Genomic DNA, 53,391 nt, shown 5'->3' on the forward strand with positions numbered 1-53,391 from the left:
CTGGACTCAGTCCACCAACAAACACTTTTTTGGGTGGCTCTTTTCCCTTCAGTGCTTTTGCCCTTTTAGGATCGATTAACTTGCCATCCAGTTTGTGTTCCTTCAGTTCCAATACCTAGAAAATCCACAGGACACAAGAGTTTCAGAAAGCCATGAAAAAACGAATGCATACAAGAGCCAACTACACAGACCCTACATACCTTGTCAACACTGGCAGCATCTTTGAAGAGCACAAAGCCAAATCCCCTGGACCGCCCAGTCACTGGATCTGTTTTAATTGTGCAGTCCACCACCTCTCCAAACCGAGATAAATATTCTGTCAAGTCTTTCTTGCTTGTGTCCCAGCTGAGGCCTCCTATAAACATTTTACTACAATAGAAAAAAAAAGCATATAGTTAATTAAGAGCAAACTATTTTGCTAATCACTTCAAGTGTCAAAGAAACTAGAATACCCAAGTGGTAATTTTTCCAGCAAGATCAGCATCATGACTTGAAAAGACACCACTCTCGGTTCACTAAACTGATTTCCAGGGCCTCAAAGCTGACCTTTACATAATTATACCAAACTATATGCATGTTATAAAGTTCTCAGACCCCGACCCTGCAAAACACTTATGCGTGCGCTTAACTTTAATCCCATGAATCAAGTACACGGTAGTGAAATGAATCGTACCCATAAGTGTTTGCAGGATGGGAGCTGGTTACGAGTGACCCGAGTACCTTTGCTCTAATACTACCCAGGCATGAGGTTTTGGGCTGCGGCCTACCCGACTCGGCCCATTGCTAACGGGCTCGGAGGCAGTGGCTCAGCTCCTCCCGATCCTGAACTCCCCAGGACGCCCGACAAGCTACCGCCTGCTCCCCCCAGACACTGTCAGCCAGCGAGTTGCGTCCAGAGGCCCGCCCGCGCGAGTCAGGAACGAGACTCGGGAGCAGCGTGGCATCGCCGCGCGCGCAGCTTGGCCCCAGCCCGCCCCGGGCAGCCCCTTCGCGCTCTACCCCGCCTCCGATTGGCTCCCGGTTACGTCATGGCCCGATGATTGACAGCACCCCGCCCTTCGGAAAGCAGCTCGACGGGGAGACACAAAGAGAACGCGAAACGTGCCCAAGTGGGACCCCCTCCCCCGCCCGCCCGCCGGGAGGGGGGCGGGAGGAGCGCGAGCGCCCCCCAGGCAGGGGCTGCAGGGAGGGGGCGGAGAAGGGGCGCCCTCCCCCCCACCGTCCGGCCCTTACCCATCGTCCTGCTGGTTCTTGCTGGCGTTGATCTTGGAGCCCTCGGCGAACTCCTCCAGGCCGCCGCTGTACTCGGTCATGTCCTCCATAGCGGGGGCAGGTTACGAGAGCTAGAGACTCGATAGAAAGCTGCAACCAGAAAGCGCGGTAATAAAATGGCGGCGGAAGAGATCCGGGCACCGCCTGCGCCGCCTTTATATACCCTTTCCGGCAGCCAATCAGCGCAGCTCGGCAGCGCAGGCGCGGTAGCGACTCCCGGAGGCCCAGGCGGCGGGGTTGGGTTGGGGGGGGGGCGCATTGCCCCGTCTGATTGAGCAAGGCATGGGAACAGCGTAGGCAATGGCGGCTGCACGTGGGCTTAGGTGACCCAGGAGGGGAATGGGTGACACCAGTCATCCCGGCCTCCCCGCCAGGCAGGGCATATGAGCACCCCACCCTCATCTCCCCTGGAATCCCCTCGGCATTATACTCATCTCCCTAGCAGGCTGCAGTGCCTGTCTGTGCATTGCCTGCCAGCGATCTCCCGGCCACGCTAATCCCTACACTCCCTTCGCCAGCTGCTGCGACTACTGCAGGGGGCTGCTAGTGCATAACGAGATTCCTGTGTGTGCTTCAAAGAGCCCCAAAGCCCCCCTCCCCCAAAGAGAGAGCAGTGTGACCCCTTCCCCATAGATTCGATATTCCTTCTCCCCTGTATACAGAGAGGGGGAGGTGATCGATGAAGACAGGCAGCAAATGCCCCCAGGCGCCTATCCCCGCAGTTTAAGCAGCCAAGCAATCTAGGCAACCTCTCCCATCCCGTCTTCATTATTGCGGTATCGGTCAGTTGGAGAGGGAAGCAGCTGCTTCTGCAAAGTAAGTCAGGAAGCCATAGCTCCAGCCAGCTGCTTCCCCGCCTTTCAGATCCTACTTTCTGATCAGGTGGAAATACAGACCTCTCTCATTATGCAATCCTCGCTGCATTTCGACACAGCTGTGCAACTGGGAACATACAACCTAGAAATCCATTTAATGCAGCAACCATACCACTTCTGCCTAAGAGAAATGAAATCCACTAGAGAGAGATCTCCATAGGGCAGGAGAAATTCAGGACCAAGTTTAGCCCCCGCATTTGCGTGAAGTGCCGTCTGCAGCTGCAAAGCCACAGTTTGAACAAGAGCCGGCTCTTAGGATGACGGGATAGGCTCCTTTTAATGATGCTTACTGGGCGTACAGCGGCAGGATAAGTATGGAGGAGAGGCACGGCTTTATATGATTGCAGGAGGCAGCCTTGAGCCCTATATACTACCTTTCCCCCAGGGTATCAAGCATGTTAAGCAACTCACCTCGTACTCGGCACCATGCACCCTATGACTTGTGCCATGCAATTTATTTGCACCCTGTGTACCATGCACCCCACATACTGTCCCTTTCTCGAAGCTGTTAGCCTCTCCCGCCCCCCTTTTTACTGCACGCTACAGATCATGCGTAGGACATGGGTTAGGCGGCTTCCCGCACTGCACCCCACACACATGCCCCCCTCCTCTCTTTGTCGCCGCCGCCCTGCAGGCGCATTATGACGGCCAAGCCCCGCCCTTCTTTTCTCACCTGCCAATCAGACGGCAGTCAGCCCCTGGATTGGCGCAGCAGCGCCCCCTTCCACCCACGTGCTGCGCTTCCCTCCTCCGCTGCCCGGGCTGCGCGCAGGTTCCGCTTGCGGCGCGCGCTCTCTCCCCTCCCCGCCTGCAGAGCCGTGCCGCAGGGTGTCCGGCCGGGGGCGCGCGGCGCTGGCAGGGACCTGGCCCGCGGGTGGCAATGGTGGTGTTCGCGGTGCCTGCAGAAGTCGCTGTGATCCTGCTGGATATCGAAGGCACCACCACGCCTATTACCTATGTCAAGGTGAGCGCTCGCTGCACGGGGAGGGCAGGCACCTTGGTGAGGAGCCTGGGCTGCAGTCAGCAGAGACAGCGGGCAGAATAGCCCTGAGGCCGGGCGGGTTTTTACAGGGCGGTGCTGGCTGCTGGACTCAGAGAGGTGGGGTCTGCTGCGTGGGGGAGGTGATGGGCTTGAGGCTGGCTCGCGGAACTGTAGCATGTGGGGGGTCTGTCTAAAGTGTTCATTTGTTTTGCAACTCCCCTAAACCTTGCACTGCAACAATTCTATATCACTGCCACATCTACCCCCATTAAATGTAAATATAGACACATTTAGAGAGACCATTAAATCTAGTCCAGCCCTTGCTTCTCACAGAACACCTACGTTTTAGGAATAACATCTTAATAGACTTTTACCATCCAGCCACGGTTCTGCACCCTGCTACATAAATGCAATTTGTCAAATGGGAGTAGATTACTTTTAGTAGAGTGCTAGCCTGCCACATCAAGTATTCAAGAAACCAGGTCATTTGTACATGCCTCAGGCCCAGTTTTGTTTGCTAAGCTCTACTGTGGCTTAGTGCAGAGAACAAGAACAGTGAATTGAAAATAGGTTAGTGGTTTGGGCTGACTAGTATGGAATTCCTACGCAGCTGGTGGACATGTACTTTAGTTTATTTGATTGAGTTTTTAATATAAATTTTTGGATGTAGCATTAACCATAGGTCACTTTAAGAACCTTGTCACTTTGGATCACAGTTCTAGTTCAAAGGTTATTATGCATGCTGCTCTGTCAAACTCTATCAGGCTAGTGCTCAGAACATAGATGTCTGCAAAAGAAATTAATTAAAAATGAAACAACCCTACTGAATATACAAGCCAAGTTTTTTTCCTTGTTATTTTGACTGCTACTGGCATGCATTGACAATACGGTGATCAGAATTCTGATTCTAGCGCTTAACTTGCCAGCAAATCAGGACCTTATGAATGACATGAAGGCCCAACAGTTTAGTTTTTCATTACTGTTCCAAAACAGCTAAATAAAATGTACAGCATTGTAAATGCAAAACAACTTCAGACAAGTTAAAAATCCACCTTCTTATTCAGCAAAAGAAGGGCAGCCCTTGCTTATTAGAGGGGGTTTTAATATACCTGTATGCTGGTTTCAGTCAATCAAAATATTGAGTGGTTCCTTTTTTTGTTCCAGGGGTGTTTGTCTCTGGTGTTTGTAAAGCTGGCCCTTCATGATCAATCATAACATAAAATACTCATTTTTTAAAGAAAACAAAATCAAGTTTCACCAGTCTTCTGACTGATTACCCCATCACCACTTTTCACCCAGTGGCTTTCATGTAGGTCACTCTTCTAAGATAATATAGGTTTATATGTTGGTATCTTTGTTTTTACCATATACAACATTTTTCTTCTCTGTAATTATGATTTTGGTAGATCGCTGATATACAAGGTCAAAACCTTGGGTCTTTAAAAGGAAACTAACTTTCTAAATCTTGCTTGTGTGGACTGTAGGTAGCAGCTTAATCTTTATTAGGCCTTGTCTATACTTACAAATTTTGCTGACATAGTTACCTTGGTTGTGGTAATGGGTGTAGGTGTTCCTTACAACACACGTATGCTGTCAAAAGTAAACCCTCCTACTGGAGATGTAGTTACATTGGCAAAAGGCCTTTTTGGCTGTCATAACTGCATCTGCACAAGGATGGTTTTGCTGGTATAGTTTTCAAAAGCTATTTTAACCACATTATGTTTTCTCTTCATCAGGGCAAGAGTATTCCAAGAGAAACATTTTAAAATGTATTTCTGAGCATGTTGACGGTTGGTTGGTTGGTTGGTTTCTCTCTGCGAGTGGTGGTGTAGGAGAGGGTTTGAATTGCATAGACCAGTGGGCCATGCCCTTCCTCACAAGAAGGTGCAAAAGACTAACCACAGGGGAGTGGATGGACCTTCAAGTAGTTCTCAAGTTTCAGCTTTCATTAAAAAAAAACAAACCCTCAGATGCTCTCCGAATGTGATGTCCATGTGAATTTGTAGAGAGCCAATAGCTGAGGTGTGAACTGCCCATTCATTTCAGTAAGTGCCAATTCAAATGCCAACAATATAATTATGCAGTGGCATAGGGAGCTGATGATATATAAATTAAGATGCATAGGCATTTAACAGGTTTCAGAGTAGCAGCCGTGTTAGTCTGTATCCGCAAAAATAACAGGAGTACTTGTGGCACCTTAGAGACTAACAAATTTATTAGAGCATAAGCTTTCGTGGGCTACAACCCACTTCTTCCGAAGTGCATCCGAAGAAGTGGGTTGTAGCCCACGAAAGCTTATGCTCTAATAAATTTGTTAGTCTCTAAGGTGCCACAAGTACTCCTGTTATTAATATAGGCATTTAACAAACACATGGAGGGCCCAAATTACTTCTTTTCCCTAAGGGGGCTCAGCTTTCAAAAATTTGGTAAATGTTGATTAGGCCCTAAAACAAAATAATAATAGAATATCAAGGTTGGAAGGGACCTCAGGAGATCATCTAGTCCAACCCCCTGCTCAAAGCAGGACCAATCCCCAGAGAGGGGTTTTTGTTTCTTTTGTTTTGTTTTGTTTTTTTAAACCCCAGTTCCCTCAAGGATTGAACTCACAACCCTGAGTTTAGCAGGCTAATGCTCAAACCACTGAGCTATCCCCCCCCATAGAATATGAGATCTCCCCCCCCATAGAATATGAGATCTCCCATGTTTAGTTTGCCAGTTTTAAATCCCATCCAGGCTAGCAGGAACCTGAAAATGACTTTTAAGCTGACTTATATGAACTGAGTTAGTGGTCTCTCTTCACTTTTTACCAGACAAGCATCCACACGATAATTGAAAAAAAGCCCTCTCTCTTTTGTTCAAACTTTGTTATTTTAAGACCACTCATGAATAGGGCCTGTGGAAAATAATTGCAGATTCAAAGATTTTGGATACTGTTATCTACCTTCACCTAACAGATTTACGGTCACACTCTAATAGCTTAACTATTCAAATATCTTAGTCACTTCTTAACATGTTAATCAATTGTTAGAAATTATAAGAGTAACAGGTGAGTAGGTTGCTTAAGTTATAACCATCTAGAATGTATTTTGGTGATGTGTTAGTTACCATCAATAATATATGCAACTCAAGTCTCCTGACATGCCTGTAACCTCTACTGGCTCATTAATTAACCATTTATGAATTGAACCTTAATATACAGTGGGACCAGTTTTTCTATAGTTTTCAATGAAAACTCAGCATGCTGGAAAGTTTCCAAATATTTTAAACAACTTATTTTATTCTGTCTTTCACTTGATTTCTGTTATTTTTTAGTATCTCTTCAGTAGGTCCCATATTGCACCCAACTATTTCCTGCCAAGATTGGCTGTATTTTGTTAAAATTTGAGCTGCACAGAAGTTACCCAGACTTTACTCTTTTCAGCTCCTCTCACCAGTCAGCAACTTCTAACCCGGCGTATGTAACTTGTTTGTTTGGGCCTTCGTCCTCCAGCTCTCTGGGCCTTCCTCCTCCAGCAGCACATCACGCAATGCAGAGTCTTCGTGAACATCCTGTGGAAATATTATTCCCTGCAAATGGGATAGCTGCCCACATTTTCCAAGAATGCACCAATGCAAACATAGTTGGGCCATGTAGTCGGTGTGGAGACGCACATTTGGTCAACAATGGGTTGTGCTCTCTGGCTGCCACTTGGTTTTTATAGACAGGTCAGATAAGTGTCACAAATTGGTTATAGAAATACAGCTGTAGTCTGCATGGGCACTTACATTGCTGAAGAATTGTAGGCCTGAGCCCTTATGATAGGCATTACTATTGAGCTCAGTGGCAGTTTTGCTTGGAAAGGAGTACAAAATTTGCCCCTCGGTGTTGTATGTCTCACAAATGCTGAACAAGAGGCGTTACTTTAGGGCCCACTGACACTACAAATACAGCCATGTTTGTTTTGTAACTGATTTGACACTCATCTGACCTGGTTACAAACCACAAATGCTGTTGAGTTGAGTTCACACAACAGCTTTTTTCTTAACACAACCATTTTAGTGCATCCACACCATAGGTACTGGAACTGGGGGTGCGGAAGCAGCCCCTGGCTTGAAGTGGATTCCATTATATACAGGGTTCACAGTTTGGCTCAACGGCCCTCAGCACCACCACTATAAAAAGTGTTTCAGCACCCCTGGTCCACACCTAATTGTGTTTGTATCAGTGCATTTTGGAAAAATCAGAGCACTATCCCAGAATACCTCAGCAAGGGTATTACTGTTACTTGAGCCTGGTCTACACTTAAAAGTTTTGCCTATGCAGCTATGTCTGTTTGGAGGGGGGGGGGGGGGGGGGAAATCACACTTAACTGACATAACTGTGCCGGCAAAAGCTCCAGTGCAGACTCGGGGCATGTCTACACTATAGACTTAAGTCATTATGTTAGGTCCACTTACAGCCCCCTCAGTAATTACAGATGTCCACACTACCCTCCTTCTGTCAGTGGTGTGCATCCTCACCAGGGCTTCTCACCTCCGGTGGGGAGATCTGTGCCCAGAGTCCACTCAGCTGCCGTGCTCTACACAGACACTGTGTCACCCCAACTACACCGACTTAAGCCCTACGCCTCTCGTGGAGGTGGAGTTATGATGTTAGTGTAGTAGGGCGCTTACATGTGCGGGAGCAAGGCTGTTGTGTAGATACTGACATAGTTCTCTTTTGCCCGTATACGCTGCGTCTCTATTAGGAAGGTTTGCCTGTATAGTTATACCGGCAAACCCTTTCGAGTGTAGACAAGGCTATAGTACGTACTACATTAAGTGTGGACACAATCTGTATCTACAGTTAACCAGGTTACTTACGGGTTACAAACCCAGCTGCGATCTGTTGCACCGGCAGGGTGAAGGTAATCATACTGATTTCCTGAAGAATAGAATAGTGGAATCTTTAACAGAGATTGCTTCCTGAAAGGTAATTTTCATTGAATGAAACGAGAATTGCCCCCAACAAAGTTGCTGCCTTCTAGATTCAAGAAATGATATAGTTGGATCACTCTCAAGAAGCGTAAACCCATTTCTTCCTCATCCTGACACTCATTCTTCTAGTTCTGCAATTTTCCAAATGCATGTATCGTATCTTTGGCCTTAGCTTATCAAATTTGCCAGTACTACTTTTAAATGGTTTATTTGCTTGGCTACTGCTTGTATTTTTAAAATCGAATAAATCTGCCACATGAAGTACACTTTGGCTCTAATAAAGCTTCCTTTAATAGCTTTATTATGTTAATTATTGCAATATGGCACACACTGCTCATTTTCCTCAAAGAAGCTTCTAAGCTGCATCTTTTTGCAACTTTAAGAATGAGTGAGTAGTGGCAACCAATTCCATTCCCTTCCACTTCACTGATTAATTCATAGCTGGCCACTATAAACAGCTGCAAGAAGATTTTTTTCTGGTCTCAATTGGATTCTCCAAAGAGGATTTTATTAGAGAGTATAAATGGCTTACTCCTTAGATATGTCCCATCATAGACTTCCCAATTGTTTATTTGCAATCTTCTTAGAGAATATTCAGATTCCTGTTGTGCTGTAATTTCAGCAGATGATATAATTAATCTGGTTCCACTTCCATCACTTACTTCACCCAACTCTATTAATCTACAGAGAGTTTTCTAATAATCTCCCATATTAGAATCCCATTAGTAAGGAGCTGAGCATTTCAGCATGCTTTAGGGATTTAGGATTTTTGCATATCCTAGGGCAGGGTTGTCAGACTCATCCTCTGCATAGGGCAGACTTCAAATTTTAAATTCTGGTTCATGGGGCATGGTATGAATTTGGGGTTATGCACTATCCTCCACCCACAGCAGAACTTTCATTGATGTTATGGGAGGTTTGCATAAAGATCAAGGGTAGAATTTGCTCTTTATATAATAACTAAGCCTCTAATTTTAGTATTTTGTTTCTACTTTTGTTGTCCCATTCAATATCCGCCATTCAATAGGAAGATAGTCTCAATTTTAGGATCACTGCTAGTTTTGAGTTCTTTTTCTCTACCCTCCAAGTCTGTTCTCTCACTCTCTTTATATTCCCTTCGCTGCAACAACTAACCCTAGTTCCCAACCCCTTGAGCATCCTCCCATCCCCTAGATTGATCAGCAATGAATTAATCAATGCTAGCATTCACATGTTGTCACTGGGCTTAAGGTAGCACCCCAATTAGATAAATGGGGTGTGGGAGATCATATCTACCATTGTTTCAGGCAGGCTGCAGAATCAGGAAGACAAAACTGCAGTGGTCAATTTCTGTTTATATTTGAAAACCTCTCTTTGCAATCACAAGGGCTAGACACTTTTTTTAAATGACAGTTGAGATTTTGCATCATACAAATGTTGTCATGGGGGATGCATAAATACATCAAGCCAGCTGCATTTTTGACACATCTGTCACAATGGATACTTTTTATCCTGTTTTCCCTGTTGAATTTAAGTGGACATCAATTTGAAATCTAGTCACTTTCTAAAAATGAGATAAGTAGCTTCAGATATTACTCCTCACCAGATTCCCTTGCAAATTTTTCTAGTTTATAATATTTCTCTCCCCCTTGCTGCATGGGAAAAAAAAAAAACACAACAGGGGAAATTGACTAGACAAAAGTTTTGTCCATTACAAAGTACTTTCAAGGGCACAGAGTAATGAAACTGAAGTTATTTTCTTTACTCTGTTTCGTTGTAGTAATCTTATAACAATAGTAGATAAAACAAATCAGACAAGCATTTTTTTAATTGATAGTTTTTTTTGTTTTGTTCTTAACATGAAAAGCTTCTTACTCACCTGGCTGTAAAGAGAATCTTCAGAGTATAATCCGATCCAATGTAGTCTAGATCAGTGGTTATCAACCTTTCCAAACTATTGTACCCCTTTCAAGAGTCTGATTTGTCTTGTGTACTCCAAGTTTCAGCTCACTTAAAAACTTACAAAATTGACATAAAAATACAGATGTCACAGCATGCTATTGCTGAAAAATTGTGTACTGTCTCTATTTTACCATGTAATTATAAATCAATTGGAATATAAAAAAATATTGTACTTACATTTCAGTGTATAGTATACAGAGCAGTATAAACATGTCATTGTCTGTATGCAATTTTAATTTGTACTGACTTCGCTATTGCTTTTTATGTAGCCTGTTGTAAAACTAGGCAAATATCTAGATGAGTTTATGTACCCCCTGGAAGACCTCAGAGTACCCCCAAGGGTACATGACCCCTGGTTGAGAACCACAGGTCTAGATACTGTCTGACTGAAACAGTTGCACCAAGAAATTAAGTCAACACTGACGACTAGTGATAATTGTTTGAACAACATTGAAGGGGACATGAGAAGGAGGAAAAATAATGGGCTTGGGCCCTCTTCTTCTGCTTTGATACATAAAGACCTGAAACGTTTAGTTAAAAAATAAACTTTTTAAACAGTATTTCTGTACAACCACAAAAGACTCTCAATAGTGATTGGAGAATTACGGACATAACTTGAGCCTGAAAGCAGAGCAGTGGAGATGGGAAGTTCTTCTTTAGTCACGCTGTTTAAAACTCTTCAGTGCCGTTATAATTCCAATGACTACAAAGCACTTTAGAGAGAGAGTTACTTTAAAGATACAACACCCTCCCCATTCACAACAAACATCCCTGGCATACTTATCTCTCCTCAGTCATCACCCTGAAGTCTTCTAGCAAAATCAGGGCAGACCAGACTAGACTTGACATTCCTGACTTTTCCAAGGTAAAAACAAGCAGAAAAACCCACTTTCAGGCGCTCGTCATGAGGAAGGAAAAAGGGGCAAAACCTTACTTTAAATATATTTTTCTGCATGTCACCTTTAACAACTTCACTGCTGATCATCGTATCAGCAGTTTATTCAGCTACTGTGCTTTTCTATTGTATTTGGCTCTTCTGTTCATTAAATGGACATTAACACAGGAATAAGGTTGAAGCGCTAACTGTGCGATGTTGTGTCCAGTATGTTTCTCTCCTCCCATCCCTGTGCAAATTGGCCAGAGGTCCTGGTTTGTCAGGACCGTGCTGGTTCTCTGGAGATGCTATAAGGCAGGGGTAGGCAACCTATGGCACGCGTGCCGAAGGTGGCATGCGAGCTGATTTTCAGTGGCACTCACACTGCCCGGGTCCTGGCCACCGGTCCGGGGGGGGGCTCTGCATTTTAATTTAGTTTTAAATGAAGCTTCTTAAACATTTTTAAAACCTTATTTACTTTACATACAACAATAGTTTTTCTATAAGTCTATAATATATAACTAGAGACCTTCTAAAAACGTTAAAACCTTAAATTAGAGTGAATAAATGAAGACTCGGCACACCACTTCTGAAAGGTTGTGGACTCCTGCTATAAGGTCTTGGCAGACTATATGGAAACACACATTGTGCCTTTGTTGTAACCCAATCAGTGCACTTATACAGGGCCCCTGACCACTGGGTGTGGGGGGAGGAAGCCATACACACACCCAAACCCTCCTGGGAAGGGTGGAGGGTCCCCCTGTGGGCTGTGGTGAGAGCCAAAAGGCTGGAGCAGAGAGCTGGGCCAGCCCCACAGGACAGGAGCCGCCGCAGGGTGAGTGCAGAGCGGGCTCACACTCCAAACCCAGGGATGCAACCACCCCTCCACCGGGAGCAGAGAAAGTGGGGGGGGGGGGGGAGCCAAATGCTATAGTGCACTGCACAGGGTCCCAAAATTCTTTAATCCATCATGGTACCCGGGTGTCTCAGAGCCGCAGGTTTTTTGTTTGACACAAACATCACATAACTGAGATGTCACTTTCAGCAGAACAAAGTACAGTAATTGTCCAGCTGTTAGAGATTGTATGTTTAGATTATAATCTGACAGGGCGGGCACTGTTTTTGTTGTATGGTTGTGCAGTGCCTAGCACAATGGGAATGAAACCTTTAGATGTTATGCTACAGCAGTACAAATAATAGTCTTAATGGTTTATTTGATGTGTAATTGGTAGAATGACACAGAAAGAAGAATGGTGGCAGTCAGCAACGTCTTTTCTTTAAAACTTAATGTTTGTAACAGGAAAGTGAAATAACTTAAACAGGGATAAACTTCCCAGCTCCATCCAAGGACATTCTCTCCTCATCCCCATAGTCCTGACCTGGGTCTGTTGGTGCTACTGTAATACACATGATTAGTGATGAGAAGGCTCACTTGTGTTTCTGTTCACCCTTAAGATCCCATATCATGGCTACAGTTCTCCTCTCACATTTTTTCTAAGCTTGCTTTATTTCACTTAGAATTCGAAATACTGTCCAGTAGAGCTCAATTGAAAGCCTAAATATATGGTGATGTAAGACTTTCTTAAAAGACCCGTTTAAAAATACGTATAATTCTCTAGCTCAAATCACAAGTCAAATTTCATTTCTAGAATGACCTAAGAACAAGGGCCCCTTTAAAATAGAAAAATAAATTCTTATAAGTTGTTAGTTCTGAGCGTACGAGCAGTCAGCCTTGAACTCCTGTGCTTAGGAATTGAAAGTCATGTCGTGTTATTTGAAAGATCTTCTCTGGACATGCACTATGATGTCAAATATGACATCTTTTCATTTTCAGAATAGCTTGGCCATTATTAACATAGCTGTACTTTAACTGGTCCCTCTGCAATATTAAGTGATTGCGGCTACATAAGCACCTGTTTGGTAAATCTATATTCACTAGCTTGCTTAAGGGGGCACCATCAATTTGAAAAAAGAAAAAAGAAAAAATCACATTTCTGCCAGAAAGGTTTGTACCCATTAGTACTAGTGTTATATGTAACACCTGAGATCACTACAAGAGAAAAAGATCAGCGAGGAAAAAGTTATGCATCTTTTCAGTTCACTTCCTTTGTGCATTGACAGAACAGCTTGATTCTCTATTCCCTTGTACAGTCAGCTACCCCATGGTGAAAAGATCCTTCTAAACATCAGCAAGAGATCAGAAAAAACATTATGCTTTTTTACACTTTTTTTTTTAATTTTAGGACATATTGTTGGAAAGCAGCTCTATCAGAAATTGGACCAACTTCTCTTTTTGAAGTCTTTTCATTGCTACTAATACAAGACTATCCATGTACAGAATGCTTTCACTTGGTTTTCAGTAACCCATCTACTTCTAAGCACTTACTCGGATCACCTTGAGCCACACAGCACTTTGTGGTTCTGTTGGGTTCCTCTGTGCCATCAGGGTTGGGGTTTGTTTTAGTCATCGTTAACAATAGTTACTGAGCATTTCTATCCATTTCATAGAGTTTTAACTGGTCAATAATGCCTACGGTACACAAAGTGACTAATTTTTTAAATCAGATGTGCAGTATCCCTGTAAGGGAAACTTACATGACTGTAAGAGCGCAAGTTTAAATGAGTCCTGTGTGGTTTTGTTACCAGGACACACTATTTCCGTACATCAAAGATAATGTTAAAGAGTACCTACGTGCGCACTGGGAAGAGGAGGAGTGCCAGCAGGACATCAGCCTTTTGAGGAAACAGGTGAGTGATTGGAACCATGTTATGTCTTGCTAGGGTTTACTGCCTGTCAAGGACTTCAGATCACTCAGAGCTGTGGCTGTTTTTACTAATCGCATCATATATTTGTGAAGTAGGAGGAAGAGTTATCACTTGACTTTGAGGAGCACTTTCCTTCTTTCTGAGCTTATTTGTTTTTGAACTTACAGAGTGTGTCTGTCCCTCAGACATTCCATGGATGTATTTACCTAAAGTACACGTCTGCTGACCGATGCCAGCCATAAATAGATTCAAATCCCCACTTCCAGGGTACAGTAATGTGAACACAAACTAAACACACATTTTCCATCCCCATTCCTTAAAATGCCACACTGGCTCTGTTGGGCCAACACAGGAGTAAGGTCCAGAGCCTAGAGTCATCCACTGAGAGTCAGGGGAGCTCACATAGTACTGTGATGGGTACAGTATAAAAACCTACCTAGGTAGAACCACCTGCCTCAGGCTCCCAGATGTTTAAATTCAAGGGCTGTTAGCTGATCTCTATCACAACAGTTCACTGGTGGAGATGCAGTCTTCACCTCTGCAATTCAGCTGTACTGGAGCAGAACAGGAAGGCCAGCACAATTCTAATCAGAGGCTGGGTGCTGTGAATCTGTTCTCGCTGAGAACGTTCTTTCTGAAAGCTTTGTGGCGATCTGGCTGTATATTTAGCAGCTGATCTAAGCAGATAAATTTAAGGACTTATTTTGAAGGGTGCTGGGCACGCTGGCTCTGATCCAGTAAAATTTAAGTACAGGAGTAGTCCCATGATGGGACTTCTCGTGTGCTAAAAGTTAAGCATGTGTTTAAGTGCTTTGCTGAATGGCGACCACAGTGCTCAGCACTTAGGGCTCAATCCTGCGACCTTCCATTTGCAGCTGGTTATGATGATAGAGTCAGAAAACCTACCTCTATATCTAAGCTCTCAGAGGAAATCAGTAACAGAGCTGAGATCTGACCCCAGGAGTTCCTGGCTCCTGCTCCTTTGCTTTGACCACTAGACAAGACTTCTTTCTCAAATAGGATACAGGGAGCACATAAATAGAATGATATTAACATCTGTTTGTCCAGGGCCAACATAACAGTAACTTTTTAGTTTTTTTTTTTTTTTAAATGGTAGTGGTTAAATGTAGAATCTGAATGTATTCCCCACTACCCTGTAACTATTTTAAAATCTAATTTGAGGCTTGATCTATGAAACTTCTATTTAAATATACACAGTCTTTATGCCACATTTTATGCATTCCTTTATTTTATTAAATTAATCTTGGAGAGGACTGTATATTTCCCGCAAATCATTGTGGTAATACTAATTTATATTTAGGATTAAAGCAGTGTTGAAAGCATTTAATGTGCTGTTCAAATGGTAAGTATTGTTCTTTTTTTGAGAACCCGTGTTTTTAATAGATTCAGGAAATCTGACTTTCCATAGCTGGTTAATGTAGGATTTAGGTGAAGCCATTTTATTCTAGCTCTTTGTTGGTGTACATTGAAATTTGTCCAGCTGGGACAGTATCTTATAGATGGAAAAAGGCTCCATATTTAAATGCAAGACCAAGATGTTTAACTAATGTCCAAAATGGTTTTGGGTCAGTTATAAATACTTGGGGCCTTTATTTCACATTTTAAAAAAAGAAGAATGTAAGATTAAATTTAAGTGTTTGAACTTAACTTATGTCCAACCTTACGTAGTAGGGTAACCAGTGTTCAAATTAGGCTAGTGCAATTTACAATTAAAGTGCATGCTTCTAGACCCCAATTCCGGTAAAATTCCCTATTCAGGAAAGCTATTAAGCACCTGTGCAAGCCCAGTTGACTTCACGTGTGTAAAATTAAGGACATGTTCAAGTGCTGTCCTGAATAGGGATTGACTTACGATCAACTGCTTTCCTGAATCGGGGTCCTATTTAGCAATCTTGGGTCACCTTTTTTTGTTCATAATTTCAAGGCTGAAGAGGATTCCAACTTGGATGGCGTTGTGCCTATTCCTTTAGAAACTGGAAATGGAGAAGATGAAGTGGAACAGGTCATCCAGGCTGTAGTAGACAATGTGCACTGGCAGATGTCCCTGGACAGAAAGACCACAGCATTGAAACAGCTGCAGGGTCACATGTGGAGGGCAGCCTATGCAACTGGACGCATGAAGGGAGAGTAAGTAACTCCTGGTCCTGAAAGTTTCCTTGAAGTAGATCTTTTATATTTTGCTGAGCTAAGTTTCTTGGGCGTACGTTGGAGCCAAGTAGTTACATAAGGGCTGGAAGGTGACTGGTCGTAGCAGTGTAGGGCTGTATAAAAATGTAATCCCATTACTTCTTAGCTGAGCAGTAAGCATGGATTACTATGGGGACTTGTGCCTAAGCACTATCATGGAACCAAGTTCAGCCAGTCTCACCTTTCACCTCGAATGCACAGTGCAAAACTAATCCATGATTTGTGGTTGATTTTACTCGTGGGATCTAGGGAGCAATATTGTAAAATGACTTTGGGAAATTGTAAGACCCTGGGATTCAGCTTAGTTTGCAGTAGTCGTCCCAATGAGTAATGGGAAAACTTGAGGGGCCAGGGAGTGTGTTCCTCTCCCCCCCCCGTATAAAATGATCACTATGTTCAGCAGGTATGTGCTTGCACATTTGAGCTCTTTGCTGTTATCGTCACCAGTAAACTGATACCAAGGCAAGATGGCAAAACACTAACTCACAGGCTCTATGGGAAATACAGAACCTGAGCAATAGAAACTTGAGACTACACATCGTGAGGAAACTGGAGCAAGCAGTTCTGCTCACGTGATTAAGAGGGCTGTCTTGTTATGTTTGCAATATATATATATTTATTTTATATCTCCTATTATTCAGCTGGTAAAACTGACTCATTCATTTAGCAAGGGAAATTGAAAGCACAAGTTTGTAATTCTCACAGTTTAGAGAACAGCCCTCCTTATTTCAAACCATTTATCCAACAGTTACAGTTCATTTTGGGACAAGGTGGATAGACAAACCTAAACAAGAAACTGAGGAGGAGTCGGGGGAAAGCACGAAAAGTGAGATTAACTCCCATCGGTCTTTGGGACAGGTACTTTCATTCCTCTCTCTCTCTTGGATATTCATCTAAGCATCTCACAGTTGCTGAGAGTGGAATGGCAAGTCGAGCTCTCCATCTCCACGGATACCTGTTGTTTTTTCCAGCAAACAGGTTGCTAAAATACTTGTGACGTTCTGCGGAGAGTCAGGATAGCCTCTCATTTGAAGTCCAGTATAGATATTTGACTACGCTTAGTGTTTCAATTCTATGGCTGAGTGAGAATGACCAGTCTCCAGGTGTTTTGGGTGTTCCTTGCACAGAGAAGAGAGAAGGGAAATAGAGAGCTCAGGGGAAAGTAGAAATCTAGAAGACAAAGGAAAAGTATTGTAGTAAAAAGGAGGATGGGAAGCAGGAAGAGACAGTGCAAGTCTGTAAAAGTGTTGGGATGGTTAAAGGAAAAAACCCATTCAGCTGTTTATGCACTCTACAGCATACCAGACTTCGTTTTGGTACAGTCAGCTAATAAACACTTTCGTTCAGGATCATGCTGAAAACTGGCTTTTGATTGTCTGCCAAGATAAAGGCTAGGAACAACAATCCACAAAGGAGCCATTGTGGAGCAAACACTCACACCTTGCATACAGCCATCTTGTCCCCCGTTGCGTTAGCAGCTGAAGTGAAGTGCCAGTATGGGCAGGCAGCACACATACAAAACTTGTCAATGTGCAATTGAATGTTTATGAGAATTGTCACAGGAGCGCTGAAGTAAACACCCACAGTCTGGCTCCAGTCCTTGCACCTCACTTACCACCACCCCTCCAAGGAAAAGCAGCAATAATAGGAGAATAGGACCGTGCGATAATGAACTCAGACTTGCCCATCTGTGAAGATCAAGATGCTGCCTGAAGTCCAGGAATCCCTTCTGCTTAGCAGCCAGAGCTCTCAAAACCTCGAGACCGTCGCCCAACGACAAGCAACGGAGACTGTGGGAAAGCAGCGTGGGTAGAGAAACAAGCCCTGATCACAGATCCTACAGACCAATCACCTGGGTTCACCATGCCACATAAGATACGGGTCACAGCGAACCACATCAAAACCTCACACGGGCAATGCAATTACCTACTTCACAAATGGAAAATGGACAGCCTGATACACCATTGTGGAGAAAACACCCAAACCATAGCGGGAGGGATAGCTCAGTGGTTTGAGCATTGGCCTGCTAAACCCAGGTTTGTGAGTTCCATTGAGGGGGCCATTTAGGGATCTGGGGCAAAAATCTGTCTGGGGATTAGTCCTGCTTTAAGCAGGGGGTTGGACTAGATGACCTTCTGAGGTCCCTTCCAACTCTGATATTCTATGAATCATCTAGTGAGGCGCTGCCCTCTAAGAGCCTTTTCTACAGGGACAGCTTGATTCATTCCATGGCACCGGAAGCTAATAGAGTGGATGACAAACTTGGACATGGACCTTTAATGGTGCTTTTCAAGTGGCCATATGAAAGAAGAGGACTTATTGTCTGAATCTTAAAATTGGTCTCTTCTTGGCAACTAGGGCCTTGAGTCAGTTCCCCAGAATTTCCCCTCTTGCTCTAACCAGACTTGGCACATCACAGTCCGAGACACAGGAATTAAGCTTGGCAAACAAAAGCATAAGAGGGGGCAAGTTCCTATCAGAGATCTGCTCTGTTTGAATTTTTTTGGTTAACTGGTACCAAAGTTGAAGTTGCTGTACTTAAATGTCTTCTAAATAACCAGCAAAGGTTTTGTATAACCCTCAAGTCACGTGGCGTATTGAGCATACGGTAGCAAAGAACAGGGGAGGAAGAGGGAGTTACACTATTGTTAATGTACTGTAAACAAATGTTCAGAAGGAAAGCGTATTCCTTTCCATCAGCTCAAAATCCCCCATTTCTTCAGATACCCAGCTCCCATTCCTGGGCCTGATATTGCCCTGTCTCACATGCTGGGCAGTTGTTTGCACCTGTACTGTGTGGCTGTCAAGTGCTGCCATTCTGACTCGGAGGCATTTTACAGCCCCACTGCACAGGTATAAACCCACTCCAAATGCAGCTATACAGATCACTTTCCTTGCTCGTTGCTTCCACTAAATCATGCTGCTCTGTGTGTCCCTCCCCTGGTTAGTCTCCTTCACCCCCATCAAACAAACACACACACTACCGGTCTTCATTTTTAAGGGCCTTCCTGGCCCATCCCTGCCCTCTGTCATCTCCCATACACTATCAAGGTGTTGACCCCACTCTGCCAGTAACACCAGTCATCTTCATCCACTTTACGTTTTTCCAACAAGCACTTTGTGCTCTCTCACTGGCCACCTTCCACACGGAACGAGCTCCTCATCCACATCTGCAAAGCCACTTCATTACCCTCCTTCAAACTCTCTTCTGCTGCCATGCCTACAAAGAAAAACTCTGCAGTTACTGGGCAGCTGCTGGGCCGAGACCCCTGCTTATGCTGACCAGTAGAGTCTGTTACCTTTTGCTCCCCGAGTCAGTTTGTTGTATCCATCTCTTGTCTTATACTCCGATTGCAAGCTTTCTGGAGCAGGGACCATCTTTTTGTTCTGTGTTTGTACAGCACCCAGCACAACGGGGCCCAAACCTGTACCTTGCTATAAATTATAATGGTGTAAGGCAGTGGAGAAAGAGGCTATTGTCAAAGTCCTAGCTGCATCATTAGTGATTTTTTTCTGTCAATCTTAAAACTCATTATTCCGTTAACAACCTAAAAATCCAATCACACAAGGCTGAAAACTAACTCTGTTAAGTTACCCCCTTTAACAAAACCTGCACTGATTTCTCTGTTTTCTTTTACCAAACTGATACAAAGCACCTTCCGATCATCAGACTAGGGAACGGATTGTAAAACGAAGCTTGGAGCTCTGCTGTGTGTTGCTCTTTGGATAAGAGCGGATGTCGAATAAACACCATTACAAAGGTGTGATACGGGGATACCGTGTCACCTACTGGTTAGTCAGATGGGCTCCACTCTCCTGTTGCCGTCAGTTGGTGTGGCTGTGATGATGGAAACACCATTGTGGCATTTTTCAACCATCCGCAAAGCTGGAGTTTTGGGGGAGGGGGGTGGGTTTGGTGCTTAACTATCAATAGATCTTCTGTCATTTCATCCCTGATGTAACTTTTGTCTTCAGTGGAGTTAAGCCAGGGATGAAATTGATCCATGATTATTACTGTAAAACTAAAGAACAAGTCCCCATAAATGGAGTAGGTCTGATCTGCATTTTTCCCCTGATTTGTTCTTTAACCCTGAACATTTCATAGGAGCTGCATCAACAGATCCTAGGGGGCTGCATTCTCATTTCATTTCCACTTTTGCCCCCCAACCTTGCCTGCTGAAAGTGTTCAGAACCAGGAAACTAAGCTGCTCTTTAATGGGTGGGAATGAGAGGGGGTTGCTCCTACTAGAATGGGAATGAAAAACTATTTTATGGGACAATCAGGCTTCAGACTGTGAGAGGTCTGTTAACTTCCTTAATCCCTCCAAAAGTCAGGCTGGTGGGTGCAGAACATCTCTTTCCTTTAACATGTAATGAGCTGGAGACGCCTCAGCCAAGTGTCTGAAACAGATGTTTGTAGCTACTTGCTGTTCAGTAATCAGAATAGATTGCTCAGTCAGAGTTAAGAGTATATTATTTGTTACGGAAATAACTTCCCCAGTGGAGAAGCGTTGAGCAGCTTTTAAAACAACCACCAAAAAAAAAAAAAATCCATCCAGTAATAGAAACGAAGCAGTTTGCATGGGGCAGTACTAGGTTTGTCTCATGCAGCTGTCCGCAAGTTGTTAATACTGCAATTATCCTTCACTGCAGATTCTTCCAGGACGTGGTTCCAGCCATTAGGAAGTGGAGGGAAGCAGGAATGAAAGTGTATATCTATTCTTCAGGGAGCGTGGAGGCCCAGAAGCTTCTGTTTGGATACTCGACAGAAGGTGATATTCTAGAGGTAGATAAGATTATTGCCTTCTTTACAGCTTCTCCATCTGCAAAACGTGGATGGTAGCTACCTTCCCAGAGCTGGGGTGAGGATACACTGGTTCGTGCTGGCCATGTGCTAGCCATTAATATTCTTTGATGCTGTAAAAATTAGAAGTGTATGATGGGCGAAGAGAAAGTGGCTTGAACTGCAGTTTTCATGTCTGCTACAATTTCAGAGACTGCATTCCCGTATTTGCTTTTTCAGTTGATATTGTGCACTGATATCGGCAAGAGCCTTTCCAGTGTGACAGTGTCGACACAACAGAAAGATCTCATTTTCCCCTGCCCCCCCTCTTAAAAAGAAAGAGAATCCCCCCTAATTAAGCCATCTCTCCAGAAGAGCCTGGATACACTCACTGCAAGCCAACCCTTAGGCACTGTGCAAAGCCTATCTCCACAGCTTGTAAATGGATTTTTTAAAGCCATTTTTAAGGAAAGGCACTGAGAAAACTATGCAACTAATGGGGCCCCCCTGCTCTGGAAGCTTTCTGTTTGTTGTATCATTGAAAATGGCGTGTATTCTCTGGCTGGCCCGTGATCAGAGTCTTGTTTGTTAAATTCCCCTCACTGCATTGGTAGGAAGCGGGGATACTGATTAGGGTTCTGTAGTTCATTCTCTGGGTTCTAGAATTAGTATCCGCCTGCAAAAGCCATGCTCTCTTCCCTCTTTCAGCTCTTCGATGGCCACTTCGATACCAAAATAGGTCACAAAGTAGAGAGTGAGAGTTACAGGAGGATTGCATCAAGCATCGGGTGTTCAACTAACAACGTTCTCTTCCTGACGGATGTCACTCGAGGTAGGAGGTCTGGCTTTCCTGCTTTTCCCCACATTGCAGCAGAGGTGGAATGTGCTCTCCAGCTGTACAGCGTTAAGCACTTGCCACCGCCAGGGTTGGAATGTCTGCACGTTCATTGCACGGCTCCTTTCTTAAACTTTCATCCCATCAGGTAGCCTCACTTGGTGTGTAGACGGTGTCAAGCCAAGGGAAATAGGGCAAGCATTTAACCTGGGGCTCGTCTACATGAACATTTGGTTTGTGGCAAGCTGGGGTGCAAAGGGAGTACATCAAAGCAGGCTAGGGAACTTTTGGTGCCCAGCAGCAGGGTCCACGTGGACACTTACTAGGGAGTAGATTTACACCCCAGCTTGCCACAACCTAGGTATTCAGGTAGACAAACCCGGTCTATCACCAGGAGCCTAGCACAGGCCACTAAAACTGGGTGCAAAGTAGTAAATCTGGGTCTGTGTGCAATTGACGAGTGTCTACAGGTGCACCGGCTCAGCCTAAAACTACGAATAAGGGTTACTGTATTTTATGCTGCTGTTACAAGCACCCTCTTCAGAGGACCTGATTCTCTGCTCTACACCGTAGGCAATCATTAACAGCTGTGCAAAGTGGGTGTGACCTCACCCATCGTGAGGCAGTAGAATAGGGATCTTCAACCTTTGGCACGCAGCCCATCAGGGAAAGCTGCTGGTGAACCGGGACTGTTTGTTTACCTGCAGCGTCCGCAGGTTCGGCCGATCGCAGCTCCCACTGGCCAGCACATCCCTCGGCCCACACCGCTTCCTGCAACCCCCATTGGCCTGGAACGGCGATCCCCGGCCAGTGGGAGCTGCGATCCGCCGAACCTGCGGACTCTGCAGGTAAACAAACCATCCCAGCCCGCCAGTGGATTTCCCTGATGGGCTGCGTGCCAAAGGTTGCCGATCCCTGCAGTAGAAAGTCAGGTCCAGAGAGCTTTTTTCGCTCACCTTTTTCCTTACATAAATATAACATAGTTTCTAATGTTATACCAGCATAACCCCCCAAGGAACTTGGTTCAGAACATACCCCTTAGTATGCTTCAAAGGTAGCCCCAGATTAGGCCTCTAAGTAGTGTATTCATTGTGGAACAAATGAGTATATTTGTCAGTATATCCACAATCCTTAATAAAGAAATGGAAACTTGATACTGGAACACAAGCGGTGGAGGACAAGACAGAAATCCTAAAGGGAAACTTAATCCTAACACTAAATTGTCAGATTTTGCACTCCCCATTTCCCAGGCATTCAGGTTAGAGTCATCAGTAAACTGAACCCGCACCTCATTTTTCTACCAGACTGTCACAGGCAAGAATATTATGGAGGAGTCTGGGATTAGGATGCTCTCCAGCTCCCCTTGCAGGAATTTACTTTCCTGCTGCTATGACTGAGGCCAAACTGGCCTGTGTTCTCGGCCCATTTTTCTTTAGAAACTTCCCCCCCATGTGAGAACACCACTGCATTCAAATATATTGATGACATAATGTTCCCTGGCCTCCTACAGTAGCCTAGTGTTCTGCTCTTTTCACAGTAAGGCAACAGAGAATTATTAAAAAGAGAAAATCCTGGTTACCTCAAGACAGACACGGGAGGTATTTGTCTCACTTTACTCAGCACTGGGGAGTCTCAGATGGAGTAATGTTTCCAAGTCTGGGTGCCACACTTTAGGAGAGATGTGGACAAATTGGAGAGAGTCAGAGAAGAGCAACAAAAATGATAAAAGGTATATAAAACCTGACTTATGAGGAAAGGTTAAGAAAACTGGGCACAATTTAGTCTTGAGAAAAGTAGACTGAGGGGGGAACCTGATAAGTCTTCAAATGCGTTAAGGACTGTTACAAAGAGGACTATGATCAATTGTTCTCCTTGTCCAGCAAAGGTAGGACAAAAAGTAATGGGCTTAATCTGCAGCAAGGGAGGTTTAGGGGAGTTATTAGGAAAACTTTCTAACTAGCTGGATAGTTAAGCTCTGGGATAGGCTTCCAAGGGAGGTTGTGGAAGCCCCACCATTGGCGGTTTTTAGGAACAGGTTTGTTCTACCTGTTCCTAAAAACCTCCATCAAAGAGGGTAGGGTCTAGGTTTACTTGGTCCTGCCTCAGCAGAGGGGGTTAGATTTTGACTTTGAGGTCCCTGCTAGCGCTACACTTAAATAAAATTGCATTGCTGTATGGAGACCCAGTTTGATTCTCAACCTCCAGTCCCCTCATGCATTCTAAGATGCCTCCCAAAACTGGGGAGGCAGAGGGGTTGGAGGAGGCACATGTTGATTTGCCCACCAACGTGAAACACCAAACTAACTGCGTTAGCCTTCTTGTTTCCTAAACTCTGGTCTTTCCACAGAGGCAAATGCTGCAGAAGAAGCAGACATGCACGTGGCTGTGGTCGTGAGGCCAGGCAATGCAGGGCTAACAGACGATGAGAAGTCGTATTACAGTCTGATCACGTCTTTCAATGAACTGTTCCTGCCTTCCTCCACTTAGGAGAACTTGTGCACCTGCACAATAGACCAAACTACACCCGCTGGAATTGTCCTTGTGTAATCTTTAATTATATTGGTAATAAGAATTTTAAAAGATATGACAGGATCCATGACCGGCTGCAGAAATTGATTGAAGTATTTTGGAGGGGATTTTTAATGCAGTGAAATTGAGGCCTGTCAAAGTCTGTTGGAGTTGTGAGTGGTGCGAGAAGCAGCATCCATGAAGCCTGTGTTCAATTAGCTTTCCTATCAGGGAATTTATTACTACAGGGTGACTGTTCTGCCAGCCAACCACCAGGTAATCTAGTTGTGAAAATCCATGTGACAACATTTGTCACTTAAAAACAAAATATTCTGTGAACAAAGAATTTCTCACACTCCCACAGACTTGAATCTTATAAGGAAATATGAACTTCCCCTTTCCAATAAGATCTGTAGCTCTCATCCTGGAAGTTAAATTCAGCAAAATTAATTTCTTAAAAGGTTAGGATATGTATGTTCAGGATAGCCAAAGATAAATGTCAAATGTGGACCATGAAGTTTGGATGCTGCAGCTTAGATCTGCCACAGAGGAGGCCAAGTTAAATGTAAACTTACTTGTGATATTGGGCTACGTGCTCCAGGACCTGCTGCATGCTAAAGCCAGATTTCCATTTATTTCAGAAATGTAGCACTCTTAGCAATAATCCCTGAAATTTTCCTTAAGCAGCCAAGAAAAGGTTTCACCAACTTGTAACTCAGCTCAGCTATTAACTAGACATTATAAAAGACAGTTCATGGCTTTGGCACTACCTGCTGCAGTTGATATCAATGAATGATTACAAAAATACAAACCATGTAACAGCACCACTTAACCTATGCCACTTTATACTATGTGGTAAATAAAAGTACAATTGTCTTCTGCCTAAAATTCTGGCATTTGCATTATCCCACCAGTGGCCAGCCTCCAGCATTGGTGGAAGGGTTTTCTTACCTGTAACCTTCTAGCTCTTTCCTTCAGTGCTGCTACACCCTTCCCCATTGTTTCCTGCAGGCCACGTGAGCCTTCTCTTGGAGAGGAATTAGTGTGTTACACTCCAAACCTTCCTTTGCTTTCAGTAGGAGTTCTGTATGGGGTAGAGCAGGAGCAGCAAGTGGGCTACACAGGTGGAGCACAGTGCCTAAGGGTCTCATTCATCACTACCTTTCACTTGTTATAAGTCCCTTGCACCTGTGGGTATAAAGCTCTATCCAATCAGAATGGTAGTGTCTACAGCTGTGAAGAATGGGTGTAAAATAGCTTAAAGTGCGAGGCAGTGGAGAATGGCCTACAGGGGATCCTTTAACTCAAGGAACAGCAAGCATTCCCAGGAAAATGTACCCAAACCCCAGCCTCTCTTGCTTGTGCAGAAGCGGTAGCGATGGATGCTACTGCATATTTGGGCATGTGCTTGTCTTTGTCCCTCACTGTGCATGTTTTACCGGCACAACTGGACTGCTTAAGTTTTTTTTAGCTAATGATCTGAAACATGTCAAGTTTTACAACTTTATCTACTTCAACACTGTATGAGAAAACTACAGAAACACAGGCTTAGAGGAGCCAGAAATCCTTACTTCTGCCCATGTCATCCTACCAGCCCGTGCACCCAAATTCATGAGCGGAACAGGCAGGAAGGAATTTTTTCATAGCGAATCTGTAGAACTCACAGATTCCACATTGGCCAGGATCCTTTCTGCCTGTCTGGGATCAAAGAACAGGTCTCCACCTAGCCTGGGTGTGGGCTGCCCCCTGCAGGGGAGAAAGTGACAATTCCAATACCATCAGCCATGGCAATGGAGGAGGTTTAGATTCTTCCCAGTGATGGGGGCATTTGATTCTACCAGGACGTGCCCCTGCAGGGAAGGTGAAAGGTGCCATGTTCTGCCCTAAGCACCTGCCATCCCAGAGAAGTACAGAAGGCAGCTACACACTCTCTACTGCCTCTCAGGGGGCCCCGCTGAGCCAAAGCAGCTCCTGGAAAGAATAGGTTAGGTACCTGGAGGTGGAGTGGACTTGCTCTTTCCCCAGAATGTACCAGACAGGGGTCAGTTCCTGGCATCTTGTAAGCATTCATGTGCATGTAGAACACAGCTTTCCTTCCCCATGAGATACGTTCATCAGCAAAGAGACCAAGGGGAAGCTTTGTTAGGGTCAGGTTATGATCAGAGGTGGGAAGTGTGAACATATCCCCCTGCTCATACTGTTACTACAGCCACTGAAGCTAGGTGAGGGAGGGAAAATGAAGATCCTAGGGTTGCATGTTGGGATGAGAAGGTGCATTTCCCCAGCTTTCATGCCAGTATTTCCCATGTGTAACTCTAGGAAGAGTTTGTGCGCAGATTACGATGCTCCTTCTAATCCAACCCCAGATTTTAAAAATGAGATTTAAAAATAATCATGATTTTTGAATATGTGGGTTTGGCAATACTGTGCCTGAGAACTAGAAAGTAAAACAGGCTCATCTGTCCCACTACCCAAACGTGGGCCCTGAGCCTGCATTCAGTAGGGCAAGTAGGGCCCATTATGTCCAGGTAAGAGGATTTCCACAGGCTCTGAACCAGCCTGTACAAATAGATCCAGTAGCAGGACTGGGCCTTAAATAGAATGCCAAGATTAAATCAACATTAGAAATGCCCAAATACATTTGTAAAATGCTGTGGCAGGTCAGTGTTGCTAGTAACACAGAGATGGTCTTTGCAAAAAATAAAATGCATCTTGACAGCACCTCCCTTTTAAACTGGGATGGCAGGTCCTTAGGGAAGTAGCTGCCCTGTCTCGAGAGGGAGACCCAGCTAATCTGAACACATCTGTGGCCCACTGCTTAGTTAAATTGATCTGAGCACACTGCAGAAACGTACCAGATTCACAACGGTTACTGCTGTAGCCATATCGGCATGACTGACTGGGCATTGGATTTAGGTAAAGTTGATGTGTACCATTGTATCACGATGCAAAGTGACTATCTGCTCACACCTTGTTCCATTTGTCATAATGAAACTGTATATGGGGGGAGGGAATAAAACTCACTCTTTCCATAAAAGAAGTTTATTTAGTGGTCATGTTTCAGTGTATATTAGTTATTGTTCAGCTGTACTGAAATGTGCTATTAGAAATACTTTAAGAAATGTACAGTACATCACCAAAAGCCTGAAATTCAGCTTGGATTGCATATTGTCAGTGGAAAAAATTCACAAACTTCATTTTTTTCTTTGATAAAATTTCAAAATATAAAATGATAAAACAAAAGCATTATTTGATTTTTAAAAAATGTCTCAGTGGACTATTTACAGTAAACACTTTTTAAACAAAACCTTACTACTCTCTGCTCAATATGCACATGTGTGTGAGATTCTCCATTTATGTGTGTTCCTACCAGTCTCCTCTTCCCCTGGCAGTGAAGAAAAGGAAAAGATACGTGGATTGGCTTTATGTTACTTTGAGTCTTCCCCTAACAGGTGGTAAACCTATCACTATTTCATTTTAATGACTAACACACCCACACGTTCCCTTCCCTGAAAGTGTCCTGCTAACTTTTTCCTATTCTTAGATAATTACTAAAGGCCCAAATTCTGCAGCCAGATGTAAACTCTCCATTCAGTGGAGTTACTCTGTAGTTACACCAGGGTAATCAAGTGTAGAATCTGCCCCAAAGTAATCAATTTCATAGGGCTGGTTGAAAATTTTCCATCAAAACTGTATTTCAGTGGAAAATTGGGTTTTTGTCAAAATGAAATTGTTCGCCAACCGTGTCCTTTCTGCAGAAAATCTAGACTTTTCCTCAAAAAACTAAACTCCCCAAAGCCAAACAATTTTGATTTGGAAATGCTGGTTTTTCAACCTGCTCTATAATTTGAGCTGTATTTATTTTACATTATGAAAAGTCTCCTAGTTTTGGCCATTGAATCAAGATCATCGGTAGTATAGCTCCATCCCCTTTAGGAATGGAATGAAAGCTCCTCCGAGTTCTGTTGGGGTTTTTGTCTAGCCATCTCTACCTGTAGCTATTTCTTTACTATCCTGAACTTTTAAGGTGAATTCAGCCCCATGCAGAGGGCCAGAGCTAGGCCAGTCCACCATTTAAGTCACACTTAAGCCCTATGACCCTGATCCTTCAACAAAGACTGCACAGGTGGATTCCAGCTGCCATTGGCTTCAATGGGGCTCTGCAGGGATCCAACCAATCGGAGTCCGTTGCTGAATTGGGCACATAGGTAGGTAAGTTGAGGCAAAGGCCTCTGCAGAGGGTGAATTTCACCATTAGTGCATAAGCAGTAAAATAAACCTACATCCAGTAAAATCTGCCTGAATTTATGATGTTCTGATCAGACATGAGCCAGAGTCTTCACTCAGACTAAGTTCAGACAAGGTTCCCCTTGTCAGTGAGAAACGGTGAGAAAAGCAGCTTTCTAAATATTATACACAGTATTTTATGGAAGCACTACAAATAAAAAAAACACCCTCTTTGTCCCCGCTGGGCAGAAGAAACGTTCACATTTTAACCCAGTGCTCTTTGTTCCCGTGGGTCACAGCTGCTCCGACCATACCACACTGAGATGTAGCCCAGCCCCACCCACGCTGCGTTGGGATGCGTTTTCTATTTTCGCTTTGGTGCAGGTGGGCTGCCTCAGTACCACAACAAGGTGGGCATCTGCTGACCACCACTGTCTGTTTCACCGCCTTTTTAGTTGTCTAGTTTTTCCCAAACCAGGCCTCACCTTTACCTGCTTTCCAAACGGGAAGAAGTGCCTATCCTTAAGCAAGGGCCAGTATGTTTGTGCTCTCTTCTTCCACTGACTGATTCCAAGTCCAGCTGCCATGAAACCAGCTGGTAATTCTTCCTCACTTCACAATCAAGTTACCCCTGTCCAACAACAAGGCAATAAAAACCAATTGAAACCTGAGACAAGTGCACTCTAGTGGTCTGATTGCAGGAGTAGGAGCGTGAGTACTAACTCCAACTGACCTGTCACCCTGGAGAAGTCGTCTCCCCAGCTGTATAATGAGGATAATATGACCTACCTGACAGTAGCCTTGTGAGGATTAGGATATTTCTAAGATGAATGGGACAGGGGTTGAGGAGAGAGACCTCTCTAGCACAAACTTAGCAGTCGGCCTTCCTTTACACATACATTGGTGTTTTCAGATTTGATCAGATAGGTCCTTGGTTTTTGCTCTGCTCTTAAACACCTGCCCTCAGAGCCCTTTGGCAATACGTCTGTGACTGTACATGGAAAATGAACTTGTCAAAAAAAATGTAATGAGGTCATGGGTTAAATCTCGTGACCACACCAGCCCACCTGCCATGTAACGAGGGCAGGGCTACACCTGATCTGTTTGATACTCGGAGGCTTCAGACGGGCTTTCGGAAAAGCTCAGAAAGTTTTCCTGGTACTCGGAGCAAATGATCTCAAATCTGTAGTGTCTGAACTCCACAGCAAAGGTGCCGAAGTAGCAGAGGAAGCACATCACCAAGCCCCACTGGATCCTGGCTGCATGCATATGGATCCCCTGTGCCATCAGGATGAAGTCTGGAGAAGAGCTGTCAAGGAGAACATGTCGGAGCAGCCTTAGTCCTGGATGAGAGCAGGTAGAGCAGCTCTGGGTTGTTTTTCAAATGCGTGAGGTGATAAAATCTTGCCTTCCTTTTACACTTAAATATAATCCACTGGATAGTGGCAACCAATGTGCAATTAAAAAAGGTATTTAATAGAGAATCAGGGACAGGGTGAATGTCAACTATCTAGTTCAGCAGGAAACTGGACAAACCAGGGACATTTGCAAGCCTGTTACATGTGGCAACACTTTCATGTGGATAATGAACATGCTTCTATTTCCACTAAAACTGTGCTTAGCTCTTGCACTGCACTGTTCACCTGTACATCTCAAAGCATTTGACAAAGATGGGGAAGTATCATCCCCATGATGAAAAGGGCACAGAGAGGCAAGGCCGCCGAGAGCGGGTTCGGGCCCTGGTGAAAATTTTTTTTCAGGCCCCCCCATCATGAGACTGCAGTGTCATACTGTCAAAGCGCAGAAGCGAATGTTCGTATAGAGTCAGAAATACTCGGAAAACAATCGACAGACAATGATACTACCGAGAAAGACAAAAACATATGCAACATAGTTGGGCCCCGGGCCCCCTTCCGGACCCCGGTAATTTGTACCGGCTTCCCCCCCCTCTCGTCGGCCCTGCAGAGAGGTAAAGTCACTTGCTCAAGGCCAAACAGCCACTCAGTGGCAGAGCTGGGAACAGAACCCACTTTTGGGTCCCAGTTGAGTGCCCTAGCCACAGACCATGCTGCCTCTCAACGAGAACAGGATCAGTCCCATTCTGGGCTAAGACTAAACCCACTTATTCCTCCTACCACCCTTTCCAGATCCTCTGCAAAACCAACCATTTTGGGGAAGCCTGGAAACACTGACCTACACCAGTAAAAAGACCATCACTTGCCCATTATACTGAAGAAGAAACAACATAGTCTGAGATCAAACCTTCCTCCGAGTCTCCTAAGGCTTTTTGCGTTGTCTGCCTACTTGGACTCAGCTCCGTGGGACAGGGACTGTGTCTTTGTCTGGATCTCATGCTGTGCCGAGCTAGGGTGACCAGATGAGAGGAAGAAAATATCAAGACACATGGGGGGTTAGGGGGGAGTCCGCCGGCGGAGCAAAAATGAACAAACAAAAAACAGTGCTGCCGGCGGAGCGAAATATTGGGACAAATTGCGTCCCGACCAAAGATCGGTCGGGACGCGGGACAAATGCCTAAATATCGTCTGGTCACCCTATGCCGAGCACGCTGCTGGCATTTAATAAACACTGACCTCACACTCCACTGTTACTCCTTTGTCTTATCTACGGTATTAAAACTACCATGCTGGGGACCCAGTTCCAACACAAACTTCCCTAACATGGACTTCGCAGGGCTGGAACATGGTTAAAACAAGATTCAGCTCCTTCCTGCAGTACAAGACCAGGCTAAACTGGGGGACCCTCCACGCTGTAACCGGGTCCCTCAACGCAGTGTAGATGTGACCTTTGACTCTGTTACAGGACCCACTTATCCGCCTACCTTTTCTAGAAGATTGTTGTTTAACCTGCACCCTGAGAAGAAAGGATCACACACATTTACAGCTAAAAAAACGAACAGCCTCCCACATAGCTTCATGCCCAGGATTGGATTTATCACAAAACAGGCCATTAGAATCTGCTCCTGCCGCATAGTGCTCCTGTGCAAATGACCTAGGACAGGTTACCATCTCCCCGTGTCATAGAATATCAGGGTTGGAAGGGACCTCAGGAGGTCACCTAGTCCAACCCCCTGCTCAAAGCAGGACCAAGCCCCATACAGATTTTTTACCCTAGTTCCCTAAATGGCCCCCTTGAGGATTGAATTCACAACCCCGGGTTTAGCAAGCCAATGCTCAAACCACTGAGCTATCCCACCCTCGCCTGTAAAACAGGGATAACAATATTAACCTACCTCGGGGGTAAACGTGAGGCTAAATTAATTAGTAGCCATAAATGTTTTGAGCTCCTAGAACAGACAATGCTATAAAGGGGGAAAGCAGTTTTATACCATACATTACTTTTTAAATCCCCTCCTTCCATGATAAGCAGGCGTGTTATTCTAGGTGCCTGCAGGTCCAGCAAGCAAGGCAAAAGGATACAAAGGACCACACACAGGGTTATAGTGGCTGACAAGACAACTCTTGGAATCCCAGCTTTTCTTCCTTCATTCTTTAGGTTTATTTTGAGTGTCAAGGCAGCCTGAATCCAGCAGGCCAGGGTCCCAAAACCAAACGTCAGGGAGGTGCCGACATTATGAATTTCTTCATCGCTGGAGAGCTACAAAGAAAAAGGAACTTGTGATTGCTTTGATACGTCCCAAAGAAAAAAACATCTATACAATTCCTCAGTGTGATCCTACTTTCGGGAACAAGGGGTGTAATATTAAAGAAGAATCATCTGTTGCAAAATACACAGCCAATGCTGCTTTCCTACCCCAGTTGCAACATAAAACAACCTAGGCGTATGGGAGGTCCAGCTGTTTATAACCTAGATGCTGCTGCAAGCAGAATTTCCTCCCAAACCAAAGAGCAGTGGACCAAGTGATGTCCTGCAAACATCCCCGCCAGCTCTCTGGCAAGGCTGCGGGAAAAACAATCAAGGGATTTTTCCTGCAGAAAATCCTTTGCTGGTTCTCCACCGTGGCCAGTGCATGCTGGGACAATTCTTTGGGCCTTGGTCAGTGGACATGAACACTGACGCTTATAGTCCTGCAATGAATGAGCTCCGTGCAGGTGGAGCCCCACTGACTTCAAAGGGGTTCCATTAGGACACGGGCGTCCTCTTGCTCTGAGCTTGCAGGACTGGGTAGTTACATACTAGCTATCCAGTCACAGTGACTTAATTTAGGGGAGGCCAAGTCACCTGGGAAGTAACAAGCAAGACAAGGGCATCACAAGCCTGGCTTGGACTCTGACAAAGGGAAGCTTTTTGGGTGAGATTCTCAAAGCCACCTAAGGGATTTGGACGCACAATTCCCATTCCAATCAAAAGGAGAGGTGTGTCCAATTTGTCTGGGAAGCTTTGAAAATCTCAGATTTTATCTATAAATAAGAATTCATCTAGAAAAAAGCAACCTTGTTGGGAGTGTCTGCTGCTACTTCACCGTGATCAGAGCAAGTCAAATGCACCCTTTGTCAGTGAAGTCACTGGAGGCTCACTGGGAGTGATTTGGGACCATGACCCTGTCTGATTCAGACTCTGAGGGCAAATGATACATACAGCATTGTGGCTTTTGTTCAAAAAGGCAGGGGCAGACCCTTTGTTTAAGCACCTTGCACACTTTGGAAGCAGGTATAAATAATAGATTCACTTGGTCTTGTCTTTCAGTTTTCCAGCTTGTCCTTGACACAGCTAGTGAAATTCACTCCACCCACAAAACGCCTGAGTATTATAGGGCTCTATGTAGGTGGAGTGCAGGGAGCTGAAAGCCATCCATCCACCCCTAGCCCAGGGGCAGGGAGTGGGGCTGCCACTCAGCCAGCAACGAGTTTAGACTTGAAATTAGATGAAGGAATGAAGTTTTGGAATGGCCTTCCAAGGGAAGATGAGGGGCAAAATAACCTAACTGGTTTCAAGACTGAGCTTGCTAAGTGTACAGAGGGGATGGTATGATGAGACTTGCCTACAATGGCATCTGCTAGTAACAAATATTTCCAATGGCCAGAGATGGGACACTCGATGGGGAGGGCTTTGAGTTACTACAGAGAATTCTTTCCCAGGTGTCTGGCTGGTGGGTCTTGCCCATGTGCTCAGGGTCTAACTGATCGCCATATTTGGAGTCGGGAAGGAATTTCCCTCCAGGTCAGATTGGCAGAGACCATGGAAGGGTTTCACCTTCCTCTGCAGCGTGGGGCACGGGTCACTTGCAGGTTTAAACTAGGATAAATGGTGGATTCTCTTTAAATCATGATGTGAGGACTTCAGTAACTGAACCAGAGGCTAGGGGTCTACTACAGGCGTGGGAGGGTGAGGTTCTGTGGCCTGCAATGTGCAGGAGGCCTGGCGACATGATCATGATGGTCCCTTCTGGCCTCAAAGTCCGAGAGTCGTTACACCAGCCTATGACCTGGAATAGCAGCAACAGCCCCTCTGCGCTGGTTGCACGTGGTACAAGATCCATGTGCAATGGTGAATCCATGGCCTGGCCTCAGACCTCTCTTACCTCCCCTCAGCACTGCCTTCTACATTATGTGGGACCATTTCCATAGCACACACGTCCCTTTGCATGGCTGCACAGCCTCCCCCCTCCCTCCCTCTATCTTTATCTATATCACTGGTCTACAATTTTTGAGAAGTCGTCTGCTTCAGAGATAAAATGTGCTATTTATTATGTATTTTGATGTGCTGAATTCAAATATGACAATGAAAAAACAACTGATTGGCTACTGTTTCTAAGATATTTAAGTTTTTACATTTTATGTCTATGTATATTGTGTAGCTAGTAGAGTTTTAATCATAAACTGTAAACCTAGGTCTTTTCATGTGTTTATGGTTGCTTTACATGATAATATTTCACCTGTCCTGTTTATGTAACACTTTAAAAATCAGCAAAAGGGTTATATAAATAAAATTTATTATGAAACAAAAGGCAAAAAACTATTCTGTACATAGTTTAGTCCTATTCAGTGTCTACTCGGCGCTTCTTGGCTTGTCTCTTGTATTCATTAAATGGAGCATCTCTTGTCACTGTCCAGCAATAGTCTGCAAGCATTGATGGGCTCCATTTGCCCTGATAGCGTTTCTCCATTGTTGCAATGTCCTGGTGAAATCGCTCGCCGTGCTCATCGCTCACTGCTCCGCAGTTCGGTGGAAAAAAATCTAGATGAGAGTGCAAAAAATGTATCTTTAGCGACATGTTGCAACCAAGGCTTTTGTATGCCTTGAGGAGGTTTTCCACCAACAACCTGTAGTTGTCTGCCTTGTTGTTTCTGAGAAAATTTATTGCCACTAACTGGAAGGCTTTCCATGCCGTCTTTTCCTTGCCATGCAGTGCATGGTCAAATGCATCATCTCGAAGAAGTTCACGAATCTGAGGACCAACAAAGACACCTTCCTTTATCTTAGCTTCACTTAACCTTGGAAATTTTCCACGGAGGTACTTGAAAGCTGCTTGTGTTTTGTCAATGGCCTTGACAAAGTTCTTCATCAGACCCAGCTTGATTTGTAAGGGTGGTAACAAAATCTTCCTTGATTCAACAAGTGGTGGATGCTGAACACTTTTCCTCCCAGGCTCCAATGACTGTCGGAGTGGCCAATCTTTCTTGATGTAGTGGGAATCTCTTGCACGACTATCCCATTCGCAGAGAAAACAGCAGTACTTTGTGTATCCAGTCTGCAGACCAAGCAAGAGAGCAACAACCTTCAAATCGCCACAAAGCTGCCACTGATGTTGGTCATAGTTTATGCACCTCAAAAGTTGTTTCATGTTGTCATAGGTTTCCTTCATATGGACTGCATGACCAACTGGAATTGATGGCAAAACATTGCCATTATGCAGTAAAACAGCTTGAAGACTCGTCTTCGATGAATCAATGAACAGTCTCCACTCATCTGGATCGTGAACGATGTTGAGGGCTGCCATCACACCATCGATGTTGTTGCAGGCTACAAGATCACCTTCCATGAAGAAGAATGGGACAAGATCCTTTTGACGGTCACGGAACATGGAAACCCTAACATCACCTGCCAGGAGATTCCACTGCTGTAATCTGGAGCCCAACAGCTCTGCCTTACTCTTGGGTAGTTCCAAATCCCTGACAAGGTCATTCAGTTCACCTTGTGTTATGAGGTGTGGTTCAGAGGAGGAGGATGGGAGAAAATGTGGGTCCTGTGACATTGATGGTTCAGGACCAGAAGTTTCATCCTCTTCCTCTTCCTCGTCTGACTCAAGTGAGAATGATTCTGGTGCATCAGGAACCGGCAGTCCTTCTCCGTGGGGTACTGGGTGTATAGCTGATGGAATGTTTGGATAATGCACAGTCCACTTTTTCCTCTTTGACACACCTTTCCCAACTGGAGGCACCATGCAGTTGCTGGTATGATCTGTTGGCTCTCTCCAAATCATTGGCACTGCAAAAGGCATAGATTTCCTTTTCCTGTTCAACCACTGGCAAAGATTTGTTGCACAAGTGTTGCAGCATATGTGTGGGGCCCACCTCTTGTCCTGATCTCCAATTTTGCAGCCAAAATAAAGGTGATAGGCTTTCTTAATCATAGTGGTTATACTGCACTTTTGTGATGCAAAAGTCACTTCACCACAAACATAGCAGAAGTTATCTGCACTGTTCACACAAGTACGAGGCATCTCTGCTCACTTTGGCTAAACAGAAATGTGTCCCTTTGCAAAATCAAACACTGACAAATAAGAGAGCACGACACTGTATGATTTCTAGAGATGATATAGGGCAATTTGTTCAGCAGAGTGATGTAAGCTTCGTTATGATTGCATCATCCATGACTTCTACGAATAACATGATGCAATTCATATCATGTATGACACAATACCAGCTTCAGATTGCATCATTCATTGTTTTGCCTAAAAAGCAAGTACTGTCCAAACCCAGTCATAGATTTATTCATAGATCCAGTCAAAGATGTATTTTAGTCATTTCTGGTTTAAATTGAGATCCCTTCCCTTTATAACTCACTTATCCTCCGCCATTCCCAAGTCAAGGGTCGTATATACTGACCCAATAGCATATCTTGAAAACTAGAGCCAATCAACAATTTTAAGCATCATTTTCGTTCTCAGTGACCCAGAATTAGTAAAGTTTGACTACATTTATTTCAGAAGCATTTTGGCTGTAGAGCAGTGTATTCATTCTCAGCTGACACAACCCCGCCATTACTAAAATGTCAGAAAAATCAACAAGAAATTAGCTCTTGGATGAAGACTGCCTGTCTCAAGCTGAAGTGATAGTGGTTTGAAAGGGGAAATGCTTAGAAGAGCTGGCCTAGACATTGTCTCCACCTTCCACTGAAGGTGCACAGTCCCCATTGTCCTGTTTGACTCCTCCATAAACCTGGATTACCACATAGCATCAGTTTCTAGAAACGCCTGTTTTCACCTCCAGCTTGCAAGGAAACCTCATCCCTTCCTGCCAGACAGAGACCTGGCCACAGGGATCCATGCATTTGTTCTCTCCAGCCTGGATCACTGTAACTCACTGGACCTGGAGCTGAATGGGAAGACAATGCCCAGGCTCCAGCTGGTTCAGGATATAACTGCCCAACTTCTCCATGGCTCAAGCCACCGTGAGCACATCAGCCCTCTGCTCAAGTCCCTCCACTGGCTCCAGTCAGCTTCCCATGCCAGCTTAAGGCTTTGGCCCTAATTTCCAAAGCAATTAATGGATCAAGCCCCAGAGTTACATTAGAGACCGAATTTCCATCTGTGAACCACCGTCATATCTGAGCTCCTCTGGGACAACCCAGATCATAAAGCCCAGGATGAAGCATGTGAGAGACAAGTCACTCTCTGTCAAATGGATCTGGCTATGGAACAATCCTCCAGAGACGGCCAGGCAATTCCTGACTCTGACCACCTCTAGGAAAAGCTGTGAAACCTTCCTCTTTGAGAAATCCATTCCACCATAATAATGACAATCTTAACACTGACCCCTCTTTTACCCAATACACACTAAGCAACCAAAACAAAAACAAAAAAAGGGGAGGGGAATTAATAAAATCTAAAATAATAAAAAGCCTACCCCCAGAAAAGTGTTTACCCCCAAAAAGGGAGAAGAGCCAGAGATTCTATGCAGTCCACTAAGGATCTGGCTACTGCTTTCATGTGGAAGGCATACAGATACTATGGTAATGGGTGGAAATAGAAAACAGATAGATGGTGTGAGCCAACAAGGGACCATGTTACCTTTGCTGTGGTAGCTTTTAGTGTGTTAAGCTCTCTCTCAACATCCCCCAGAGAACAGATCTTGTCCAGAGACACTAACGCAAGCCATCTACTATATTTTGTGGTGTTCTCACTAAACAATAAGGAAGCAAGGGCATGTACTATGGTCTAACATTGACATGCCTTGGTGGTGGTTTGGCACAAGACCAAAGAAGGGCGCTGTTAACCAGCAAGGTGTGGCTTTATTAAACCAGAATATATAGCCTACAGTGATTTACTGTAACAGCTTCTAAAGAACCAGCCTTCGCTAGAGAGGAAAATACTGGAAAGAAGGAAGGAGAACTTTGAGATTTGGTTTCCTAAAGCCGGCCCCACCTCTCGCAGATTCCCCTTCACACAGCTGGACAAGCATCGGGCTAGCTCTTACAACTTGGGGGTTCACAGGCAAAACCAAGGCCGCAAGCTGCTAGACAGGAGAATTGGGCGGTGATGTCAATGAAGCTACATCGAACTGGTGAACACCAGCTGAGGATCTGGCCTAAAGTATCTGATTGGCTCATCCTTAATAAAAAGTCAGACTGGAACATGTTACAAGCAGACACATGATTACTGCCAACAGGTCACTTGTTTCAATTTTTTTTTTTTTTTTTTTAAATAAAGAAAACCGACATATTCTTCCAGTTCAATAAAACTAATGGGCCAAATTCTCTGCTGTCATGATACCACTGACTTCTATAGAGCTATGCCTGCAGAGAATTTGGCCCAGCATAATTTCTCATACTTGCGCAGCAGTTACCAGTCAGAGCTGCATTGCTAGCAATCCCATAGGGGGAGATTTTCAAAGACACGTAGGGGATTTAGGAACACAACCTCCATTGACTTTAAATACTTTTGAAAACCTCCCCCTAAGATTTCATGTTCATCTAAGAGACAAGCAGACACATGAGTACAGTGGACACACTCCCACTCTAGAGCAAGCTTGTGGTGTCTCAAAATGACAGCTGACAGCTTGTTTGTAACAATAACACATGCAGAACAGACTCAGAATTGAAAGAACTACAGCCCGGGCAATGACTCACAGCAGGAAATGCCTTCAGTGTTTATATAAAAAGTCCCTCCTGTGGCCAGTCAAAGGATAGGCAGGAGGTAAAACACCGACATACATTCTAATCATAGGTTTCAGAGTAGCAGCCGTGTTAGTCTGTATCCGCAAAAAGAACAAGAGTACTTGTGGCACCTTAGAGACTAACAAATTTATTTGAGCATAAGCTTTCGTGGGCTACAGCCCACTTCATCAGATGCATAGAATGGAACATATAGTAAAAAGATATATATACACATGCAGAGAACATGAAAAGGTGGAAGTTGCCACACCAACTCTAAGAGGCTAATTAATTAAGATGAGCTATTATCAGCAGGAGAAAAAAAAACTTTTGTAGTGATAATCAAGATGGCCCATTTCAGACAGTTGACAAGGCCCTGTGTTGGCAGTCCTGCCTGCTGTTAGCATAGAAGTGTGTGCAAGCTCCCAGGGCTGGCCACCCTCCAGTGCAGTCCCCAAGCCTAGGCACTTGTCTGTCAAGCCCAGTGCCTGCCCAGGGGTAAGGCAGGCTCCCAGCTGCTGTTGGGTGCCAGGAGATGGAACACCAGGTGTCACAGATTCAAATTTTAAAGTTTATTAGGAATAATCAATCATCAGTGCTACTAATGGCAGTTGCCACCTTCCCTTTGCCACCAGGGAAGCAATTTAAGAGGCAGTAGCAGGCCCAGGTAGTGGGCAGGAGGGTATGAGGAGGCCGAAAGTGTGGACAGCCATGCTAGCAGCTGTACTCCTGCCATGGGCAGCTCCAGGAGCAGAGAGATCTGTGCTCACAGCAGGTAGGGCTGATAGATAATGGATGCAGCTCTCATGACATGCCCATGGAAATCCATAAAAGAATGACATGTTAGTTACCAATAAGCTGGAGGGAGGGGGAAGTGGGAGTGGGGTACCTGAAAGTTGCCAAGTAAGGTCATTCCAAACGAGGTCAAGCATAACGCAACCAGTCCGCTGACATTCAGCCAGGGGTTTAGCACCTTTGGCTTCAGCTGTATAAAGCGGAGAACGGCAACGACAAGTGCTGAAAAAGGAAACAAAATGCCAGACGCAGTGTTATAAACCCACACAGCACAAATCTAGTGGGTGGGATTTCCAAAAGCACTTAACCCTGCTCCTGGTAAAACTCGCATGAGCTGCCATGGGAGCAGAGGTAGGCCAGTGCTAAGTGCTTTTGAACACTCCACCTTGCATTTAATTGCAGAAGATGCAATAGCACAGTAAGTAACTTGGGTAATTCCTTCTCTTCCCTCCATGCCCCATTATTTATTGCTGTCACTTACTGCACCTTGTCTAAAACCTAGACAGAAACTGTACTGGACAAGGGCTGTGTCTTTATTATTGGTCTGTAAAGCACTTGACACAGTTTGGACATTATGTACATCACTGATGATAATAGGATTTGCGTGAATTTTTATTCCATTAGCTACATTTGTGATGAGTTCGATTTGATGATACAACCTCCTCCAGAACCACACAGCAGGGACCCGATCGGAAGCTTGGATCAGGCCCTCTCCCTTCACATTGTTTTATAAAACAAACATTTGAAAAGCGTCCTTGCAAATGTGGGGCACACAACAGGGACAGCACAGAAAGCTTCTCACTGCCCTGCCAACTTATCACAATTCTGACCTAGAGGGATCAGCCTCTAGAGGTGAGAGTACAGGTCACTTTGCAGGACTATCTACTAAGACTGCCAGCAAGGGGAAAAACAAAGACAAGTAGGTGGGAACCTGTCCGCTGGGAACTGGACTAAGTCTTCCATGCTCCTTGCCCATAGCACAAGGCATTTTAGGTAGCTAACGCTGCATTTCATACAGGGCTCAAGATCATCAATGTCATTCTCAGCACACTCCTAACCAGATCAGCACCAGGCAGACCGAGGCGGGGAACTGCCCCTTGTAAGCGAGAAGTCAGTTTCCTAATGGGAAAGGAGCTAAAGGAGATATGATAGCTTTAACAAGTCACAGAATCTCCTTCCTGGACTAGGAATGGTGACTGGCAGCAAGGCATGGGGAAGAAGAATTAACACATCTAGACAAACCCAAATAGGAATGATGGGAGTCTAAGGGCTGAGGTGCCTAAATTCAAATGAAATCCAATGGGAGTTGGACACAACATTTCCCTTATGTTTCTTTTGAAAATCCACTTTAATGTCCTTCAGCCTCCTGCACATACAACCTTGTTGTACAACGGGGGTCGGCAACCTTTCAGAAGTGGTGTGCCAAGTCTTCATTTATTCACTCTAATTTAAGGTTTCACGTGCCAGTAATACATTTCAACATTTTTAGAAGGTCTCTCTCTATAAGTCTATAACAGGGATCGGCAACCTTTGGCACGTGGCTCGCCAGGGTAAGCACCTTAGCGGGCTGGGCCAGTTTGTTTACCTGCCGCGTCCGCAGGTTCAGCCAATCGCAGGTCCCACTGGCCACGGATCGCCGTTCCGGGCCAATGGGGGCTGCGGGAAGCGGCGCGGGACGAGGGATGTGCTGGCCGCCACTTCCCGCAGCCCTCATTGGCCTGGAGCGGCGAACCGCGGCCAGTGGGAGCCGCGATTGGCTGAACCTGCGGATGCGGCAGGTAAACAAACCGGCCTGGCCCACCAGGGTGCTTACCCTGGCGAGCTGCATGCCAAAGGTTGCCGATCCCTGGCCTATAATATATAACTAAACTATTGTTGTATGTAAAGTAAATAAGATTTTTAAAATGTTTAAGAAGCTTCATTTAAAATTAAAATGCAGAGCCGCCCGGAACGGCGGCCAGGACCCGGGCAGTGTGAGTGCCACTGAAAATCAGCTCGCATGCCGCCTTTGGCACACGTGCCATAGGTTGCCTACCCCTGTTGTACAACGACTGCATGGTTTAACTAGATCTTCTGTTTTAACAGATATCCATCAAGAATGAAATTCACCTCAGCACAAAGGGCCCAGGATCTGCCTTATAGTCCCTCTTAAGCCCTATTTTAAGGTTTTATGTGGTGCATAAGACCTTGTTCATGCTCTCTGTGCTAAGGTGAATTTCTCTCCTAAGTAGGTTCCATTGATTTAGTTCGGTACATTAAAATATATTCATTCAGCATTAGTAGTTGTTTTTTAAAATAATAGGTCAGATTTTTTGATATAAGACAGATGACAGGAGATAGAGCCCTGCACCTCTAGGTCACAGGTTGAAAACCAAACCACAGCAGTAGGGACACAAAAATAATAACCATTTGGTGGACAGTCATGTAAAAATGAACTGCTGATTGCAGTCCAGCTCTCCTGGAGCACTGTCCATTTCACAGGTGGAATTTTGCTAGCAGCCTCTGTAGGGAGACCAAGAATCAAGCAGACATCCAGAATGGGAACTGGGCTACTGAATCTATTAATGAATTCAGTCCAAATAGTTCCAGCTACATTTTTTTTAAAATGAAGAATTTGGTTTTCTTGGGGGGGGGGGAATTTTTTAGAAAAATGTTGATTTCATTGACCCTAAAAAAAATTTTTAGTTTTTTCATTTTGATGAGAAAAACTAAAAACATTAAGTTAAGGTTCAAAATGAACCAATTTTTCAGGTCAGCCACTGACCCGAAAAATGAATGATTTGTTCACCTCTGTTCAGCACAAGCTCCACTCTCACCCCTACAGATCATGCCTGAGACATAGGGGTAGGGCAGTGTTGGGATGATGGCATTGCTGATGTTCATACTGGACCTGGTCCGTGCATACAGGATTTGGTCCTAAGCCATTGAAGTCAATGAGAGTTTTGCCATGGACTTCAGTGGGATCAGGATCAGGCATAAAATGAACAGTTTCCATGGATTTCAGTTCAGCATGTTGCCCAAGCATTACATTTACCAGGTATTATCCTGAAAGGGTTCCATTGTATCTGTTTGACTTGATGCAGAGAAAATGTTTTCTTTAAAGTGGGCTCTAATGAGTTTCACCCTGAACAAAATGCCAACATCAGCAGCCCCCCAGTCAACGCATGGGCATGACTTTTTCATCTTAATTATTTACACTTTCAGTTTTGTAACTCCAACATAACGTGACAGTCTATTTTGGAGGACTACATCAGCCATTATATAGGTGCTTAAATTACACAATCTTCATCTTCACAATGCACCCCAAGGCAGTAATATGGTGAAATGAACTGCCTTTCCGTGCTGGTGCTTCATTATTGTCAGAGTATATGGGAGAGGGAGAATCCTAGCTCATTCACAAGTGATGTGAATGTAAATGTTCAATTATGTTTTGAATCAATCTGTTTAAGAGATAAAGAATCTTAAAATGTTAATTTCAATACACACATTGATCCTGTTCTTAGGATTTTGCCACTGATTTCAATGGAAGACAAATTGGGCACTATCCAACTATGTGGTACAAACTAACAAGATCTACTGGGCCGACATTTTCAAAAGTGACTAGTGATTTTGGGTCCCTCAGTTTTTGGATGACAGTTGAGACATCTTAAGGGGGCCTGATTTTCAAAGCTGGGCACTCAGAACTTTCTGAAAACACGTCTCAAACTAGACACCCAAAAATGTGAGTACTCCCAAAATCACTAGTCACTTTTGAAAATTTCGGCAATTGATGTTTTTATCAGTGATTAAGAGTATTCAAAAATAAGGCAGGAAGGGACCAAGAGAAAAACAGCAATGTTCTCAACAACAAAAAATGTTCCTTCTCCATATCAAAATGGAGAGATGCACATTGATGGTATCCTTTGCTGAGCACTGATGTTAATTATTTTTGCATGTACCAGATGGTACTACCCCAGATGAAAGATCATAAAGCAGCACTGAACCTTGTAGTGTCTCTGAGCTAAAACTAGTAAATCCCAGTCTCATTAATTATTTCTTAGAATCATGGGAGAGAGTGGGGAGGGCAGATATAGATGATAAAGGATTAGCAGAAAGAGCTAGATGTGATCTGAAAGAGGGAAAATATTTTGGTAATTAACTATAAGCTTCAAAACTAAGTAGAGCTGGTCAGGAATTTTCTTCTTAATCTTTTTTCAATAGAAAATGCTGATTCATCCAAACCAAAACGGTTTGCAGGAAAGGCTTGGTTTTGATGATTTTTCAACGAAAAACAAAACTGAAAAAAGTTTTCAAATTGTTGAAATATTTTGTTTGCAAAATTTTAAATTAAAAATTCCAGTTTTGTTTTGACTTTTCACTTTGAAATGTAAGATAATTATATTCGTAGTAAAAATTAAAAAAATAGTTGAAATCACAATGAAATTATGGAAACAAAATGGTTTCAATTGACCCAAACCAAGATTTTGATTTTTCATCCCAATTCAGGGCAGATTTCCCCCCCCCCCCCCCCCAATATCTCAGAAGTGCTTACAGCATGAGAAAACCATTTCCTGCCCACCTCTAGAACCAAACAGCTGCATAGCTGTCACGTGGAATGCTCAGATAGGGCTATAAGAAGGCTGGAAAATATAACTCATTTTGTTGATCAAAGTGTTGAGCACTCAGCCGCTGAAAATCAGGCCCCTTTGAGATGTCTCAAATAGAACACCCAAAAAGTTGCCCACAATCACTAGTCACTTTAGAAAATCTAAGCCCTATATGTACATATTCCAGCCGATTCTGTCAATCTGTAATGACATTACTATAGATCGTGCTGGATTTGAAGTCAACGGCAAAATTCCCGGGACTGGACTCCATTAATGTATTGAAATGAGTATCCCAAGATCCTCCATGTTTTACTCAGGCAGATTAAAAAAAAATTGAACATTACATTAATTTCCCCTCAAGAATGAACGAAGGGCCCTCCTACCCTAAAATTCTGGCAATAATGGTGCAATAGGACATGATAGGCAGTATATTTTATGGGGAATATTACTGCATGGTGGGGGGGGGGGTGTTGAAGGGAACAAGGCTGAAGGCTAGGTAATCTGAGCACCTGAACAGTGGCTGAAGTGGAAATCTGACAGAGCCTGACAAAGGCAATATGTTTCAGGGGGAATATTCTGCTGCTAATGTTGTGTAGCTTTTTATCCCTGCATCCATCTCTGAAGTGATCAGTAACAGAGCTGGTCAACATTTTTAACTGAAAAAACAGCCTTTTCAAAGAATGAACTTTCACTTTCAGTGTAGTTAAGGTCAATAATGGTACAAGCTGGAAGTAGCCCTCATAAGCATCCAATGTAACAGATATTCAGCCTGCTCAAACGAGCTCTGCTTTATCCCGATAGGGTAATGCCCATAGACATCATAATACATTTGTTGTTGTTGGTTTCCAGCCTTGGGGTTGCATAGCTATAGTTTTCATTGCAATACTGGGTGAGGTTCAAAGAGAAAATGCTGACGGCATGTAGCAGGTTTTAGCCTCAACACCTTGTTCGTTGGATCTTTCATTACAACTGCATAAATAACTTTCACTCATTCTCATACACATAAGATCAAATCATGAAATCGGCTGCACGCAGGCAGACTCCTGCACCCACACAGAAGCCCATGGACTTTAATGGGGTTTTGTGTGGGTGCAAAGTCTACAGATCTGATTGTAGGAGTGGGGCTTTAAATTTCAGTACCTCAACAGGGAGATGTGTATTTACTCATGTCAAACACACTGGAATCTGACAAGAAGTTTCCTACGTACATATTGTTATATTTGGCTTTGAGGGCAGAGACTGCAATTGCGTGTATAGAATTGTATTTAGCTTTCTCTGTGTGTGTCAGGCATGTACACATGTTATGACCAAGGACCAGAGATAGTGTAAACTAGTGCCGTTCCATCAAGTCAGTGGAGGCAGACTGATTTATACTAGCTGAGGTTCTGGTCCAATATATATCCATAAATATCAGTGTGTATAGATGTTGATATTCCCCTACTACTTTCAACTTTCACTCCATCTTAATACACATATCAGTAATTCAGGGTACAGTACATTAGTAATACTACTACTTAGCTGTTATATAGCGCTTTTCATCAGTATTTCTCTTAATAAAGGAGGTGAGTATCATTACTGAGGCACAGGGAGGTGAAGTGACTTGCCCAAGGACACACAGCAGGCTCGTGGTAGAGCTGGGTGTTGCAATTTACCCCCAAGCCTTAACTCTGCCTTGGAATGATACAATGAAATAACCATATGATGATGATTAAGGCATTATAGTGTTTGTGGTTAAACTTATTTTTAAAGTCATTAGATTCCCCCTATCACCACCTTTACAATGTCACTCCAGGGCAGAGTTAAGACTGTTTGGATGCCCTAACTATACCTTTCCATCCTTAACATCATTTAAGTGTCACCTGAACTCTGATTTTCCTGGGTTTGGGGGAAGATTTGCTGTACTTTTTATATTTAACAAATGGTTCCCTGCTTTAAGTGCAAAACTCAGCTCAGCCTCGACTACGGAACTCTGAGTGGTGCTTCCACAATATACACAGCCACACTGGCAAAGACAGACTCTGTAACAACAGTGGAGCACTAACTCAGTATTATCATTTTGATTCATTTGTCGACGTAGCTTCAGGAGAAAATACTTACGGTATCTCAGGCATAACAAAAAGTTTTATTGACAAAAACAATGAAACATTTTTTCAAGCATTATAACCATCAAGTGTTCCTCCCAACTACGTTGGTTAGAAGCTTCACCCTATCAGAAGCAAGCTGTGAACTTCCATATTTTTACTAATGGAATTTTTTTTAAAAACCCTCAGAAATAACATTTTGTCAAATGCAATGACCGATTACACAATGTTTCCATGCAGGATTTTATAGTAGCAATCAATAAACAAAAAATATCATTCCATGCATCGAAAACACAGTCATACAGACTTAAGGCTAAGGTGTGATGATAAAAGAAGAGAATAAAATGGAAAGTATGAAGGTCAAACATATCCAGCTTTGTTCTGTCTTTTTACAAATAATTACAAAATAATACTAGCTTCATACTAGCAGCACCTCTTTAAAAGGTTTCAAATAATCAGCTTTGACAGCAACATCTACTGGATTTTACTCATGTTCCAATGACTTGTTAAAGTGAATTAAGAGAGACAAAAAAAAAAAAAAAAATCCCCATGCGGTTCCTACCTAGAAATGCTGCCATGTTCATGACTTGGCTAAATACACAGCTTGCAGGGGGTGCATCACCTGCAATACTTCAAAAATATAAAGTGTATCATTGTAACTCTACTAAGACAGCTAAAGAGAGAAAGAAAGAAATAACACCCATCAATCAGAATGATACGTGGGGAATGGGAGGGGGGAGGAGATCCAGTTACCTTATGTAAGGGGGACTTTTGGAACCAGGTTTCCTAAGTGACATAAAAACACAGAAGCCAGAATTAAAGATTTTGCTGTTTTGTGTCTCTAATAATATTTGTTAGAAGTTACTGATTTAAAAACAAAACAACAACAACCACCACCACCTCTTACCGATCTGGCACGTTTAATGGAATAATTTTGTTATCTTCCACAGCTATAAAATATCTGTCAAAAGAGGAAAGAAGCAGTTTAGAAAACACAAACAATGCCAATATAAGACCAAGACAACCATGTTTTTTAATTTAGAAATTCATTTGGGACCCAATTCAGGAAAGCACTTTTAAGTGTCTAATATCCATTCATATTCAAGAAAGCATTCAAACATGGGCTTAATTTTAAGTATGTGCTAAAATCGCATTGAAATCAGTCATACTTACTTAGCTTTAAGCATGTGCTGAAGTGCTTCTATGGATTTGGGCCTTGATTAGTAATGATAATCAAAGCCCCTTGTTTTCCTGAAAGCAATTCTTTTCTACCACAGACTACAACACTGTTTGCTACCAGCTGACACTACTGATATCAATGCTCAAGCTATTGTATAAAGGAAAATATGGCTGTTCAGTCTTTGTCTTCTGCTTCCGCAGCAGAGAGCCATTAATGGGAGGAAGCATGGAAGCAGTCTAGAGGACACCTTTGGGGATAGGTTTTGTACCTTTTGGTCACATAGATCATATAATGTAATTGAAATGCAAACAGGCAGTACCATTGTGGGTACTGTGACCGGGTAACTAAGGTTCCCGTCCATCTAATTATAGGATAATTGCCATTTAGCCTTATTTTATTTCTATAGTGTTGATGGCTTGTAATTTAAAGATCACCTTAAGGCAAGAGTTCTCATAATGACCACCTGCCCCACTGAATGATATCCCCTCAATGTACTGTATCCTGTATAAGCCACTTTCCACCTTTCAAAGTAGCTCTTCTCTCTTTTTTTACATCCTGGGTGAAATCCTGGCCCCACTGAAGTTAATGGGAGTTGTCACTGACTTCAATGGAGAGAGAATTCTACCTCAGATGTTTTCCACATGCTGCAGTAATACAAGTGCGAGATGTGGGAGAGCTGATAAGAGACGAGCCCTTATTTTCTGACTCCAGTTATCTGACATGGGGCAGGATTAAAAAGATTAATTCCCTGTCACGTGATAGAGGTCAGGATCCAGCGGTTACTGTTACAACTGCGACCACAACGTACATACTCGTCAGTCAGGATATCATTAACGCATGGTTCCCGAACCGTGGCCAACAGTGAATTCCTGCAGATCTGTGGAGAGCTGGTCGCTTCTCCTCATTTCCAGCTGCTAAATCACATTTTTTAAAAGAAGTTAAGGTACATAATGACTCTCTTAATATTATTTTATTATTATGTGTGAGATGACCCACGCACCTGTACAGGTGAGTTTGGAGCCATAAAATGCCCCTTTACTTCTCTGGGTACATCCCCTGCATTGCAGGCCACACTGCGTGAGGGGAAAGAAGCCGCTCTGGGCTGCTGCTCCCAGTCCCACACAATGAGTGAGGAGTGGATGGGCCAGGGTAGGGGGCGGGTGGCAACTTACCAACACAGAGGAAGAAGGAAGTCGTGCCAGAAAAAGGAGCAAGGGGGAAGCAGGGACCAAAACGTGTCTGCTAGTCATGGGTTCGTCACTGCTCTGCTCCTGGGCAATGCAGCTCCATCCTGCCCCTTGCTGAAGGCAGATCACCAGCTGCTAATCCAGCCCGATGAAAGCAGTTGCTGGAGTTGCCTCAGTGGGCGCAGAGAGGTCAGTGAGCAACGCTCTCTATTCAGATGTGGTCCGTTCTATTGCAACATTTGGGAAAGCCTGATTTATCTCAGTCCCCACACACACACATACCCCAAAACCCAAGCGGAAGATCACTTACACGATCCATAACCCAGCTGAAGTGAACAGGGTGAACACAAGAGGTAAAAACATCCACACGCTGCATTTCTTCCCATCCATGCCTGCTAGAAACAAAGACAATAAAGTGTAATGCAAAACAAAGACAACAGAGTTAAGAGCTACTGGAGACATCATGTCCTTCCCCCCTCGAACACGTAAAACAAGTCTGACTAGGGTATGTGAAACTGAGAACCTGGTAATGCAGAATGATCACTATTGCTCCTGGCTCATGCAGAGTGATCCTGGTACTCCAGGAGAAACCCCCCTGCAATTCAGGGAGAGCACTTGTGCAGTAAGGGACTATTCAATGCATGGAAGGGTCACAGACTCCGGCCCTGATGACCGTCAGCCCAGGAATGAAAAGCAGTCTATAATCCTTGTTAAAATATTAGTTACATTTCCCCAGGCCCCCATAGGGTAGGTATTATTTTCATTTTGCAAAAAGGAGAAACTGAGGCACAGAAAAATCACATCGGAGGGAGATTTTCAAATAGGAATTTAGTAGCAGGCATTTTTTAACGCCTCTCCCTGAGTGATCAGCCCAAGAATACACTGCTGGGATAGAGCCCAACAGCGCCAGCTCCCAGTTCTCTGCTCTAACCAGTAGGCCACACTCTCCCTTAAAAATGGCAACCTAGCTTCCCATCAAAACATGCTTGTTACTAAAACCCACATGTGCTTTCTTAGTGATGCCCACAGCTCAAATAAAGATTGCCAAGACAGAGAACTTCCCCCAAATAATTCCTGGTGAGTGAGTGATCTTTCTCCCCACCTCTCTAGTTCTCATCCTCAGCTCACACACTGTGCGCAGCAACCAACTAATCTGAGCACTCGGCTGAATTCAAAGGTTCTGTGTTCAAGTGCTGCCATCCTGAATGTCGTTGAGACTAGGAATTGTTAAGAAACTGAATTCTTGACATTTAGGTTTAAAGAAGCTATACGTGGGTGCGCAGATTCTTGATAAATTAAAACAGGCAGAACAGCTCAATTCCACAGGGAAACACTCTCCGGAGGAAAACATGCAAGATGAAGACTTGAAATAACAGGACAGGAATGGGGGCTTGCTATTGCTCCAATGTATGTCATTTAGAAATGCTAATATATGTCACAAAGCTCTTGAAATATGTACATACTCATTCTGTGTGTGTGTGTGTGTGTGTGTGTGTGTGTGTGTGTGTGTGTGTAGTTGTCTATTATATGCACATTTCCTTCAAGCTTGAATAAAGACTAAGAGATACAAATTGGAAAAAACAAGGCTAAAACATCAACTTTCCTTTCAGTAGGATACCAGCACCTCTTTCACTCCCTCCTGTCTTCCCACCACTCACTCACTACCAGTTGTTGAGTTGATATTTCTTTGGAAGACTGAGGATCACCCAGTATCACAGTGATGATCTGAGGCAGGTTTTAGGATCACTGATTTATTGGCTGAGTTTGCCATCAGCTTGATGGCATTTCTTTGTCTGTCATGTGATAACTTTTGAACATCAAATCCAATCAATTCCAAAATCTCAGAGAACGTCATAGGCATCAATGGCCAGAACCGTCTTGATTTGGGGGGAAAGCAGAAAACCAAAAGGGGGAAAATGGGGGACACATGGAGCCCCTGCCATCTGATTAGCAGAGGCACAGCTTCAAGAGATGTTTGATAGATAGACAACTGACAACTAGCTGATGGCACCTAGTAATGCCTTCCAGTATAACAATACCCCATCTCATCTCTATTTATCCTCCCAATAGAGTTTACTATGTTGACATCCTGAATGACTTATCTCCCAGACTAACAGTGGGGAGGGGAAGAAGGCTTGGGGGGAATGGGGGTGTACACACAGCCCTGGGCATGGCAGAGAGAATGGGGGACCCTGGAATGGGGGTCAAAGATGCTGATGCAGGGAAGGTAAGAAAGGGGGCACACAGAGCCCCTGCCATGTGAGGGAGACTAGAGGACCCGGGAATTGGGGGCATACAGAACCCTTGGCAGGGAGGCTCTCAACAGAAGAGGATGGGAAGGTGGCACACAGGCTGCTTGTGAGGGGGATGGGAGGAAGGCAAAGAGTCCCTGGTGCATGCCATAATCTCAGCCTACCTAAGCTATGAAGTATGCAACCCCCTCAGTTAGGGCTAGATTGTAATATTACGGTCTGCTTTGCCTAAGGGGCAATGTGTAGCCACGCTGCTCCAGAACTAGCCTCAGGAGACATTACCATGATTCCTTCCTGGGTTCCTTCCTGGGTTCCCAAGGAGGAAATAACCCCATAACCCTAGCAAGTTACTTCCTCCTCAGTTGTGTCATGTGGGAGGCTGCACTGTGACCTGCAATGCAGGTAGCCTACAAAGGCAGTAAGGGGACTGCTTGCATCCCATGACCCCCGTCACAGTCCTGCCCATAGCTGATGACAGGCAGTAACGAAGTAAAGACAGCACTGATGCTGCTGCTGTGATCTAGCCTGGCTCCATTCTCCACAGCTGGCTCCTGTTCTGTTGTGTGTGAGGCAGAGACTGGGAGAGTCCATGGGAAGGGCGGCACTGCTCTGTAAGATGCGTGGCAACTTCGCACTCTCTGCTGAAGCTCAGCCCCCAATACTCTGCTCTGCCCTATGGGTATCCGGGTCTTGGCTCCCATCTTTCACTCCCCAACCCAGCAGAAGCTGGGATCAATCAACCTCTGAGGAACAGGGTGAATGTTTCACATAACTCTACCCTACTTCGCCCCAGCCCCAGCTGGGTAAGGAGCAGTGTGGACAGATGACTGGACAAAATATGACACTCCTCCATGGGCAAAAGGCTAGGGATTGCATCATCACTCCTCAAGGCTGGAGGTGGATAGCAGGCAGTATCAGGCCTGACTAGGACATAGAGGACCCACAAAGGTAGAAAACAAAATGAGAACCCCTGTAGATTCATTGGGCCCATCTGTACCATGAAACTAACCACGTTTATGCATAGTTGGGGGATCAACATGTTATAACAGGGTTTGGTGCTGTCTGCATGGATGACACCAAACTGCCCTGTAACAACAAAGTTAAAAACACAAACAACCCAGGCTTTAGCCCAGGGCTAGATGGTCTTTCACACATTGTGACCACACAGCGTTATAGCCATCCACACAGGCAGCACTGAATCATGTTACAACATGGTTAGTCCCCAAGGACATTAAACATCAGTATTTAAAAGCAATCAGTTTCATAGCATACCCAAGCCCCTTGCACACCAAGTAGAGAGAGGTGTTATTTAGGACTACATTGGAACTGGAAGTAATGTGACGCAGTTAAGAAAAGGAAACTTCTGCGTGACTTATCACAAAAATCTCGCTGCTAGAGAGATCTACTAGGGAGTTGAGGAGAGTCCCAAAGGAAGCAACGGAAACCCCAGTCTCAGGAAACACAAAACTATCTGGACAAAGCATTAATAAATGTATAGTTGGGAGACGTACATGAGGATGGACTAGACATAGAACTTTTCCATCTGTAATTTTTATTGCTCCATTTCCACAAACACCACATGAAGAATTCTATAGTGCAGTTCTAGCTCACGGCCTCTGCTGCAGCAAGCTGCAGATCCGTCTGGGACGCAGTTCTCTCATTTTTCCCCCCTGCAGCCCACAAGAAAAAGGCGACATCCAGGAGCATTAGTGGAAGTTGTCACTCCAGTATCTAGACACACTCACTCATAGTGACAAGAGTCAGTCCCACTGTGCTGCTGGCTCACCTACAACAAAGCTCCGTCCATGCCAGCGTTTGATGTATCAATGTGTACCAAAGGCTGGCTCAATGCTGCGAGACCATGGTAATGGATTTCCTCATTCCCTTCCTCGCGGTTAGAAAGCAGGTGGGTACGTGCCATGTCCTATCCACACACCCATCACTGCCAAGTCTCCTGTAACTACTGCTTACATTTCTGTTGGTTCCAAATGTTCCTTGTAACTAAGCCAAGAGAATATAACCCTTGTATGACAGAGGACGTCAGCGTTTTCTCATGTGTTTTCCTCCCTGAAACAATACTGCAAAGGAGCGAGGCCTCACTGATACAATAAATTAATAATAAAAAATACTGTTGATTATTAATGCCTTTTTTTAGCCTCTGGCATTTCTACAGTTCTTTTCACACAAAGGAACTTTACAAGCTATTTTGGCTTCAGACATTCTACAGATGAGGAAACTAAGGAAAGAGAAGTTCGAGTGATTTCCCCAAAGTGAGGCAGCATGTCACAAGCTGAAGTTCTTCAGCCCCTGTTCCACCCACTAAACACCACAGGGAAGTGAAGAAAGATGATGTTCCCCGAGGAAGTTCTGCATCACTGCAGTTGGAAGGAACATTTGAAAAGGTGAACATGGCCTCCTGCTGCGGATCTTTTCCTTTTTGGGGACAAATAAAGACCTGGTCCAATGTCCACTAAAGTCAGTGGAAAAACCTCCCTTGACTTCATTGGAAGAGGCCCTCAGTAAACAGTGCTCAATTTAACATTCCCTATGCCAGGGGTAGGCAACTTAGGGCACGTGTGCCAAAGGCGGCACGTGAGCCAATTTTCAGTGGCACCCACACTGCCTGGGTCCTGGCCACCCGTCCGGGGGGGCTCTGCATTTTAATTTAATTTTAAATGAAGCTTCTTAAACATTTTAAAAATCTTATTTACTTTACATACAACAATAGTTTAGTTATATATTATAGACCAGGGATCGGCAACCTTTGGCACGCGGCTTGCCAGGGTAAGC

At 44.2% G+C, this 53,391-nt stretch overlaps 3 protein-coding genes across 5 annotated transcripts in view; 1 reads left to right on the forward strand and 2 right to left on the reverse strand.

Moving 5' to 3' along the window:
• Window positions 1-1,420, reverse strand: part of HNRNPDL (heterogeneous nuclear ribonucleoprotein D like) — a 5,311-nt gene extending 3,891 nt beyond the window's left edge. For both annotated transcript variants that reach the window (XR_010561430.1, XM_065404663.1), the window contains exons 1-3: window positions 1,234-1,420; window positions 201-369; window positions 1-115 (exon numbers count right to left, since the gene is read on the reverse strand). The exon at window positions 1-115 is cut by the window's left edge and continues 47 nt beyond it. Coding sequence is in view for 1 of the 2 variants with exons in the window: in XM_065404663.1 (XP_065260735.1) it covers window positions 1-115; window positions 201-369; window positions 1,234-1,322 (373 nt within the window). In the remaining variant the exon portion in view is untranslated. The remainder of the gene's footprint in view (window positions 116-200; window positions 370-1,233) is intronic.
• A 1,607-nt stretch (window positions 1,421-3,027) lies between these two features.
• Window positions 3,028-24,890, forward strand: ENOPH1 (enolase-phosphatase 1). Its single transcript, XM_065405347.1, has 6 exons — window positions 3,028-3,111; window positions 13,547-13,648; window positions 15,612-15,814; window positions 20,528-20,660; window positions 21,366-21,489; window positions 23,840-24,890. The coding sequence occupies exons 1-6, from the start codon at window positions 3,028-3,030 to the stop codon at window positions 23,977-23,979; spliced, it is 786 nt and encodes a 261-aa protein (XP_065261419.1). The 3' UTR covers window positions 23,980-24,890.
• A 4,426-nt stretch (window positions 24,891-29,316) lies between these two features.
• Window positions 29,317-48,739, reverse strand: TMEM150C (transmembrane protein 150C). Of its 2 annotated transcripts, none has more exons than XM_065405694.1 (7): window positions 48,660-48,739; window positions 46,890-46,943; window positions 46,736-46,768; window positions 46,545-46,612; window positions 39,410-39,537; window positions 31,793-31,842; window positions 29,317-29,446 (listed from the first exon to the last, which is right to left on the reverse strand). In XM_065405694.1, exons 1-7 carry the CDS (start codon window positions 48,737-48,739, stop codon window positions 29,317-29,319), a joined length of 543 nt encoding a protein of 180 aa, XP_065261766.1. The 2 variants fall into 2 exon arrangements, with proteins under 2 accessions (XP_065261766.1, XP_065261765.1); XM_065405693.1 differs by having other exon boundaries at window positions 29,317-29,525; window positions 31,665-31,842.
• Window positions 48,740-53,391: the final 4,652 nt, after the last annotated feature.

Source organism: Emys orbicularis, chromosome 5 (assembly GCF_028017835.1).
Source record: "Emys orbicularis isolate rEmyOrb1 chromosome 5, rEmyOrb1.hap1, whole genome shotgun sequence".
Lineage (NCBI taxonomy): Eukaryota > Metazoa > Chordata > Testudines > Emydidae > Emys > Emys orbicularis.

Bases quoted from the DNA above. Each gene is read 5' to 3' on its own strand.
- ENOPH1 (XM_065405347.1), top strand. From the start codon at position 3,028: ATGGTGGTGTTCGCGGTGCCTGCAGAAGTCGCTGTGATCCTGCTGGAT. The intron at 3,112-13,546 runs GTGAGCGCTCGC...TTTTGTTACCAG, and splicing joins CGCCTATTACCTATGTCAAG to GACACACTATTTCCGTACAT. The intron at 13,649-15,611 runs GTGAGTGATTGG...CATAATTTCAAG, and splicing joins TCAGCCTTTTGAGGAAACAG to GCTGAAGAGGATTCCAACTT.
- TMEM150C (XM_065405693.1), bottom strand. From the start codon at position 48,739: ATGGATGGGAAGAAATGCAGCGTGTGGATGTTTTTACCTCTTGTGTTC. The intron at 46,944-48,659 runs GTAAGTGATCTT...CTCTTTTGACAG, and splicing joins TCAGCTGGGTTATGGATCGT to ATATTTTATAGCTGTGGAAG. The intron at 39,538-46,544 runs GTAGGAACCGCA...TTCCTTTTTCAG, and splicing joins GAACATGGCAGCATTTCTAG to CACTTGTCGTTGCCGTTCTC.